Source organism: Callorhinchus milii, unplaced genomic scaffold (genome assembly GCF_018977255.1).
Source record: "Callorhinchus milii isolate IMCB2004 unplaced genomic scaffold, IMCB_Cmil_1.0 Scaffold8, whole genome shotgun sequence".
NCBI classification, from domain to species: Eukaryota; Metazoa; Chordata; class Chondrichthyes; order Chimaeriformes; family Callorhinchidae; genus Callorhinchus; species Callorhinchus milii.
Window position 1 is genome coordinate 8,006,358 of NW_024704749.1, and position 60,948 is coordinate 8,067,305.

The 60,948-nt window shown below is 49.0% G+C and overlaps 7 protein-coding genes across 11 annotated transcripts in view; 5 read left to right on the plus strand and 2 right to left on the minus strand.

The window, feature by feature from the left end:
* The window catches only part of hip1rb (huntingtin interacting protein 1 related b), a 25,604-nt gene extending 11,804 nt beyond the window's left edge, over positions 1 to 13,800 (plus strand). Inside the window, exons 11-32 of the mRNA XM_042337488.1 lie at positions 69 to 194; positions 1,116 to 1,189; positions 1,783 to 1,855; positions 2,601 to 2,784; positions 3,190 to 3,278; positions 3,655 to 3,771; positions 5,219 to 5,320; positions 5,563 to 5,757; positions 6,119 to 6,266; positions 6,676 to 6,762; positions 7,138 to 7,245; positions 8,207 to 8,343; positions 8,501 to 8,611; positions 9,008 to 9,066; positions 9,322 to 9,352; positions 9,489 to 9,551; positions 10,311 to 10,411; positions 10,769 to 10,874; positions 11,464 to 11,587; positions 12,281 to 12,342; positions 12,567 to 12,761; positions 13,563 to 13,800. Of these exons, the coding sequence (XP_042193422.1) occupies positions 69 to 194; positions 1,116 to 1,189; positions 1,783 to 1,855; positions 2,601 to 2,784; positions 3,190 to 3,278; positions 3,655 to 3,771; positions 5,219 to 5,320; positions 5,563 to 5,757; positions 6,119 to 6,266; positions 6,676 to 6,762; positions 7,138 to 7,245; positions 8,207 to 8,343; positions 8,501 to 8,611; positions 9,008 to 9,066; positions 9,322 to 9,352; positions 9,489 to 9,551; positions 10,311 to 10,411; positions 10,769 to 10,874; positions 11,464 to 11,587; positions 12,281 to 12,342; positions 12,567 to 12,761; positions 13,563 to 13,607 (2,337 nt within the window). The 3' untranslated portion in view covers positions 13,608 to 13,800. The remainder of the gene's footprint in view (positions 1 to 68; positions 195 to 1,115; positions 1,190 to 1,782; positions 1,856 to 2,600; positions 2,785 to 3,189; positions 3,279 to 3,654; positions 3,772 to 5,218; positions 5,321 to 5,562; positions 5,758 to 6,118; positions 6,267 to 6,675; positions 6,763 to 7,137; positions 7,246 to 8,206; positions 8,344 to 8,500; positions 8,612 to 9,007; positions 9,067 to 9,321; positions 9,353 to 9,488; positions 9,552 to 10,310; positions 10,412 to 10,768; positions 10,875 to 11,463; positions 11,588 to 12,280; positions 12,343 to 12,566; positions 12,762 to 13,562) is intronic.
* Positions 13,801 to 15,877: 2,077 nt separating this feature from the next.
* Positions 15,878 to 25,017, minus strand: LOC103184284 (VPS37B subunit of ESCRT-I). The gene is made up of 4 exons (XM_007902205.2): positions 24,859 to 25,017; positions 20,798 to 20,969; positions 19,443 to 19,525; positions 15,878 to 19,023 (listed from the first exon to the last, which is right to left on the minus strand). The coding sequence occupies exons 1-4, from the start codon at positions 24,967 to 24,969 to the stop codon at positions 18,529 to 18,531; spliced, it is 861 nt and encodes a 286-aa protein (XP_007900396.1). The 5' UTR covers positions 24,970 to 25,017; the 3' UTR covers positions 15,878 to 18,528.
* An 858-nt stretch (positions 25,018 to 25,875) lies between these two features.
* Positions 25,876 to 29,445, plus strand: LOC103184281 (N-acetyllactosaminide beta-1,3-N-acetylglucosaminyltransferase 2). The gene is made up of 2 exons (XM_042337544.1): positions 25,876 to 25,973; positions 27,041 to 29,445. The coding sequence occupies exons 1-2, from the start codon at positions 25,891 to 25,893 to the stop codon at positions 28,059 to 28,061; spliced, it is 1,104 nt and encodes a 367-aa protein (XP_042193478.1). The 5' UTR covers positions 25,876 to 25,890; the 3' UTR covers positions 28,062 to 29,445.
* Positions 28,118 to 40,376, plus strand: LOC103184282 (N-acetyllactosaminide beta-1,3-N-acetylglucosaminyltransferase 2-like). Of its 5 annotated transcripts, none has more exons than XM_007902199.2 (3): positions 28,118 to 28,166; positions 30,155 to 30,305; positions 38,989 to 40,376. In XM_007902199.2, the coding sequence occupies exon 3, from the start codon at positions 38,999 to 39,001 to the stop codon at positions 40,142 to 40,144; it is 1,146 nt and encodes a 381-aa protein (XP_007900390.1). In that variant the 5' UTR covers positions 28,118 to 28,166; positions 30,155 to 30,305; positions 38,989 to 38,998; the 3' UTR covers positions 40,145 to 40,376. The 5 variants fall into 5 exon arrangements, with proteins under 5 accessions (XP_007900390.1, XP_007900391.1, XP_007900392.1 ...); XM_007902200.2 differs by lacking the exon at positions 28,118 to 28,166 and adding an exon at positions 29,884 to 30,026; XM_007902201.2 differs by lacking the exons at positions 28,118 to 28,166; positions 30,155 to 30,305 and adding an exon at positions 35,916 to 35,993.
* Positions 40,377 to 44,492: 4,116 nt separating this feature from the next.
* On the plus strand, positions 44,493 to 46,681 carry LOC121849561 (N-acetyllactosaminide beta-1,3-N-acetylglucosaminyltransferase 2-like). Its single transcript, XM_042337360.1, has 2 exons — positions 44,493 to 44,519; positions 45,526 to 46,681. Exon 2 carries the CDS (start codon positions 45,536 to 45,538, stop codon positions 46,679 to 46,681), a length of 1,146 nt encoding a protein of 381 aa, XP_042193294.1. The 5' UTR covers positions 44,493 to 44,519; positions 45,526 to 45,535.
* Positions 46,682 to 51,022: 4,341 nt separating this feature from the next.
* LOC121849562 (N-acetyllactosaminide beta-1,3-N-acetylglucosaminyltransferase 2-like) lies at positions 51,023 to 53,211 on the plus strand. The gene is made up of 2 exons (XM_042337369.1): positions 51,023 to 51,049; positions 52,056 to 53,211. Exon 2 carries the CDS (start codon positions 52,066 to 52,068, stop codon positions 53,209 to 53,211), a length of 1,146 nt encoding a protein of 381 aa, XP_042193303.1. The 5' UTR covers positions 51,023 to 51,049; positions 52,056 to 52,065.
* Positions 53,212 to 56,377: 3,166 nt separating this feature from the next.
* On the minus strand, positions 56,378 to 58,275 carry fzd10 (frizzled class receptor 10). The gene is given in 2 exon segments (XM_007902196.2): positions 56,378 to 57,987; positions 57,990 to 58,275. Coding segments are annotated over 2 exon segments (1,782 nt in total). The 5' UTR covers positions 58,249 to 58,275; the 3' UTR covers positions 56,378 to 56,464.
* Between the last annotated feature and the right edge of the window lie 2,673 nt (positions 58,276 to 60,948).

Consider the following 60,948-nt stretch of genomic DNA (forward strand, 5'->3'; position numbering starts at 1 on the left):
TCCTGCCTGAGTGACGCTGTTGTCGTTGTGCGTGCCCGGTGTCACCCCGTCTCCTGTTTTCCCGGCAGGAACCCCCCAACTTCCTGCGGGCCTCAGCGCTGGCCGAGCACGTCAAGCCCGTGGTCATCATTCCCGACGAGGAGGCCCCGGCCGAAGAGCCCGAGGAGCAGCCCAGCACCGCCTCCGAGGCCCAGGTCAGAGCCAGCGTTCCCGCCGGGAAACTGCCGGGAAAAACACCGACCGGCGTTGGTTTGGGGTGTTCGGGTGGGGGTGGGGGGAGGGCCGGGGGAGGGGACTGTCCACTCCTGAGTAATCACTAGTTGCAGTTGGTCAAAAAGTCAAGTCAACGAGCCGCAGCTCTACCGGCCCCGGTTAGCGGATTCCCTCACTTGTTGGTGGTGATCGGCTGTTAAAGATCCCGGTGCTGTTGGGACAAGAGAATGGAAGACTGTCTCTCTCCCTCTCACCCTCCCCCCCCCCACCAACCCCCCCGGCCATCAATCCCCTTGCAAAGATGTCCGTCGCTGTGCACAAAACCGGATACCATGTTACACCTGTAAAATGCGCAGTCACTACACTTCACAGCGAGATCCTCTGAGATGTCCGTCCGGCGTGAGAAGGCGCCGTATCCAGTGGAAGGTTTGTTGTGTGCGGCTGTGGTGCGGCTCAGTTCAGTAGTGCGGAGCCCTGTGTCTCTGTCTCTGACACTGTGTGTCTGAGCTGTGTCTGTGTCTCTGTCTCTGACACTGTGTGTCTGAGCTGTGTCTGTGTCTCTGTCTCTGACACTGTGTGTCTGAGCTGTGTCTATGTCTCTGTCTCTGACACTGTGTGTCTGAGCTGTGTCTGTGTCTCTGTCTCTGACACTGTGTGTCTGAGCTGTGTCTATGTCTCTGTCTCTGACACTGTGTCTGAGCTGTGTCTGTGTCTCTGTCTCTGACACTGTGTGTCTGAGCTGTGTCTATGTCTCTGTCTCTGACACTGTGTGTCTGAGCTGTGTCTATGTCTCTGACTCTGACACTGTGTGTCTGAGCTGTGTCTATGTCTCTGTCTCTGACACTGTGTGTCTGAGCTGTGTCTATGTCTCTGTCTCTGACACTGTGTGCCTCCCCTCACAGACCCTGGTGGATCTTGACATCTTTGACGCCACCTTTGGGCCCCCGACCAACAACGGATTTGTCAAAGACGACCGGTGAGCGGCTATAAAGTATTTTTATAAGTGTCTGTGTACATGGAGTACGTGGAGTCCTGTAGCTCAGTGGTTAGAGCACTCGCTTTGCAAGCGAGAGACCTGAGTTCAATCCCAGGCAGAGGGCGAAACCTTGGGCAAGTTTCCTTACTCCACACAGAGCCTAATAATAATCCCACAAAAAAACAAAAACAATAATAAATTGGTCCTTTTTAATCTACGACTGTTTGTGGGACATTGCTGTGCGCAATCGGCTGCCGCGTTCGCCCACAAATATACAGTCAATTCACTGTACAGTGTGTTCTGTGAAGCGCTTTGGGACGTCCTCCCGAAGTGAAAAGCGTTATATCAAATGCAAGGATTATTATTATTATTATGGGTCTGTGGGCGAGTCCCTCATCTCTGGGGCTGAAGGTGCAGGCGTGTGTGCATGTCTGTGCTCATGTGCGACTGTCTGTACTCGTATGTGCTTATGGGTATACGCCTGTGCTTGTTTGTGTGCACTTGTGTGTCTGTGTGTGTGTGTATGAGTGGGGGGGGGGGGCGGAGATTTACACTATTCTCACACGGTTCCCTGTGTGTGTGATCTCCGACAGTGACCTGCAGATCGAGAAGCTGAAACAGGAAGTGGAGCAGTTGCGAGCGGAGCTGGAGGCGGTGAGGTCTGAGGTGAGACTGGACGGGGACTTGACAGTAACATCAGGGATGAATGAGATCCTGGATAGATTCCGGTCCTTTCTATCAACCTTCGTGTTCCTGGTCCAAGTTGTTGTTGTTGTGAATCAGTTGCACAGCGCACACTCTGGGGTCCTCTTCTCCAATTTCCCCACCACCCCACTCACCCACCACCCCGACCCCCACCCGCGGAACTCTCAGGCTGGTTTGGAGACTATTAATCACAGCAACGGGTGTCAGACATACCGAGCAGGGCTAGGCTGGGCTATGCTGGGCTATGCTGGGCTGGGCAGGGCTGGGCTATGCTGGGCTGGGCTGGACTATGCTGGGCAGGGCTGGGCTGAGCTATGCTGGGCTATGCTGGGCTGGGCAGGGCTGGGCTATGCTGGGCTGGGCTGGACTATGCTGGGCAGGGCTGGGCTGGGCTATGCTGGACTGGGCTGGACTATGCTGGGCAGGGCAGGGCTGGGCTATGCTGGGCTATGCTGGGCAGGGCTGGGCTATGCTGGGCAGGGCTGGGCTATGCTGGGCAGGGCTGGGCTATGCTGGGCAGGGCTGGGCTATGCTGGGCAGGGCTGGGCTATGCTGGGCAGGGCTGGGCTATGCTGGGCTGGGCTGGGCTATGCTGGGCAGGGCTGGGCTATGCTGGGCAGGGCTGGGCTATGCTGGGCAGGGCTGGGCTGGGCTATGCTGTGTTTGTGCTGAGTCGAGCTGAGCTGTTGTGTGTCTGTGCCCCCAGGCCCAGAGGTATATCACGCAGCTGAAAGCACAGATTAACACACTGGAGACGGAGCTGGAGGAGACGCGGAAGCTCAAACAGAAGGCTCTGGTGGACAACGAGGAGCTTCGTGTGGAGCTGGAGAAGCTGCGGGGAGAGAGGAGCCACTCGGAGCGAGCACAGCTGTCCCTGGTGGAGGCCGAGAGTGAGTCTCACTGGCCTCACCTACCCCCCTCCCCCACCACCCCCCACAACCCGCAACACTCCTCCCGCCCCCCGCAACTGACAGCCCAGCCTCCCAGACTCCCTCGGCACGGTGGCGGGTTTCCGTGTGTGTCACATATCCGGCTGATCACGGTGACAGGTTTCCGTGTGTGTGTGTCAGACACCCGGCTGATCACGGTGACAAGTTTCCGTGTGTGTGTGTCAGACACCCGGCTGGTCACGGTGACGGGTTTCCGTGTGTGTCTGTGTGTCAGACACCCGGCTGGTCACGGTGACGGGTTTCCGTGTGTGTCTGTGTGTCAGACACCCGGCTGGTCACGAGGACGAGACACCCTGATACGATAACCGTACTCTCTAACGGCACAAACGCTTTCACTGTTGGCAGAGAAAGTTCAGGCGAACGAGCAACGATACAACAAACTGAAAGAGAAGCACAGCGAGCTGGTCAAAACGCACGCCGAGCTGCTCCGCAAGGTAAAGCCCAATAAACCCCCACAGTGGGAATTTGGGGAAGTTTCGGGAACGTTTTTTCCACCATGTCTGAGATCCCGGGCTCGGTCTGACTGTTTTCCTTTGCTTAGAATCGCACGAGTCACTGTGCTCAGCAACCGGCTCTGGCTCCGGGTGGTGGGGAGGGGGTGGGGGGGTTGGGGTAGGTGGGGGAGGTTGTGGATTTACCACCACTTACGGCCGCTGATTCCGCAGCAATAGTTTCACTTAGAAGGGAAATGGATAAGTAGCTGAGCAGTAAATTTGCTTTGAGACGTCTCGAGGAGTGAGGCGCTGTATCAAATACAGATTATTATTGACTGCGTGTGTGTGTGACCGCGTGTGTGTGTGTGATCCGCAGAGCGCTGACGCCAGCCGGCAGCTGACAGTCTTACAGCAGAGTCAGGAGGAAACGTCACACAGTAAACAGGAGCTGCAGCAAGTCCTGGAGCAGATGAGGAGCGAGGCCGAGACCAGGGTAAGAGGGGCCACGAGCAGGGCTGAGGGCTGCCGTGTGCCCCCCACCACCCCGGCACTGGGGCTAAAGTCTTCCCAAACCCTGTGCTCCGTATTCACGACATTCCTCCTGATCCCAAACCACTCCCGCGTCCGATAATAATAACAGCAACTTGCATTTGTATAGTGGTGCTCACACATGGTAACGACTCAGAGCACTTAATAATAATAATCCACTGGCTCCCCATCACCGAACGGCTTCAAGATCCTCCCTCTCGTGTTCAAATCCCTTCACTCCCTGGCCCCTCCCTCCCTCTCCAGCCTCCTCGCTCCCCAATCCACCACCCGGCGCCTCCACTCGACTGGCACAGGCCTCCTGCTCGTCCCTCGCACCCTCCGCCCCACCATCGGAGGTCGCGCTTTCAGCCTCTACTCCCCGAAACTCTGGAACGCTTTCCCTCAATCGCTCCGCCTTGCCCTCCCCCTCCCCTTTTTCAAGGCCCACCTGAAGACCTTCCTCTTCGCCCATGCTTACGGCCACCTCTCCCCCAAACCCCCACCCCTGGCTCGGAGTCAGGCTCCTCTGCCGTTAAGTGCTCTGAGACGCTACCCTGAGCGGAGGGCGCTATATAAGTGCAAGTTGTTGTAATAATAATTCCTTCAAAATAATAACAATCTAAATAATATTGATCCATCACCACGTTTGGTGCGACATCTTCTCTGCTAAGATGGATGGAGATGAATGGATGGATGGATGGATGGATGGATGAGGTGGAAGTCACTGGTATCAGACATTGTTACACTCGACTCTGCAACTGGAAAGAAAAAAAACACACCGCGGGGTGGGTAACGGGACTTTGTGAACACCCTGCATATCACCCTCCCCCACCCCCTCCCCACTCTCTCCGCAACCTGTTGGGGTGATTTGGTGATTCTCTTGACGGTCGTGAACCTGCTCTCAGTCAATTACAGCCCCTGTGGTTCAATTCGCTGAGGTTGTGTGTCACACGACGCCACCTGGTTGGGTCAGGGTCCTCATGACACCGAGCACTTGGGCATTGTGTAGCTTAAAGTTTGCGTGTGTGACAGTGATCTCTCTCTCTCTCTCTCTCTCTCTGTCTTTCTCTCTCTCTCTGTGTCTTTCTCTCTCTCTGTATTTCTCTCTCTGTCGCTCTCTCTGTGTCTTGCTCTCTCTGTCTCACTCTGTGTCTTTCGCTCTCTGTCTCTGACTCTTTGACTGTGTGTGTGTGCGTGTGTGTCTCTCTCTGCCTTGCTCTCTCTGTCGGTCCCTCTCTCTTATGTCGGTGTGTCTTGCTCTCTCGCTCTCTACCTCAATCCTTCTCTCTCACAGTCTCTCTCCCTCTCTCTCTCTCACACACACTGTGTCTCGCTCTGTCCCTCACTCTCACACACACTCTCTGTCTCTGTGTCTCTCTCTCTCTCTCTCTCTCTCTCTGTGTGTCTGACAGCTGGAGGAGGGGAATGCGGTGATGGAGAAGCTGACGAGAGAGCTGGCAGAGAGCCGGGGGGAGCTGGCTGGGATCCAAGGCTCGTTACACAGCTCCCAGCAGGTACCATAGCGTGGGGTGGGGGCAGGTGGGGTGGGGGGAAGGGGGGTTGAAGAGGAAGAGCGTGTCAGCGTGGGGGAGGATGTGAGGGTGGGTGTCGGGTCTGGGCTGGACTACAGACAGGCACTGAGCTGCAGTCCTGGCCGGGGGGAGCTGGAGAGGGAGGGGGAGAGTGTGTGAGCGTGTGGGGGATTTGGGGCGATGGTGTATAAGGGGTGTGATGGGGTGTCCATGTTGGGTTACAGACAAGCACCGAGCTGCAGTCCCGGCTGAAGGAGCTGGCGACGGCGAGAGAGCGCGCGCAGCAAGCTGCGAGGGATAGCGAGGCTGAGGTGCAGAGGCTGAGCGAGCGGTTGGAGGAACAGGACACGTCACTGCGGCGGGAGCAGGAGCAGAACTGCCGGGAAGTGGCCGAGCTCCGGGGAAAACTGGCCGAGGAGGTCAGCCTCTCACCGTCCTTCTTTACCAAACCTTCGCCACAAAACACACAGTCACTACGCTTCAACGTGTATCCCGCGAAGCGCTTTCGGACGCGATAAGGCGCTGCGTCAAATGCAAGGATCGTTGTTGTTAAGAATTTTGGGGGGTAGAATTAGGTTGACTTTGGGCTAAAAACGTGAGCTTACTTTCTGGCAAAGCCCGATCGTGGCGGGAGCTGGTGAGTGCCCGGCGGGCGGGCGGGCGGGCGGGCTGGCGGTGTGTGCGGCGGTGCGTGGCGGTGCGTGGCGGCGAATGTTGGCCTCGTGGTGCGGTGTTGGCCGGTTGTTGCTCTGAGCCCCGTGTGCCCCGGTTGGTTTGCAGGGAGAGAGCCAGCGGCGCCGGGAGCAGAGGCTGACGGCCGAGCAGTGGGAGCTGGTGTGTGGCAGCGCCCGAGAGGCTCAGGCCATCGTACAGGATGCCTTGGCCACGCTCTCCGATCCCCTGCATGTCCGCTGCACCAGCTCCCCCGGTGAGTAACTGTGTGGGGGGGTGGGGCTGCTGCTCACACAGGCTCCCAGCAGCGCAGCCAGAAGTGGGGGAGGGAAGGGGGCTGGGTGGTGGGGCGTCCTGCCCAGATCAGAGCTAGGATTGACCCAAAGACCCACCACCACCACCCCCCCCCCCCCACTCCACCCACTGAGACACACACACACACTCGCTCACACTTAAGGCGCTGGACAGTCAAGGATTGCACCCGAGCTGGGGGTTGGGACCAGGAGGGCAGGGAGGGTGGGGGGTAGGAGGGTGTCTAGAGGCGCGGGTAAAGAGGAGGGTCTTGAGGCTGGCCTTGAATGAAGCGAGTGAAGGAGGGAGGGGGCAAGGCGGAGGGGCTCTGGTGACTGGGGGGGTTTATACGGAGCGGTTTTCCTGTGTTACAGATTACCTGATCAGCCGAGCCGAGGCGGCATTGGATTCCGTGGCCTCAACGCACGAGGGACTCAGCCAGTACCTGAGCAACAGGGCAGGTGAGTCAGGGTGTCAGATGGAGGGGTGTGAGTATGAACGAGTGCATTGGGGTGGGGGGGGGGGGGTGTGATTGAGCGTGTCAGGAGGGTGTGAGTAAGTGTGTGAGTGAGTGTCTCGGGTGTGTGTGCGTGTGTGTGTCTGGGGGCTGTGTAATTGAGTGTGTCGGGGTGGCGGGGGGTGAATGTGTCTGGGTGTTATTGTGAGTGAGTGTGTCACGGATGAGTGTGAGTCGGTGTGTGTGTGTGTGAGTGAGTGTGTTTGTGTGTGTGTGTGTGTGCGTATGTGTGTGAGTGTGACAGACTAAGGGTGGGGGGTGTGTGTGTGTGTGTACGTAATGCTGTGTGTGTAACGCTGCTCCCTGTGCCCACACACAGACGCGGGCAAGCTGGTGCAGGCACTGGCACGCTTTGCCCACCTGACGGCCGACACCATCGTCAATGGCAGCGCCACTGCCCACCTGGCCCCCACCGACCCGGCCGACAGTGAGTAACGCTGAACCTCACACACCGTCCTCCCGCACCCGACGCAATGCAACCTCATCCCCAGTAATAAGTGAACTCACTCTCTCCTACGCTCGCTCTCTCACGCTCGCCCTCCCACGCTCGCTCACTCTCTCTCACGCTCACTCACTCTCTCACGCTTGCTCACTCACTCTCTCACTCACTCACTCTCACGCTCACTCACTCACTCTCACGCTCACTCACTCTCTCACGCTCGCTCTCTCACGCTCACTCCCTCACTCTCACACTCACTCACTCTCTCACGCTCACTCACTCTCTCACGCTTGCTCACTCACTCTCTCACTCACTCACTCACTCTCTCTCTCACGCTCACTCACTCACTCACTCTCACACTCACTCACTCTCTCACGCTCGCTCTCTCACGCTCACTCCCTCACTCTCACACTCACTCACTCTCTCACGCTCACTCACTCTCTCACGCTTGCTCACTCACTCTCTCACTCACTCACTCACTCACTCACTCACTCACTCACTCACTCTCTCACGCTCACTCACTCACTCACTCTCACGCTCGCTCTCTCACGCTCACTCCCTCACTCTCACACTCACTCACTCTCTCACGCTCACTCACTCTCTCACGCTCACCCACTTTTTCACGCTCACTCACTCTCTCACACTTGCTCACTCACTCTCCCGCTCGCTCACTCTCTCTCTCTCTCGCTCTCCCACGCTTGCTCACTCTCTCACACTGCACTGTCCCATTGCGCCTGTGCAAAAAGGGAATGAGCGTTTTGACGTTTCGCCCTCAAAAACACGCAGTCACTCCACTTTACAGTCCCAATCTGTGAAGCGCTTTGCGACGCCTCGACGGCGCGATGAGGCCTCCCCGCTCACAGGGGGACCCTCCCAGAGCGCTTAATGCCTGCCTGACTTGTAGTAAAGTGACAGAGTGGTAACGTGCGCCTGTTCCTGTTGCGTGGAGAGCTGACAGACGGCTGCCGGGAGTGCGGAGCTGAGACCCTGCGGTTTCTCGGTCACCTGAAGGATGAACAGTTGGTCAGCCAGGCCGACCTCGGCCCGGTCAGAGGGGCCTTACACACCATCCTCCAGCTTGGCCAGGTAACCGGGGTGTGGGGGTGGGGGGGCAACAGCGCTCTCTCTCTCTCTCTCTCTCTCTCTGTGTCACCCTCAGGCTCGTGCTCTCCTGTTAGCGCTCGCACTCGCACTCTCGCACTCGCTCTCTCTCGCTCACTCACACTGGGGCTTCCCTCCCCAGGAGCTGAGGCCACGGAGCCTGGAGGTGGGGCAGGGGGAGCTGGGGGATATGGTGGACACTGAGATGGCAGCAACGTCCGCAGCCATTGACGCCGCCGTCAGGAGGATCGAGGTACCGTTTCCCCCCTCGCTCCCTCGCTCGCCCGTCCCGGGGGAAAGGGAGGGTAATTGTCAGAGGTGTTGTGGTTACGGTCTAGAATTCACTGCCTGAAAGGCTGGTGGAAGCAGATTCGATAGTGGGACTAGTCGAATAGCTCTTTAAGGCACGAGGGGCCGAATGGCCTCCTCCTGTGCTGTAGAATTCTATAGATCTATGAAAACAGTCACTACACCTGACAACGAAAACAGTCACTACACCTGACAACAAATACACGGAATTTCATTCACAGAGAGACTTGGCCGAGTCACTAATATAGAATTTCTTTCATTTTCTCTTTCTCACACTCTCCCTTTCTCTCTCACTTTCTCTCCCTCCCCTTCTCTCTCCCTTTTCTTGTCTCTATTGTAGGAGATGATGAGCCAGGCCAGGCTGGGAAGCTCTGGAATTAAACTGGAAGTTAACGAGAGGTCAGTGTGTGGGAGCTTTGCCTGTGAAAGGATTCCTGTAGTAATTTCGGTGCTGAGTGTGTGCATCCTGTCATTGCTAAACTGCTCTCCCTCCGGTGGGGGACTTTGACTCGAGATGTTAACAGGAGCCACGCAAGAGCCTGATGGATATCCTCTGGGGGAGGGGGCAGGGGGAGGAGGGGAGGGGGGGCACAGTCTCCCGAACCGCCTCCTGTTACCCCTCTTTAATCCATGCCTCAATTGTTTCTTTCACAGAATCCTGAACTGCTGCACAGACCTGATGAAGGTGAGTGAGATGGTTTGGCGAGACCGGTGATCAGCGAGCGATCTACGGCCGCTGTAAAGCCGGGTTGGTGGCTTAGCTCTCGGTCGGCACCGAGTCAACGAAACCTTCCCCTTTTGTTTTTGTGCTTGTGATTCAGGCCATCAGGCAGCTGGTGGTGTCCTCGACGAGCTTACAGAAGGAGATCGTGGAGAGCGGGCGGGTGAGTGAGCCCGTTACGTGATGTGTGCGTAGTGGTAGCGCTATTGCCTCCCGAGTCAGAAGGTTGTGGGTTCAACACCCCCCCCCCCCCCAACCCCCACCAGGTCTAGGACTTGGAACCACATAGTCTGAGGTGATGTTTCAATGCAGCACTGGGGGAGGGGCAGGAGTGGCGGGTGGAGTGGGGTGGGGGCGCGGGGAAGTGTGTTGCATTTAACGGATGAGACGTTAAACCGAGGTCTGTGCCTGTTCAGGTGGACGCTCAAGAAAAGAGAAGGAAGGTTTCTCTCTCTCTCCTCTCTCGCTCTCGCTCCCCCTCACAGTGTCCTGGCCAACGGTCCCCCAAATAAAAGCGCTCACTCGCTCCACGGCTGTTTGTGGGACACTCGTTGCTGTGGGCAATTGGCTGCCGTGTTTCACTTACGCAAGACACTGTGCAGCGCATCCTGTGAAGGCACGACAGCAAATGCAAGGATTGTTATCGTTGTTATTAATGGGCTAGTTTCAACAGCAAAGGGGGGCGCGGAGGGCGGAGGGTGGAGGGCGGAGGAGAAATGGGCCAAACCATTTGTGACAAACGTCTCTCCTGGTAATCAGGAGGTGGTCTTGGGACCGCAGTGTGAGGCTGGCCGCAGGCTGTGGTTGGACCGGGCCAGTCCAGGCTGGCGGTCAGTGGGATTATCCCTGACGCGCTCTCTCTCTCTCTCTCTCTCTCTCTCTCCCCCCCCCCCTCTATGTGTTCTGTCTCCTGTCCCCACAGGGAGCCGCCACCACCAAGGAATTCTACGCCAAAAACTCCCGCTGGACGGAGGGGCTGATCTCCGCCTCCAAGGCTGTGGGGTGGGGAGCGACCCAGCTGGTGTGAGTACTGGGCGGTGGGGGGGGGGGGGAGTGTCTGATCGTTGGATAGTGTGACTCCCGCCTCACCGGGGGAGCAGAGGATAGCGTGGATGCTTAAGCCACTCCTCGGGGACGTTTTGAGCCCGGGGTGGGGTGGGGTGGGGGGGCAACGACAGAGGAGGGCATCGGAGGAGCTTGGCTGATAATCTTCTGCCTCCAGAGAAGCCATGGGACACTGCGCTTATTTTAAGGAGACGCTGGCGCAGGCCAGCGATTGCTTGTGAAGGGCGGGGAGGTGTTTGAGGGGAAGACGGGGAGGTAGGAGATGGGTTAGCGTTACTGTTCGGCGACTGATTTCCCCTCCGCCCCGGCCTGCAGGGATTCTGCGGACAAGGTGGTTCTGAAGACGGGGAAATACGAGGAGCTGATTGTCTGCTCTCACGAGGTGGCGGCCAGCACCGCGCAGCTGGTGGCCGCGTCAAAGGTCGGTCAGAGAGCCCGGACGGTATCGGGCTGCGCGCACACGCGTGCGCTGCACGGCGCGTAAATCCCTCGTGGGAACAGGCGCTCCCCGGCACGGCGCAGCGCAGCACACCACGAGCTGCCGAGTTTCCTGACCTGAGCCGGGCTGGTGTGTAGTGTGGGTGTGGTGTGGTGTGTGCGTGTAGTGTGCGTGTAGTGTGTGTGTGGTGTGTGCGTGTTGTGTGTGTGCAGTGTGTGCATGTAGTGTGTGTGTACACGGATGTGGACTTCAGGTGAGCTCAGGAATGGGTTTGGCTCTTTTTTTTTTCCTCTCTGCTTCCCCCACCCCACATCCCCCACCGCCCACCCAAGTCAAATATTCCTGCGTCACTCACACTCCAGACTCCCATGTTTCGCCCACGAAATGCACAGTCACTACACTTGACGGTAAATCCTGTGAAGCGCTTTGAGACGTCTCAACGACCTGATAATGTATATTATGTCAAATATATATCAAATGCAAGGATTATGATGTACTGGGGCCTAATAAGGATATTCATCATCCATCTCGTGTTGTTATTATCAATGATGTCTTGCTGTCTGTGCTGTAGGTGAAGGCTGATCGCAGCAGCAGGAACCTGAACAGACTACAGCAGGCGTCCAGGCAGGTGAACGAAATGGCAGCCAAGGTCGTGGCTTCCACTAAGTCAGGACAGGAGCAGATAGAGGACCGAGGTACAGGGACCGGGGTTTACACCAATGCAGCCCCTCGCAGCCCGACATCCGCTCACCCCCTCCAATATAACACTCAAGTGCCCCGGGAATGTAAAATAATAAAGGGATTGGAAAGGGTAGATACAGAAAATCTACTTCCTTTGCTGGGGGAATCCAGAACAGGGTGGGGCATCATCTTAAAATTAGAGCTAGGCCATTTAGGAGTGAAATCACAAGGCAGTTTTTCACCCAAAGAGTAGTGGAAATCTGGAACTCTTTTTTTTTCCCCCAAAAGCCTGTGGATGTTGGATCCATTCGCATCTTCAAGACTGAGGTGGTTAGGTCAGGGCATGAAGGAATATGGAGCAAAAGCGGGTCGTTGGCGTTGAGGCACAGATCAGCCATGATCTTATAGAATGGTGGAACAGGCTCGAGGGGCTGAATGGCCTCCTCCCCGTTTCTGCGAGTGCTTCCTGCACATAGAGCGAATTGCAGGAAATTACATCAACGCTGACCGTGAAACCCTGATCGGAAGTAGTTGACCGGCGGACATTTTTGAATTGCCCCATTATACCGCGAGGTCTATGTTGATGGACTCAAACCTCCGCCTGGTAACGGGAGGGGGAAGGGGGGGGTTCGGTCTGTACTAAATTCTACCTTCGTCATCAGGTGAGTGGGTTTGTACTGATCATTATGTTCTTGACGCCCTCTCAGATACGATGGACTTTTCAGGAATGTCGCGGATTAAACTTAAAAAGCAGGAGATTGAGTCCCAGGTGAGTCATTTTCTTGGGAGGAGGGAGGCCTGACCTATCACTGCCCCAACCCCCCTCGCCCCCCACTCCCCCCCTCAGTGCTGGGTGGGGCAGCGCTGGGGTGTGAGGTGATATCTGCTGACTCAAACCACCTCCACGTGGGGTGGTCGATGTCAATGAGTTTCCCTCCCTTCCAACAGACACTTCACTTCACAGACTCTCTCTCTCTCTCTCTCTTTGCTCAGGTGAAAGTTTTGGAGCTGGAAAACAAGCTGGAATTGGAGAGGTTGAGGCTGGGGGAGTTACGGAAGAAACACTATGACCTGGGAGGTGCCTATGACAACGCGGTGGGGGCAGAAATCTCACCCGAAAAGCCCAGCTTTCCGGCCAAACCTCTCCCGTCTCCAAAACCAATCGTCCCACCCAAGAGCGTCGCTCAGGTAAACTCCGGCTTCTCCTGAGGCTGAGATTCCACCTGTTCTTAGCCTCTCAGAGACCAACTCGCTGAAAGCATTCCAGATCCGTCTCCGATCTGAGCCCCACCTCGTGTATTTTTATATGCCTTGTTTGTAGTTTCACCCACAAAATACAGTCACTAAGCTTTACAGTATATTCTGTGAAGCGCTTTGAGACGTCTCAACGTCGCAATAAGACGTGTTGTCAAGTGCAAGGATTGTTATTATTGAGATCGAATCCTTTACAACATTGAACTGAGGAGTAGAGACAAGGGTGGGGGGGCAATATCAATGACTTTCCTCCCTCCCCACCCCCACCACACAGATGCTTCACTTCACAGACACTCTCTCTATTTGTTCTCTCCTTCGAGCTGGAAAACAACCTGGTGTTGGAGACGGTGTATTCTAAACCACTGACATTTTTCTAATCCCAATTTTAAAACATTTAGGGGGAAAAAAAAACGGATAAAACCAATGAATCGAGTGTGTTGAAACCTGATCTGTGGGTGGAGACGGGTTCATTCTCAAAATCCGATTTCAATTCATTTCAATTGAATCTTTAATAAAAGCAGAAGGTCAGGCAGCATCTACGGGGAGAGGAGAGGAAATTGAGTTAACGTTTCAGGTCGATGACCGTTCGGCAGAAAACTTAACCCACACCTCTCTCTCCGTAGATGTTGCCTGACCTACTGAGTGTTCTCAGCCACTTCTGATTGTATTTCAGATTTCCGGCATCTGAGATCTTTTGCCTTTTCTTAATTGTCTCTCAATTTGTTTTGTTTGCAGTTGAACACACATGATGGGGTCTACAAATCCCACCGGAAATGTTAACAATGAAGTACTGAGCGAGAGCCAAGCTGAACTCTCTCCCTCCCCCGACTCACTGACACACTGACTGTCTCCCCTTATGTCAAACCTCTTTCAAACGGTAAAGTAACTGTGTCACATTCCACACACTTGCTTACTCTGGATTCTTCCTTCACAAGTTGCTTCTGCCTTGGCAGCTCCCTCCCCTCTTCTCCCCCCCCCCCCCCCCCCCACACCCCCCCACCACGATTCCTGTGGGGTTGGAACAAGTGGCCAAGTTACTGGGTGGGGGCGGGGGGGGTCACTTCAGGTCAATGATATGGGCAGGGCGACTTTATTAATCAATTTCTGATGTATTGAAATGTTTATTTTTGTCTGGAGCAAAATCTCCCTTCCCCATCCACACCCGAGCTATTAAGTGCTCCGCTCACTTGTGTGTTTGGCTCTGGGTCAGATTGAAGTTAACACCTGTTTTATATATATATTATATGTAAAGCACTGGCAGAATATATATTGAAATATTAATTAATCAGAATTTTTCTTTTTGTAAAATATCTCCTTCCAACCTTCCCCACAGTCACAAGTTGTCGGGTGGAACTTGTGACATTTCCTGCGCAGATTTATCACAAGAAATGCGTTAAAGAAGCGTCGCAAATTTCACTTCTCGCAGCTCATTTTTAACTCTCTTAAAACGTTCGTCTGCAAGTGGATGTTCCTCGGTTATTAGGGTACGTGCAGCCGAGAATTCGCTGCCTCCTTGGCCTTCGTGTTGAGAAGTAGGAGGGAGTGGGAGCTGTAAATTCTGGATGTCAAATTTAAAATAAAAACTTTATTAACACAGCTCGACGTGCGTGCGTTTTATTTGTTTTGCCAACGCAAATGCGTGAAAATTCAAGGCGAAAAGCGATGGTTGAAACAGAGAGGATTGGGGTGTTTTAAAAAGGGAACTTGTACCCTTGGGTCTGTATATATACGTGAGGGAGAAGGGAGCAGAAGGGATTAAGAAGCACGAAGGCTCGCGTGGAGCATAAATAACCAGCATGGGGCAAATGGCCTGTTTCCTTGTGCTAAGGTTTGTGAGTCCTTTTCCCAAGTACTGTATATTGCTCTGAGACACAGCCATTCGCTCAGGATCAAGGTGGCCACCAGATGGAGATGTACGTTAAGCATTGGTACGAGCGGCTCGATGATCTGAACTCGCTGTACGTGCAAACTCACTGAAGCAACACAAATGGCTTACGGCTTTCAGCTGCTGAGAGATTGACCTCTCAATTTTTGACCGTGCTGTTGGCCATCTTTCCCGTCCCCAAACCCCTCTCTTTCGGCTTGGGTTAAGCTGCTCTGAACGCCTTCCTGACGTGAAAGGCACTGACTTATCAATGTGAATTTGTGTCGTAATTTGTGTATTATTCCTCGCCGTGTGTTTACCCTTCAGCAGAAGGTCCAAGTGGCCAGCCTTCTGCCCTGCAAACTTGCTGGTAAAGTGGGGGAAAATAATAATAATCCTTGCATTTGATATATAGCACCTTATCACATCATTGAGATGTCTCAAAGCGCTTCACAGGATCTTCTGTAAATTGAATTGACTGTACATTTCATGAATGAAACGCAGCAGCCAATTCAATTGTGCCTTTCACTTGAGCAGGAGACAGATGCATGGGCGGCAGCAAATTTTTATAAGGTCTCTCTCTCGCCAGCGAGTTGACTCTTATTAAAAATAATGAACTGCCAAACCAGTTTTTTTAAGGCTTGGCTTTGAGCGAGAACATGATGTGAACGCAGCAGTGTGCCAGGCTGAGAGCGCTACACACACAGGGCACAATGAACCAAACTAAACCCTTGTGCCAGTGCAGAGCCAGCAGGAAGCATCACTTTAATCTGTTCACACGAGGCCTCTGGACTCTTCCACCTGACGTCACGAGGAAGCCTTGAACTAATGACTAGATCCTTAAGCGGCGTAAACAGGATGGAAATCAATCAGACAAACCCTCATCAACAACAGAAGGTTATGTTGGCAAACACTCCAGCAAACTTGGACCAAGAACGCTGTAGGAAAATAATGAACCAGTCTCCAAATGTCAATTTGACCGCGTGCATTGACTTACGCTGGCATCCCTCACCCATCACCTGTGTCGGCCAGGTTTACCCACAAAATAGTTACTGCACTTTCCTGTGCATTCTGTGAAGCGCTTGGGAGACGTCTCAACAACTTGATAACGCACAATATCAAATGCAAGTATTTTTATTATTAATATTTATTACTTGTGCAGAAGTGAAATGCCTTCAGACCCAGGTGCAACTCATTGAATTTTATTAGTTGAACATGATTAAAATATTGAGGTAACGTCCTGTAGTTTCGCCACTACAACAATCTTCATTAATAACAGAAGGTAGGAACCGCAGACTTTTACAATTCAATCCGCGCGCGAGCGAATGAGTGGCGTCCCGTGACTGAGTGAACAGCCCGTGGACAATGCTGGAGTCCGCAGCGTGGCTGGTTCGATCTCCTGTGGTAGGCACGTCGTTAGCAGCTGAAGGTGCTTTCAGTTACCAATCAATAGGAAAATAACAAGTAGTGTAGCAAACGCCTGGTGTTCTGTAACTCGAAACCCAAGTTATCGTCCTTGCCCAGGGGCGACCAGGCCGGGGAATAGAGAGCTGACGAAACAGCGCTCCGCAAGCAAGCTTTCACTGTTCGGATTTAATGCCCACCGTGACCCACCGACTCGGCTGTGAATAATAAACCTCCGCTCGCGCAAATGCTGCTCGTGAGTGCCCGGGCAACCGCTGTAATCCCCGCTCTGTACACGCGCTTTACACTTCAAACGCGAGCTTGTGCACGATTTCGATGTCACATTCCCTCCGATGTACTGCATGCTGCTGCTCACTATTACATTTTACAAAACATTCTGTTTTAATTCCTCTTCTTCCCCCACCCCCCCCCGCCCCGCCGCCCCCCTCCCCCCACAAGAAAAATAACATTCGAGTCAAATGCACTCACTGCTCGTAACGACATGTGAAACCCGCCCCCACCCGGCCAGAGTTAGCATTCATCAGTACACAAGGCATTGCCTTCACCACCACCGCCAACTGCCTGTGAGAGAGAACTAAGGCACATAAACATGCATACTTCCTGGATTGTACCCCTCCCGGCCGTGCTCCCACACATCACAGATCTCCCCCTCGGCCGCTTCCGAGTGTCCCTGAATGAGACGGCTTCAACCTGCCTCACTGAACACACACCGCGGGTGACACCTGAAACCCCGAGCACGTTTAACGGGTAGACATCGGCAGAGTTTGGTGTCCTGGCACCCTTTTCTGGTGGTGGTGTCCCCCCACCTCTCACCCCCCCACCCAACATCTTTGGGGATTTTAAAACAAGAGGGAAGGGGTTGAGGTGAGTGGGATGGGGGGGGGAGGGGGGAGAGTAACATGTGGCAATCAGGATTGGAATTCTTTAAGGAAATCGGCCAGAATTTTACTTTAATGCTATATATTTGCCGAGATCCTTAGGATCGGAATGACTGGCGTTCGGTTACTGAGAGGAGGCTCCAGTAATTCCTGAATTAAGGAACACCATTAGCATTGCCACATGTTACACCTATATTATCCCCCCTCGCCCATGTTAAACATCACAGTAAAGAACATCCAGTTTTCTCAGTTTCACAAGCGATCGAATACCAAGAGTAAGTTCAGTTAGTTGTGGAATATGACAGGGATCCCCTTTTACAAAAAGTCTTAAAAAGCTACAACACTCAGTTAATCATAGAATAAACAAACCATGTATCTTAACAATCTGTGGAGCACAGAGTGATCAGCGACTGAATTAACAAAGGCAATCAATCTGATTTAATCAGACGTTTCCACCAGACCCTGATCAGAGCAAGAAAGCGCAAGAACACTGAGGTGATTGGTAAATCTCCACGACTTTACGGACCAACAATGTCGCAGGAGTTTGATGCTGAATTAACTTCAGGCAGAATTATTACTTTTTTCCCCCTTAATAAGTTTTCCGAAGTACAATAAATAGAAATCAGTAAAAAGATCAAGAAACACGTTCACTCGGTTACACAACGTGGTTGTGAACCTGACGGGGGTGTGGGGGAAGGACGGAGAAGAGGTGCGTACACGCATACTCACGCGTATACACACACACACACACACACACACACACACACGCATATATATACACAACCAAAAACTGTGCTTGAAACAGTAAAGTTTGCCCCTGGCCCGACAGAGAATGATAAATCAAAATTATGCTCCCCAAGATTAAGCCAAACACGCACCCCCCCCACCCCACAACACACACGCATCCTATGGCTCATAGTACAACCTTGCACTCTCTCAGGTAGCTCAAACTGGAATGGTGGACTTGAGTTGAAGCCGCAAATAACTTATGTGCTAATGTTGGATTTTTGTTTCAATAGAAAAAGAAATGCAATGAAGCCTCCAAAACCCCACCCAAACCCCCATATCATTCAATTATAAGTTGTTTGCACGCATTAATAGTTTTTGCATCGGTTAAATTTCCGAGACAAGCTGCTAAAATAGTACACGCGAGAAAAGAGCAGCCACAGATTTAAAAACGACTTGAAAAATTGTAGAAATCTAAAGCTACCACAAAAGATGCCCCCGCCACCCCCCGGGACATCTGAGAACATTCCCAAAAAATAGTGTTTGCACAAGAAACGATACCTTTCAGCTGTGCACGAATAAAACAATTTCTGGAGCAGACATGGAAGCAGTCAGCAGCAGTCGCCTTAGTGCTAAATGCGAACATGTTCCTCCTCTCTCTCCTCTCCCCCACCCCTCACCACGCAATTTACAAACCACTCACTCACACACACACACTCACTGTTAACATAACAGTAGAACAGTAGAATTGAAAGCACCTAATGCATAGAAAGAAATCCACTTGATCTGTCTGATTTGATGAGCAAAGTTACTGCAGGATGAATCCAGCCTGAGGTGCTGATTTCTGGGGAACGGGCGGGGGTGCATAAGGCAGCCTGTATTGTTGGGGGTAGCCCGGCTGAGGAATGGGAGTGGGGGCGGCCGTGCCTGAGCGGGGTGGGATAGGAGGGAAGGGAGAGGCCGGGTAGGGGGTCGCGTGGCTGGGCCCCGGAGGCAGGCCCATGAAGGGATTGGGGTAGGCGAATCCTTGCGAGAGAGAAGGCGGTGGCAGAACCCTGCGGGGGGCTGGGATGGGAAAGGTGGGGTCGGTGGTGGGGTTGGGGGTCTGGCTGGCTGGGGCTGGGTCAGGCTGCCAGTGGAGCTGAGCCACGTGGGGTTGAGCGGGCCTCTGCCCCTTTAAGACCATCTCCTGCAGCTTCTCGATCTTGACCCGGCGCTGGTGTGCCAGCTTGCGCTTGCTCTGGTACTCGTCAATGAAGGTGTCCAGCGGTATTTCTCCGTCCAGGAAGGTCTTGGCCATGTTCTGAAACAACACGGGGAAAGCCTTTCCGTTAACGTTTTCAGACAAACTCAACACATTTTCGTCGGTTACAAAGGGTTATTTTTTTAAAAAATCTGTCTCAAGACTCTTCTCTTGGACCTTGTGCGCCTTTGGTCAACCCCCTATCCCCACCCTCCTAAAATACCCCTACGATATTACCCGACCCTCAACTCAGGAGGAAATCCTTAACACCGCCTTGGGACAGCCTTGCGACGTGAAAGGGGCTGTGAAAAATGGCTCCAGTGAAGAAACACTATTCCGGAAAAATAATTCTTACATTTAATATAGTGCTTTTCACATCAGGATAACTCCTCGCAGAATTTACTGTAGAAATGAGGAACTGCACTCCACAGTATATCCTGATGAATGCTTTCTTCGTGTGGACAAACGATAATGCTCACCTCAGTTTCCTCTTCGATTTTTGCACCTTCTGTTTGCAGGAGGGCGAGCAGTGTGTCGATGGAAGAACAGCTGGACTTGCTGTCTGCAGAGAGAAGCAAACAACATCGATGTCAGCTACAACATCCTCCCACCATATTGAGCAACATCGCAATTTAGCAAGAGTCAAGATTCCATTTGTTCCATTGGAGACAAACTATGACATTGGGAACCATTGGACATCAAGGCTGCAAAAAACAGCCACTCTGGCTTTGCAAGTCACATTTTTGACTTCCCGATGGCACGAAAATAGTGTCTCTCCAGTAAAAGCAATTGTCTGTTAAGCCAACAGTGTCAGGCTGTGAACTGCAGTCTGGACAGATGTTGATATGCAGCCAAGCTTTTATTAATAATAATCCTTGCACTTGATATAGCGCCTGATCACTAATTTTCACACAAAGGGTAGTGGAAATCTGTAACTCTCTCCCTCAAAAGACTGGATACATTCAAATTTTCAAGACTGAGGTGGATAGATTTCTGTTTGAGGGGCTGAATGGTCTACTCCTGTTTCTATGACGTGTTCGAGACATCTCAAAGCGCTTCACACAATAATCTGTAAAGTGTAGTGACTGGGTATTTTGTGGCTGAAAAATGCCCCTACGATTTTACCTGATGTTCACCTGACCTGTGTGACAGACTCTCGGCCAGGCTGCTAACAGAAAACATCTTCAGTCTGGAAACATATCAATAGATTGGGCTCGATCCAGCCCGGAAAACTGCTCCACTGAAGCAAGTGATAACCCAAAGGCCACATCCTGTTAAGCAATAAAGCCCAGTGAATCTGGCCACGATGTTGGCTTTGGCTCTCTGAATGCATTCATGAATAATCCTGCATTTGAAGCAGAACCTATAAGACCGCAACAACCCAAAGCAACTTCACAGCAACTTAATTGTTGACATGAAGACATTACTTTTTGTAGGCTGGTCACCCAATGTACATTGCTCTCACTGTTGCGAGCAAGCAATGCAATCCGTTCATAAAAGTTCGGTCAAGAGCCAAGTCTAGAGGGAATCAAGAGACTAAAGCAGTAAAACTCACATCAGTCAGGACCCTAAATAGCACTTAATGACTTACGTGAAGACCGAGTTCAAGCAAACTGTATAAATTGTACAAAATCCGATTTAATTGATAATCTACACTGCCCGTGCGTGATTCAATGCAGCCAGTAAGTGCGTACGCAGTGACGGGTCACGACTACGTTTCCTGCGATTCAATGCAGGCGTTAAGAGCTTCCTTTCAACCAATCTGTGCCAGTGTTGTGATCACAGATCACAATCACACAGGATAAACGTGGTGTAATTGCAAAGCAGGTTTTACCTAATTTGGATTTGCGCATCTGATATGCTTCGAACACCGTCTGTAGCTCTTGATATTTGCTGATCAGCTGGAGTTTCAATTGGTTCAGCTTTGGGTCATACTGCAGGTTCTGCTCTGCTAGACTGCGATTGCTAGCAAGACTCATGTCTTTGGTCGACTGGACATCCGGTGCCTGAAAAGACAGAGAGCTTGCTCACCAACAAACATCCACTTTAGAAAATAAGCCGCACACATTCCTCCATTGGGAACAATGAGAGGTCACGTCCAATGTGTAATTAATGCGAGTCATCGACACTGACCCACAGAAATAAACAACTTGTATTTGTATAGTGCGTTCACACAGGGTAGCGTCTCGAAGTGCCTAAGTTGGAAAGAGAGGTCATTCAATCCATCGTGCCTTTTCTGGCTCCCTGAAAGCCCTATCTATCCAGTCCCACAAGTTTCGCCCACAAAACACACAGTCACTACACTTTACAGTATATTCTGTGAAGCGCTTTGAGACATCTCAAAGACGTAATAAGGCACTATATCAGATGTAAGGATTATCCTTATAGTCCCATTCTCCTCAGGGGCAATAAATTCTCCCCGATTATGTTATTAAAACGCCTCACGATTCTAAAATCCTATATCGGGTCTCCTCTCAAGCATTTCTGTTCTGGAGAGCACAGTCCCAGTCTCTCCTCAGATGTAAAACCTCTCACCTCATCAACATCACCTTGTTCTGTCTTTCAGCAGTACACTCCAGCTCTAGCCAGGTATGTTATAACAAACTGGTATGTGATGATTACCTGAAGCAACAAACTCTGTAGAACCTGTTCTATGTCCCCTCCCCTCTGTCATACACCTGTCGACTTCCTGTTTGAAACCCATGAAGGACATATCCTGTTATCTGAATTGTTGCCTTTCAGGTTCACTTGGCTTCTACAGCAGGAAGATACACTTTAAAACTAAGAACCAATCCTCATAATAATAATAATAATCCTCGCATTTGATATAGCGCTTTTCACGTCAGGAGGACGTCCCAAAGCGCTTCACAGAACACACTGTAAAGTGAATTGACTGTATATTTGTGGGCGAACGCGGCAGCCAATTGCACACAGCAATGTCCCACAAACAGTCGTAGATTGAAAATGACCAATTTATAGCTCATTAATATAATGTACATTTATAAAGCGACTTCTCAAAATACTTCTGCTCAAAATACCATTTTCAGACTCTACCCTGCATGAAGAGTATAATATAAGTGCAAGTTGTTGTTGAATTTAATGCCAAATGTTGCAAAGCGAACATGCTCTCGTAGAAACCTTGACTTAGAAATATTTTAGCATAGGGGGAAGTAAATCAAATTGGTTTGTTTACTAGTAAACAAACAACGAATAACAACAATAATAAACCTTGCATTTGATAGAGCACCTTATCACATTGTGGAGACGACTCAAAGCACTTCACAGAATATACCGTAAATTGAATTGACGGTGTATTTTGTGAGCGAAATGCGGCAGCCAGTTCCACACAGCAGCGTCCCACGAACAGTTGCAGATTGAGTGATCAAATTATTTATTTATTGAAGCGTTAATTACCTCCAGATATCGATCCGCCAATCGACCAATCACTGGGTTACTACTTATTGCCGGGTAAACAATGCTTTTTAAATATGAAAAATTCTAGATAAAACGTTTTAATGAAGAAATATAAAAACTTGCTTTGAAAGTGACTAACAAAAAGAGGTAGATTGTGTGTGTGCGTGTGGTGGGGGGAAGGGGGGGGGGGGTTAGTGTTGCCGGGAGAAGAAAGCCGAGGATTAATCCTTGCCAGGGCACTCATCTAGTTTCTAGGCCACCCCCCTTCTTATGAATGCTACTTTCCTGAACAAAAGCCGCAGCTGAACAAACCAACGCGCGGCCAAAGGAGTGCATTCAGATCACAGTGAGTAACAAAGAAAGCTTTGTTTGCAAAAACATTTCTGGTGTATGGAAAAAAGGTAATGGGAAATGTCTGCTCCTGAAGGAACTGGAAGTGATTATTTTGTTGTGTGGGGAGATGATTGAAAAAAATGCACTATGGTCTCTTTGTTAACACATCATTTTAATAATGAATTCATTGAGAACCACAGCTCAACTGTGCAAAGATATGCACGCACCAGAGCTTCCTCTCTCTCGCAACAACAACTTGCATTTATATGGCACCCCTCCCACAGGGTAGAATGGCACCCTATCTCCTGGAACTCAAAACTATTACAGTACTTTGCCTATGTCTTTGCTTACATTCCCCCTTTTTACCTAATGTTCCATACCATACACCAGGGTGGTTCAACCTTTTGGCTGTTGAGGGCCAGTTGCTGGATTTGAGAAGTTTCCACAGGCCGCACAAGCAATATTTATGCGTTTCCCTTCCAATGTGTTTTTCATGTCGGAAGTACATCCTAAAGCAGCTGGGCACCCGAGCGATGGATGGGAGCCGAGGGAAATGGGGTGCTGAGGGGAACAGATGACAGACAGCGTGGTTGAAGAGTTAGGCCTTGATGTACCTTGAAAAAGGGAAAGGGAGCAAGCGAGTTCGGAGGGCCTCCGGGAATGAAGCTCCAGAGAACGGGGGCAAAATGGCGATGGTGGGGCTGATGAGGTGGGGGGCGGACATGAAATAAGCCACTGTTTGCTGGGCAAAGAGAACGGCTGGATCGGGAGATCGCAGAGCTAGGGCGAGGTGCTCAGTTTCATTCCTTTTCTGTAACTTCCTGGTCCTCAGCCAAGCAATTGGAGTGATTGGTGAAACAGCAAACTTACATCATTTATATAGCGGACTATGTTCAAATATCCCACAGTATTTCAGTGTAATTAATAGCAGCCATCTTGCCTCAAGGTCCCACATGAAGAGAATGACTTAATTTATCTAGGATTGCTGGCCAAGCCACCACGAGGACCTCCCTTCCCCTTTTTCAAATTGTAAGACAGGACCTTTGGCATTCACCTGAACAGGCAGACAGGAAGCTGGGAATTTAATGACTCACCCCTCCACCCCACCAAAAAAAATACTCCCTCTCAGCACTGCATTGCAATGTCAACTTTGACTGTGAGCTCAAGTGCAGTTCCTATCATCGCAAATAATACTTATATTTATCTATAACAGCAAAACATCTCATGGCAGGTCACAGGGAATTCCTGCAGACAACGCAGTGACCTAGGAACAGCAGTTTGGGTTGGGTGTCAATTTTATTTGTCCAAAACTATGTGGCGTGAATAAATAATAATCCTTGCATTTGATATAGCGCCTCAGCAGGTTGAGCCAAATGGGGAGGAGATGGATTTATCTAAACAATACGGTAGTATTTCGGGGCAAAGCAAAGTGTAATACACATATACACTCACGCTTTCGGCCGCTACGCCCCAGAGCTCTTGAACACTCTCCCTCAATCCCTCCACCTTGCCCCCCCCCCCCCCTCCCTTCCCTTTTTCCAAGTCCCACCTGAAAACCTTCCCTTTCGATCGTCCACCTCTATCCCCCCCTTCCCCCCCCGCCGCCGGCCGGGTCGAAGTCAGGCTCCGCCACCGTTAAGCGCTCCCGAGACACTACCCTGCAATGGAGGGCGCTACATAAGTGCAAGTTGTTGTGGTGGTGGCTGGACGCCGACAAAAAAAAAACACGGCCGTGACGTCTCAGCGACATAAGGCGCCGCGTCAAACGCGAGGAATGTTATTCCTCATTATATGGCAGAACCGCTTACTGCGAGGGGCCCGACACAGGGCGGGAGGGAGGGCAGGGCCCGGGCGGATGATGATGATGATGATAATAATAATAATCCTTGCATTTGATATAGCGCCTTATCACGGTCACTGAGACGCTTCAAAGCGCTTCGCTGGATGTAAGTGTAAAGTGAAGCAGTTCGGATGCGGGGCCTGCAAGGCTTTGGGTGGGTGGGTGGGGAGGGGGGGGGACCCCCGCCCGGGGTGCGGCGTTTCTGGGTGGCCGTTGTTTACAGGGCTCAGGCCTCGGCCTCTCCCCCTCCGCCACCGGCCCCTCTCTCTCTCTCTGTCTCTCTGTCTGTCTGTCGCCGCCGCCCTCACCTCCACCATAATCTCCTCCGCCATCTTCTTGAGCTGCTCCTCGTCCGCCAGCAGCTGGTGGAGCTGGGCCACACTCAGGGCGCTCAGCTTGCCGGCATCCACCAGCGCCATCGCTTCTCCGCCCTCCTCCTCCTCCTTCTCCGCTCAGCAACTTCCGGCGGCGGCGGCGGCGGGAGGGCGCGGAGGGGCGGAAGGGGAAAAAAAAACCGTCCACGAAATGACCTCCCGCCTGGGTTTGACAGATTAAGCCAATCAGAGAGCGACATGATGTGATTGACCCGTCAATTGTCCAATTGGAGATGGCAACTTAACCTAAACCCCGCCCCCCGGCTCTGCACCGCTTGATTGACGCGCACCTCAGCCAATCGGAGATGGCGTGTTACAATGGCGATTGACACGTGATTGAGCTTTTTCGGCGGAGGTCACAGCTCCCACCTCGACTGGCTGACGCACGCGTTGAGCCAATCCGCGGCGGCGGTCCCGCCCATGTGATTCGATTGACGCAAATACCATCCAATAAGAAGAGGGCCTTTCATTTGATTGACGTCCAAATCACCCAATAGGAGACCGCGGCCCAGCCAGACGAGACGCGGCTCGGCTCTGGCAGTCACAGTGCCACTTGTGGCGAATTAACTCATTTACTTAATTAATTGACGGTTGATTAACTTCATTAACCATCACACAAGGGGGGGGCGGGGGGGGGGAGTAAGACACGAAAGCATGGACGTAACAACAATAATAATAATAATCATGTAACACAAAAGTCTCGAAGGCTTTGTTGAAACGAGACGGGGTGCAAATGAGACGAACGACGCCCACGGAGCCAATCACATCTCAGCGTAACTCCGGGACCGTGGACGCAGACGCATCAACAGCCTCGATCGATGAGCGACCGTCAGCGAGATCGGCGACCAAAGAGCGGCCGCGCGGCCCGGTCACGTGGGCCGAATGCGCTCTCGCGCGTGCGCACGCGCGCACCCCACCCAGCGCGTGGGAGAGAGGGGGGGGGGCGGGGTTTCGGAGTCTCGCGAGATGCGGAGAAGCGGGCGGGAAAGGCGCCCGCGTTGGCGCCGCGAGCCGCCATTTTGTGTCGGTCTCTCTCTCTCTCTCTCGAGGTAGCGGCGGCGGAGAGGCCGAAGGGAAGGGTGAGGGGGTGGTGCAGGGCGGCGGACAGCGGGGTTAAAGCTGCGCATACGATGGCTGGATGGCTTCTCAGGCACAGAATCCTCAGTGACTCATTGCAAGATAACAGCCTCCCACCCCACCCCCGGCCCCACAATGGCCGCCTGACTGCCCTGCTCCCAGGCCTCACAGCTTCGACACTACCCCCCCACTCCCCCCCCCCAATGTTGAACTCACACAGCCCCGTAATTAGGTGGAGGAACATTTGGGTTTTGACAACTTCTTCAAACCCCCTCCCTCACCTCCCCCACCCCAGCCGCCATCTTTCAGTCGAGTCTTGCTCGGCCATTCACGGCCTCGCTCCCTCCTACCTTTCCGACCTACTATTCCCCTACTTACCTGCCCGTACCCTCCGTTCCTCTGGCTCCGGTCTGCTCCACATCCCCCGCCCCAACCGCCCTAACATCGGTGGTCGGGCCTTCAGCCTCTCAGCCCCTCGGCTCTGGAACTCCATCCCCAGTGCCTTCGCCGCCTCCTCCCGTTCCTCCTTCAAGGCCGGTCTCAAGACCTTTCTCTTTGACCTTCAGCCTTCAGCTCCCCTCTCGACTCTCTACCCCCTCCTCGCTCTCTCCCTCCCCTCACCCTGACCATTTCCCCCCAATGCTCGGGTCCTGACCCAACTGTACAGCGCCTTGGGACGTCCTCCCGACGTGAAAGGCGCTCTATAAATGGAATCTTCTTGTTGAGTCTCGCGCATGTGAAATGTTGCTAAGGTTTGGGGTGCGGGGGGATTATTAAGCGCCCGGTGGTGGGGGGAGGTTGGGAGGGAGAGCTAGTCGAAGCAAAAGAAGAGGCCGTTCGTCCCATCATGCGAGTACCCGTGCCGCATCTACAAAATCACCCGCATAACACACTGTATATCCTGTGAAACGCCTTTGAGACGGACGTCTCCACCGCCCCTGCATTAGCCGTAACTCTGCATGTTAAAGTTAACCTTACGAATGCTTACAATTTAGCAGTGGAAAAATTTTAAATTTAATTTTTTTTAAACTTTTGACAGGTTAGCAAACATGACCAAAAAGCAAGTTGCAGCTGCAGTAGCCCTGTTGGTGGTCGTGCAAATCGTATTGACGATATACAATCACCTGCTTATAAACTGGTCCACCAGCACGCTGAAGATAACTGGGGAGAGTGGCACAATAATGCTGATCACTAGACATATCTCGCATCCTCACAAGGGTGGTAAATGTTTCATACTGGAAAGAAGAAAATTCCTTGATGAGCTTCCATACCTGCAGAACTACAAATGTCAGATTTTGTTAGTGCCTTACGACCTGTGTCACGTATCCAATGGACAACGGCTAATATTGTTGGCTCTCAAATCTCATTCTTCAGGGTTTGACAGGCGCCGCTTACTGCGGGATACTTGGGTGAACGATTTAACCAAACCTGACGTGGTGGTACGTCACGTATTCCTCTTGGCTCATGTGGAAGAAAAAGGCATCATGGATCTCGTGAAGTTGGAGTCCAACTCTTTCCGAGATCTAATTGTGTGGAACTTTACCGAGAATCAACACCACTTGCCACTGAAGGAGCGTTGCTTTCTGGAGTACCTTTCACACAGCTGCTCAGCTGCCTCAATGGTCTTCAAAGGGGATGATGATATTTTTGTAAACCTACCAAACCTTTTCACGTACCTGGAGCAGAACCGAGATGAGTCCAAGCCAATGATGTATGGATATATTCACTGGAACGATCCTGTCCTCAGGTTTGGTAAATATAGTGTGAATAGAACTTTGTATTTGGGTAACCATTACCCACCGTTTGCGGCTGGGGGTGCCTTCATCATGACAAGTAGTTCCGTGAAGAGATTGTACGAAGCGTCCCTTATAGTCCCAGTCTTCCCACTAGATGACGTCTACCTGGGGTTCCTCGCCTTTGCTGGAGGCGTGGAGATGAAGCACGACGATCGCTTTGACGTGTTTGGATATTTGAAGAAGGATGTGCTCACCGTTAAGAAACTATTGGCAAAACATGGATTAAAAGAAGAAGAAATTGCAAATTTGTGGTCATTGATTTGATTTGAATTGTTTTGCGTACCAACGTTTTGGAGATAATGTTCACTTGTTGAAAATCTAAACCGCACTTGGTGATGAGGCTCTATTGACCTCAACATTTTGAACAAGGTAAAAAAGTTGTTGCTAGGTTTATATGTGATAGTTTTTGTGAATCGTTGTGTTAGGTTCCTGGATCGTACATCATTCTTAGGCCAATAAGATGGACAAGCAATGTGTTCCCATGGCTCTTCCAATTCTTCTCTGGAATGGGAGCTAGTAGTCGTATGATAATGTCAGGAGTTAACTTGCTCTCTGATTTCACAGCCTAAAATAAGAATTACGTGAAGATATCTGACACAAATAATACTTTAAATCTTTTTTAAAGTTGTACAGTAGAGTACATTACAGTACTGACCATGCTATCATTATCTTGATATGATTCTTTTGACAAAGTTATACTGTTGTTGTTTTTTCAATGTGTGAATTCAAACAGGCTTCCACATCCATTCAATAACAGATAAACTTTAGCAATATTGTTCCATTGTTTCTTTATAATTGAATGAAGGTAGACATTATTCTGCAGTCCCCAAATTGAATATTGTCATCCTGTTCATTAATTCTTCATAGTACAGGATATCAAATACAAGAGAATCCCGTTATTAAGTACCTTGTTGGATTTACTTATAAAACATGTCACCATTGGACACTTCTGGTTTCTGATGCAGATCAGCTGGCTTCCTGCATGTGCATACAGTGTGCTGGAAGTCATAAAGACAGCTGAGTGAACGTTTCTAACTTTAGAAACACTGGTGAGAGCAGTCACAGCTGACCAAACCCTTTCTCGTGCGCGGATGCATGTACAGGAAGCCACCAGTGATAACGAGAGTTGACCTGGAAGCGGGACTGGTGGCCATGTTTATTTCACAGACCTGTTGTAACACAGCATCTAATGTTTGGGACCCCAAACAGCCCGTTGTAATGGCATAGTCCTGTACCTTCCTGACAATTGCTCACATTAAAATTTGGAGAGACCATTTTTTTGCCAATTTAGAAACATCTTCACTGACCCGAGCCCAGCTCACAACGTTTATCTAACAAATTATGGCCTCACGATTGGACTTCACCATGGATCACCAAACCTAGTGAAAGTCCAGCATAAAGGATGTATTTTCCATTTGAAAATGTTGAAAACTGTTTTTGTTGATGTTATCAGTGACAAAGCAATGAGAATGTACTGTCAGTTTCGCGACTGGTTCGATTTACGGACAGTTGTTAAGTTTCTTCATGAAGTTTGGCTTGAAAGTTGTTTCCCTGGTTAAGAGATAAAAAATACCGATCGTTCATTTCTTATAGCTTCCTGATTTGAAATGTTAGAACATCAAAATAAAACTGTTGGCTATTAAGGTGCTATTATGAATGTGTGGATTGCTTTGCATTGCAGGTCCTGCCTTATGCTCCTCCCAATTATATTTGTGGACCGCATGTAAATAGAGTTACATAAATAGACGCGGGTAGAAGTCCTGACCAACTGTCTTCACATAAAGTTTACTGCTTTATATAAAAAAAAGGCAACATGAATCAACATCATACGTAATTTACGTAATTTGGACAAAACAATCCGGATTTTTGTTCTCACAAAAAAAAAACTTGCTCCACCTTTTGTGGGGCAAAGCGCTTTGCTTCCAGTCGTATAAACGCAGCACCAAAGAATCTTAAAACGCCTGGAATGAAACAGTTTCTAATATTGTTTTGTGGGAGGACTCTCTGTGATTCATAGTGCATGACTGCCTTTCAGTGGTGTACTTGAAGACTGCAGCGCGGAACTGAGAATCCTTTGTTGAGAATGAAAACCAGCAGCTTGACGACCTCATTTTGCAGAATGTAGCAGGCCTGCTTCAAGGCCTTATTAACTGTGCAGAGAGAAGCAATGGATTACAAAGTACAGCCTATTAAAGCTAACGTGGAAATATGCAATTGCTCGATAATCAAGTAAGATTGTTCCTCAGCTTTTTAAAAAAGATGAATACACGATTCTCAACAACAGTGTGTTGTGAGCACTTAGCAATAGAAACTATTTCTTTAGAGAAATTAACATTAAAATCCATCATCTTTTCCAGAAACAAATAATTCACAGCTGTGTTGGTCTGGTCCTAGCTGAATTAATTGGCGAGTCACTAGGTTATCTCTCATATAAGCAGGATAATGACTGGATGATGGGAAACGAGACTGAATCACCCTGCATCTTTCTGCTGCTGGTATCGTGGGCGGGTAAGATTATCTCCTTCCACTTACTGTAGCTACAGTTGATGGGTTATTGTCTCATAAATTTCTGTCTAATCGGAAACAACCAACTTTCTGCCTGTGTGGTGAGTTGATCCATTTTACCGTTAATTTTGCATGAAGGATTTGCAGTTTTGTTTCGAGGCATATTTCATTTTGACGCATTCGGAAATCCATTATTCTGATCAGCAAGGTGCTTGACACACATGGAAACCATGTGTTCAGCCGAGTGTCTGACACTCAACATACTGAAAACCAATATAGCATAAATACAGAAGTCATCGGGAACACGCAGCAGGTCAGGCTGTATCCACGGAGAGAAGGAAAATGATTTAACGTTTCAGGTCTATGACCTTTCCTCAGAACGGTATTAAAAAAATGGGATTAGAAGGCTATGAGGGTAAAGAAAGGGTGGATACTCATTTGAAGTATAAACACCAGCATCGACTAGTTGACTTGAATTGCCTGATTCCACTAAAGTAATCTTTCATGTGGAGTCCTGTAGCGTAGCGGTTATAGCATTTTGCCACAAAATATACAGTTAATTGACTTTATAGGATATTCTGTGAAGCTCTTTGAGACGTCTTAAAGACGTGATAAGATGGGACTGTTACAGATCTTATCCCATCATCAGACAACTTATTTGTATATCGTATTGTTCTATATATTGTGGAGTCCTGTAGCTCAGTGATTAGAGCACTCGCTTTGCAAGCGAGGCACCTGAGTTCAATTCCCGGCAGGTCAGGGCGAAACCTTGGGCAAGTTTCCTTACTCCACAGCCCTAATAATAATCCCTCCAAAAAACAAAACAATAATAAAATTGGTCATTTTCAATCTACGACTGTTTGTGGGACATTGCTATGCGCAATTGGCTGCCGCGTTCGCCCACAAATATACAGTCAATTCACTTTACAGTATATTCTGTGAGGCTCTTTGGGACATCTGGAAGAAGTGAAGAGCGCTATATCAAATGCAAGGATTATTATTATTATTATTATTAATTATTTACCTTGATTGAAAGAATGGCTACATTGTGTATAGAGAGCCATTTTATGTTTTCCTATTTTTAAATGCTAACAGAGCATGTTCAGAACTAATGTTTGGTCATTTTAAAAAGAAATTGACCTGTGCAATGCCTTCAAGTAGAACTAGATAAACAGCAGCATTGACCCACACACAGGTAGACGGACAATGCAATAACACCTTTCAAGGTCAGTGACGCTTTGATATTTCTACCCACCCCTGTTTCCCAGCAACAGTCTGAAGAACCACAAGAGAGGAACAACTGGAATGCTCTCAAGATGATGCAAAAAGATTGCAACAAGATATAGATAGGCTAGGGGAGTGGGCAAGTAGGTGGCAGATGGAATTCAATGTTAGCAAGTGTGAAATTATTCACCTCGGTAGCAAGAATAAAAGAACAGATTATTTTCTGAAAGGGGAGAAGTTAGATAGTGTTAGTATTCAAAGGGATTTGGGTGTCCTTGTACACCAGTCCCAAAAAGTTAGTTTGCAGGTGCAGCAGCAACTAAGAAGGCGAACGGCATGTCAGCGATCATTTCAAAAGGTTTAGAATATAAGAGTAGGGAAATCTTGCTGCAACTTGCTGCTTTGGTGAGACCGCACCTAGAATATTGTGTGCAGTTTTGGTCTCCTTATTTAAAAAAGGACATACTTGCCCTAGAGGGGGTGCAGCGTAGATTCACTCGGTTAGTTCCTGGGATGAGGGGACTGACCTATGAGGATAGGCTGCATAAACTAGGACTATATTCTCTAGAGTACAGAAGAATTAGGGTGGATCTTATTGAAACTTGTAAGATTCTTAAAGGGCTGATAAAGTAGACACTAAGGGACTGTTTCCCCTGGTGGGAGAATCTATAACCAGGGGTCACAGTCTTAAAATTAAGGGTCCGCCTCTTAGAACAGAGTTGAGGAAACATTTCTTCACTCAGAGGGTAGTGAACTTATGGAATTCACTACCCCAGAAAGCTGTAGATGCTCAGTCCTTGAACATTTTCAAGGCTGAGACTGATAGATTCTTGAAAAATAGATGGATTAGGGGATATGGGGATAGGGCAGGTAATCAGAGGTCGGTCAGAAGATCAGCCATGATCTTATTGAATGGCGGAGCAGGCACGAAGGCCGAATGGCCTACTCCTGCTCCTAATTCTTATGTTCTTATGTAAGAGTATTGTACATTACAGGTACTGCACAGTATAGCACAGGACAGCCTGTACGAGTGTCCCTCTCCCTCCCTCCCTCCCTGTCTGTCTGTTTTCCCTATCTTTCCCCTGCAGGCTGCTCGTTGCTTTCCACAATGAGCGCCCTTGCCCCTCTGCGCCAACTCTATCCCTCTCAGCCTCCTGCAGGCTGATAATGTCCTACTAAACCCGCCGCCTCTTGTCCCAGCGTGCGCTTCTTGGCTGCTGCCCCCGACCCGAGCTGGCCCTCCCTCAAAATGACCCCCTCCCTGCAGCTCTCCCACTCTGTCCTGCTCTCTCTCCGCTCTCCCCGCCTCTTATCGCTGCCTGACCCCCCTCACTGCCTCCCTCTGCTCCAGCCTGGGAATCCTCCGCTGGGCTCATCATGGCAGTCGGCGCTGGCTAACCAGCAGCAGCCACACCGACTGCCCCATTCCCCACTACCACCACAAACCACCCCGGACCCTGACTCCGGGGGCTAACTTCTCCCTCATCTGCATCCCCACCCACCCTCCCAACCATTCTACTACCCCCTCCCATCCCACACATCCCCCTGCCAACTGTCCACTCCGCATTGGACTTCAAAATGTCCGCTCCATCTCCAACAAGACCCTGGCCATCAATTAACTCATCCTCCATAAGAACATTGACTTCATGGCACTAACAGAAACCTGGATCACCCCAGGTGACATCTTCCCCCTCACTGAGGCCACACCACCCGGCTACACTTACCACCATACCCCATGCCCTAACCGTCGTGGCGATGGTGTGGCCCTCATATCCAGGGCATCAATTGCCCTATCCCCCTACTCCACACCTTACCGTCTGCTATCCCTCCCACTGCTCTCTGAAAATTCTTTTACTCTACCGCCCCCCAAAATCCTCTCCCACCTTCATCTCTGACATCTCCACTCTCTTTGCCTCTCTCTGCCTCTTCCAACCGTCTCATCATTCTAGGTGACTTCATCCTCCACTTCACTCCCTCCTGCTCCATCTCCTCAGACTTCTCTCTCCTCTCCTCTCTCAACCTCTCCCTCCACATCCACTCTGCTACCCACACCCACGGTCACCCGCTCGACCTGGTGATCACCCGGGGCCTCAGGGTCTCGGATATCACCATCACTGACAAGTCCATCTCTGACTACCATTTCATCTCCCTCAACTACCATATCCCTCTCCCCGCTGCCTCCAAACCTACTACCATCTTCTACCACCCGTGGAAGAAGATCTCCCCGCAATCCCTTTCTGCTGCCCTGGAGTCCTCTGATCTCCTCACCCTCTGGCCCACCTCTCGCAACAATCCACTCACTGCACTCACTCTTCTCCACAGCACCCTCTCCGCCACACTCAACGTCCTTGCCCCCCTCACCTCCCGAACTGCTTCCTATTCCTGATCCTCACCCTGGTTCACCAGCCACCTCCGCTTGCTTAAGGACCAGGTGCGGTCTGCCGAAAGCACTTGGCTCAAATCCGGCCTAATAGTCCACCGCCATATCTGGCTGGACCTCATCAAGAACTACCGCTCTGCTCTCGCCTCAGCCAAATCATCCTTCTATTCCAGGTTAATCCTGGAGGCAAAAGGCAATCCCAGGCTCCTGTTCTCCACCACTAACCGGCTCCTCTTCCCTCCCCGACACACCTCGCAGATACTTTCCTCCAACTCTCACTGCAAGAAAATGCTGTACTTCCTCGAGTCTAAAATTGAGGGAATCTGCACAGCTGCCACTGCCCTCCCAACTTCCAACCCCTCCCAACCCTCGACCCACACAATTACCCATCCGTCCACACCTTTGAACTTGTCACCCCTCTCCTCTGTCTTCAACACGGTAACCTCCATGAAGTCCACCACCTGCTCCCTCGACCCCATCCCCACCCCTCTCCTTAAATCCCAGCTCCACCTCCTTGCCCCACTGTTGCTGACATCATTAACCTCTCCATGTCATCTGGCACTGTTCCTTCCGCCCTCAAAACAGCCACTATCAAGCCCACCTTGAAAAAACCTTCCCTCGACCCATCACAGCTCTCTAGCTACCAGCCCATCTCAAATCTCCCTTTCCTATCCAAGGTCCTTGAGAGTTGCCTCCCAGCTTCGCTCTTTCTTCTCCTCTCACTCCCTCCATGAACCCCTCCACTCGGGTTTCCGTGCTGCCCACAGCACTGAAACTGCTCTGGTCAAGGTCGCAAACGACATCCTGACCATGTGTGACCAGGACTCCCTCTGCCTCCTCGTCCTCCTCGACCTCTCCACCGCCTTTGACACCGTGGACCACTCAATCCTCCACCGCCTCTCCTCCCACCTCAACCTTCAAGGTTCTGTCCTTGACTGGTTCAGGTTCTACCTTTCACAACGCCTCCACTTTGTCGCAGCAAACAGTTTCTCCTCCAGCCCCCGCACTGTCTCGGGCGCTGTTGCTCAGGGCTCTGTCCTCGGTCCCCTCCTCTTCACCCTCTACATGCTCCCCCTTGGTGACGTCATCCGCACAAATGGGGTAAATATCCACATGTATGCGGATGACAGAGAGGTACCCAACTCTACCTCTCTGCCTCCACCCTGAACTCCAGAACTACTGAGGTCCTGACCGACTGCCTGTCCGACATCAAGTCTTGGATGAGGGCGAACTTTCTCCAACTCAACGTCAGCAAGACCAAGACCCTCTTGATCTCAGGCGCTGGCAGCATCAGCCTCCATGGCTGCACACTCAACCTCATTAAGCCAGTCAGGAACCTGGGTGGAAAATTACAAAGTGCAGCTAGGTTATGCTGGAAACAGATGTAACCATTAACTCCCTGTTTACAAGAGTACATGAACGGCCACAGATGTTACGGCAGACAATGGCTGGATGTGATATGACTGACTGAAAACCGGACTGAGCCGCTTTTCAGGGCCAAACCAAGACCACCTGATCCGGATAAGAGATTAGCTACGTGACTAGGATCACGCTATGTGAGCAGCCAAATGTATAAAGTTATGATTGGATAATAAATTGTTGGTCAGCTAAATATGTTAATATGCGGTAGAAAAGCTCTTGTAAAGTACTGCAGGGCAGAGTGTGCAGCCCGGGGTCTCTGATGCCGGACTGGCGCTTCTCCTTGCATGCGAGTAATAAAAGAGCTCATTGGTGTGACCGAATCCTCTGTGACTGTTAATTCCACAACACCTGGGTGTCTTTTTTCGACCCTGAACTGTCCTTTCTTCCCCACATCCGCGCCATGACCGGCACTGCCTACCACCACCTCCGCAACATTGCCAGGACTCCGCCACTGCCTGAAACCCTCACCCACGCATTCGTCACCTCAAGACTTGATTACGGGAACTCCCTCCTCATCGGCCTTCCGAATGCTTCCCTTCACAAGCTGCAAATCATCCAAAACTCTGCAGCTCATGTACTCTCACGCACCAGGCTCCGTGACCCCATCGCTCCACTCGCACCCTCGCCTGACTCCACGGTTCAAGAACCTCATCCTCAGCTTTAAGGTCGGCCATCCATAGCCTTGCCCCCTCCTACCTCTCTGACATGCTGACTCCCTACCAACCTGCTTGCTTCCTCCGTTCATCGGCTCCGGCCTACTCCATGTCTCCCGCCCGACCTGCCCTACCATCGGTGGCCGGGCTTTCAGCCTCTCTGCCCACACACTCTGGAACTCCATCCCACGGTCCCTTTGCCTCGCTTCCTCCCTCGCATCCTTCAAGGCCGGTCTCAAGACCCTTCTCTTTCACCGTGCCTTTGGTCTCCCTCCCACCTCTCTGCCTTCCCTCACCCCTACACCAACCCTCTACCATGCTCGGGCCCTGACAGCTGACTGTTCAGCGCTTTGGGACGTCTTCCCGACGTGAAAGGTGCTTTATAAATGTAATTTTGTTGTTGTTGTTAGAGCACTCGCCTTGCAAGCGAGACACCTGGGTTCAACTCCAGGCAGGTCAGGGCGAAACCTTGGGCAAGTTTCCTTACTCCACACGCCTAATAATAATCCCTCAAAAACAAAACAGTAATAAATTGGTCATTTTCAATCCACGACTGTTTGTGGGACATTACTGTGCGCAATTGACTGCCGCGTTTCGCTCACAAAAATACTGTCAATTCACTTTACAGTCTATTCTGTGAAGCGCTTTGAGACGACGAGAAGACGTGAAAAGCGCTATATCAAATGCAAGGATTATTATTATTATTATTACTTGCTTCCAGTAGTTTGGCGCTGCAGTTTGTACACACCTAACTGTTTGTTGACAGTGCAGAAATGCCAAGTTTAACCTTAAAGGGTTTTGAACATTTAAATATAATTTTTTGAAAGGGTTTTAATAGAAAAGTGATCTGCCAATTCTCTAACAACTGGGTTCCTACTTACTGTTAGGTAAACAGAAGCTTGTGGAGTAAGAAAACTTGCCGAAAGTTTCATCCTCCCGGAATCGAACCCAGGATTACTTGTGATCATTTCTTGAGTTACAGGGAAGCATGCATTTGATGAGCACGCACAGTCAACATCAAACAAAGCCTCCCCATTCCTTGTTGTTTTCAGTTACGATTTGCAGTATAAGTTGGGCTATTTAGACTTTGAGAGCACAGCAACCGAGCACGGTTGAAGAAGAGAGTCTTGAGATGCGTCTTGAAGGAGGCAAGGGAGAGGGCGAGGCAGTGAGACTGCGGAATGGAATTCCAGAGGGTGGGGGCAGAGTGGCTGAAGGTCCGCCTGCCAATGGTGGGATGGGCAAGGCAGGGGACGTGAAGCATGTCGGAGCCTGCTGAGTGGGGGGAGAGAGCAGGTTGGTAGGAGGTCGCAGAGGTAAGGCGGAGCGAGGCCTTGGAGGGCTTTGAAGGTGAAGACTAGGATCTTGCAGTTTCCTTATGTGAGAAAAGTGATGTGGTGAGTTATTAAAGGAAGTGCGGCACAAAGAGAGAGGGAGAACTGGATAAAAGTCTAAAATTATTCAGATTTTAGAAAATTTTGATACAGATACCATTTTTCTGCCACAAAAAAGGGCTCTAAGATGCCTTCCGGCATGAGGGGTGCTACATAAATACAAGTTGTTGTATGTTCAGTTTCCTGGAACAAAGCTTATCCCATAAACAAGCAACTTATTTGTATATCATAAAATATTGCACTGTTAATTATTCACTTAGATTGAAAGAATGGATCCATTGCATATAGAGAGCCATTTTATGTTGTTATTCCTGTTTCTAAATGCTAATGGAGCATGTTCAGAACTAATGTTTGTGTTGTTAAAACGAAATTGAATTGTAAAACTAGAAAAACTAGAAAAACAGCAGCAACTACTCCCACACAGGAGTCGGTCCAATAGTGAGTCTTCCAGAAACATGTTTCTGGTCTACTGACATTTCTGAGCCCACAACCCCACCCCCCAAAACTGCCCTCACTACCCTGCAACCGTCTGAAGCACCACAAGAAGAAAAGGTCTGATATGAAACCTGTTTTGGGTTAAACTTTTCTCAACTGGTGAGAGGAACAATTGGAATGTAGCAGTAAGTTCCACATTACAGTACTGTACTTGCTTCCAATAGTTTTGTGCTGCAGCTTGTACACACCTAACTCTGAGTTGGTCGACATTGAAGAAATGCCAAGTTTAACCTTAAAGGGTTTTAAACATTTAGTGCATTATACCTCCCAATGGCCCCGAGTCCAGTAATCTTCAGATCGTGCATTAGTCTCTTCTTTTGTTCAAGATTTAATAATAATAATCCTTACATTTGATATAGCGCGTTATCACGTTTTTGAGACGTCTCGAAGCGCTTCACAGGATACACTGTAAAGTGGGTTGACTATATTTTGTGGGCGAAAGCAGAAGCCAATTGCGCACAGCAGTTTCCCACAAACAGTTGTGGATTGAGTGATCAACTTGTTTTTTTTTTGAAAGGATTGTTACCCCTGGAAAAGCGATCTGCCAATCGACTAACCTCCTGGTTCCTACTGACTGCTCGGTAAACAGAGGTGTGTGGAGTGAGGAAACTTGCCTAAAGTTTCATCCTCCTGGGAATCAAACCAGGATCACTCGTGATAATTTTTTGATCACAAGTTTCATGGAACTGTGCACTTGCTGAGTGTGATCAACTAACATCAAACAAAGCCTCTCCATTCTTTGTTCAAAGTTCCTTGTTTTTGATTATGATTCCTTTCACATCAGGAGTTTCCTCCTGACTTGAAAGGCGCTCTATAAATGTAGTTTTATTGTTGTTGTTGTTGGGCCTTCTGTCTCTCTGTCCCTACTTTGTGGAGCTCTATCCCGCAGTCCCTCTGTCTTGTGCCCTCCTTTACCTCCTTCAAGACCCGTCTCAAGACCCTCCCCTTCGACTGTGCCTTCGGGCACCCACCTTCCCCCCCCAGCCCCGACCACCCAACTCGGGTATGAAACACTGATTGTCTGACGCCTTGGGACATTCTCCCAACCTGAAATGTAGTTTTGTTGTTGTTGTTGTTTGTTGGTTGTTTACTGATGCACAAAATGATCTGTTTAACAGGTTGGTAAGAATGGCACGGAAACAGTTGGCATTTTTCATTACGTTGCTGCTTGTCCTGCAAATGGCATTGGTGCTCTTTGCTCTCTATCGGCAGTTTATACTGAAGTGGTCCGTAGATCACTTGGGCACATCACTGAACCTCCAAGGGGACGCGCAAATCCCAGAACCAAACCAGCAAAGGTTCTGGAAAGTTGACGAGAACATCAGAAACATCACCAGTACCCTGAGGGTAGACATAGGAGGCGGCCGGGTCCCAATAGTTATCAACAGAACATTCTCATCGGCTCTCACTCCTGCCAGTACTTTCACTCTGGTGACAAGAAATTTTGCCGATGAGTTTCCATATCTGCAGAGCTACATATGTCAGATAGCGATAGCCCCGCCTGACCTGTGTCACGTATCCAGTGGACAACGGCTAATTTTGCTGGCTCTCAAATCTCACTCTTCTAGGTTTGACAGGCGCCGCTTACTGCGGGATACTTGGGTGAAGGATTCAACCAAACCTGATGTGGTGGTACGTCACATCTTTCTCTTGGCTCAGGTGGAAGAAAAAGGCATCATGGATCTCGTGAAGTTGGAGTCCAACTCTTTCGGAGATCTGATCGTGTGGAACTTTACCGAGACTCATCACCACTTGCCACTGAAGGAGCGCTGCTTTCTGGAGTATCTTTCACACAGCTGCTCAGCTGCCTCAATGGTCTTCAAAGGGGATGATGATATTTTTGTAAACCTACCAAACCTTTTGACGTATCTGCAGCAAAACCAAGATGAGTCCAAGCCAATGATGTATGGATATATTCACTGGAACGATCCTGTCCTCAGGTTCGGTAAATATAGTGTGAATAGAACTTTGTATTTCTGTAACCATTACCCACCGTTTGCGGCTGGGGGTGCCTTCATCATGACAATTAGTTCCGTGAGGAGATTGTACAAAGCGTCCCTTATTGTCCCAGTCTTCCCACTAGATGACGTTTACCTGGGGTTCCTCGCCTTTGCTGGAGGCGTGGAGATGAAGCACGACGATCGCTTTGACGTGTTTGGATATTTTAAGAAAGACGTTTGCTCGATCCAGAAGGTCCTGGCGAAACACGGATTAGGTCCAGCGGAAATTAAATCACTGTCGTCACAAATTCAAAGTGAAAAATCCTGTTTCTGAAATGTTTTCATTTGAGGTTGAGGTGAACGACCAATTCATTTATATATATATATCATCTGGAGGATTGTTTGTCAGAACAATTCAAGGAAAATCCTATGTCAAATAGTGTTGTGGGTACTTTATTTGAAGGACAGTGTTTCCAAATAGAGCACAATGTCCACCTCGCTGCACTTGAGTGTCAACCTAAATAATAGTCATTATATTTGATATAGCACCTTTCACGTTCGAGAGGACATCCCAAAGCGCTTCACAGTTTATACAGTTTGTGGAGTCCTGTAGCTCAGAGTAGCTCCTGTAGCTCCTGTAGCTCACTGTAGCTGAGAGACCTGAGTTCAATTCCAGGCAGAGGGCGAAACCTTGGGCAAGTTTCCTTACTCCACACACAGCCTAATAATAATCCCTCCGAAACAAAAACAATAATAAATTGGTCATTTCCAATCTACGACTGTGTGTGGGACATTGCTGTGTGCAATTGGCCGCCGCGTTCGTCCACAAATATACAGTCTATTCACTTTACAGTGTGTTCTGTGAAGCGCTTTGGGACGTCCTCCCCACGTGAAAAGCGCTATATCCAATGCAAGGATTATTATTATTATTATTAAGAAATCAGGTTTAAGTTCGGGATGAACCACTGAGCAATACAAGAGGGGAGGAGGGAGAGCGCATGCCTCTGTTTACCTAAGAGTTGATAAGTGAATTGCACACGCAAGGGTCTTGAAGGAATCAAGGGAGAATTGTAGATCGCTTTTCGGGGAATAATAATTCCTCAAAAAAAACAATATTAAATTGGTCACTCAATCCACGACTGTTTGTGGGATACTGCCGTGCGCAATTGGCTGCTGTGTTTCGCCCACAAATATGTGGTCAATTCACTTTACAGCATATTCTGTGAAGCGCTAGAAGACGTGAAAGCGCTATATCAAATGCAAAGCAAGGAAGCACGAGGTATGAAGATATCAGCTGACAGAGGCAGGTTTTTAAATGGGTTTAAAAGTAGTGATTAGGTGGGATTCTTGAAGAAAATACTTGATATGGTGTTGGGGAGATAAAGCAGGTTTGGAATCCTGTAAATGTTCTCGGATTTCTAGGAATCATTCCAAATTTGGGAAACGGAGAATTTTGGTGATGGCTGCTTTCTATTTATTGATTGTTGAAATTGTCAAATTGCTTTCTGGTTGGATTTTACTGTATACAAATGTACTGAAAATTATAATAAACTGGTCAAAGAGGTACACAAATCAGTACGACAACTGGAAGATTTCAATGAAGCTTTAGACTGTATGATTACTGATTATAATGGAAGTCATTCTGTGAATAATAAGTGTGATTATACATTGCCTGGAAGACTCACTGTGTTGGGTGGACTTTACGTGACCAATATAAGGGTGATAGAACAACAACAACAACAACAAGATTACATTTGTATAGCTCCTTTAACGTCGGGAGGACGTCCCAAGGCGCTGGACAGAGTATAGCATTTCAGACCCGAGCTGGGGTCAGGGCGGGAAAAGGGAGGGGAGGGGAAGGGGTGGGGGGGGGGTGGCCGATGGCATGGTCGAAGAGTAGGGTTTTGAGGCGGGACTTGGAGAGGGCTAAGGAGGGGGCGAGGCAGAGTGATTGGGCGATGGAATTCCAGATTTGGGGGCAGAGTGGTTGAAGGGTCTCCCGCCAATGGTGGGGCGGGTGGGGCGGGGGTCGTGGAGCAGGCCAGAGCCGGCTGAGCGGAGGGAGCGGGCGGGTTGGTAGGATGGGGCTTAAACTTAAACTAGAACCCTTTGAAAGAAATTGACTTGTGCAAAGCTATCAACCAGCAGCACTGATTCACACACAGGAAGAAGGGCAATGCAAAAGCATATTCCCGTCAGTGACGTTTGATATTTCTACCCACCCCTTTCTCCCAGCAACGATCTGAAGAACAACAAAAGAGGAACAATTGGAATGCAACAGTAACTGCCACATTACGGTACTGTTCTTGCTTCCGGTCGTTTTGCGCTGCAGTTTGTACACACCTAACTGTCAGTTGGTCGACACTGAAGAAATGCCAAGTTTAACCTTGAAGGGTTTTAAACATTTAGTGCATTATCCCTCCCAATGGCCCCGAGTCCAGTAATCTTCAGATCGTGCACTAGTCGCTTTTCTCTCGTTCAAGATTTAATAATAATCCTTACGTTTGATACAGCGCGTTATCACGTCTTTGAGACGTCTCAAAGCGCTTCACAGTGTTGTGATTTCCGATCCCGTGGTTCAAAATATGACTCGACAATCCAATACTGGTGCAGCAGTAGTTTTATTAATCAGAGTAACTTTAACGAAGCTGTAATGACATACAGATATATTAAAACGTATGCTACCGGGCTCCGGAGCAGTCGATCGCCTCAGCCACTATCACCCCCATCTTGAAAAAACCTTCCCTCGACCCATCACAGCTCTCTAGCTACCAGCCCATCTCAAATCTCCCTTTCCTATCCAAGGTCCTTGAGAGTTGCCTCCCAGCTTCGCTCTTTCTTCTCCTCTCACTCCCTCCATGAACCCCTCCACTCGGGTTTCCGTGCTGCCCACAGCACTGAAACCGCTCTGGTCAAGGTCGCAAACGACATCCTGACCATGTGTGACCAGGACTCCCTCTGCCTCCTCGTCCTCAACCTCTCCACCGCCTTTGACACTGTGGACCACTCAATCCTCCTCCACCGCCTCTCCTCCCACCTCAACCTTCAAGGTTCTGTCCTTGACTGGTTCAGGTTCTACCTTTCACACCGCCTCCACTTTGTCGCAGCAAACAGTTTCTCCTCCAGCCCCCGCACTGTCTCGGGCGCTGTTGCTCAGGGCTCTGTCCTCGGTCCCCTCCTCTTCACCCTCTACATGATCCCCCTTGGTGACGTCATCCGCACAAATGGGGTAAATATCCACATGTATGCGGATGACAGAGAGACAGATGACAGATCGTGATGGCTTCAGATGACTTTGAGACGTTTTCGAAGGGTCTATCCCTGAGTCTGCTGCCCAACTGCTCTAAAGTTAAGGTAGTTATACTCTTTTGCCCCATGTAACCACCCCTGAGTTTGCCCAATCAGGGTTATGCCTCGTATACTTTCTTTGTGATAGTTTCTTATCTACCTTTGACCGAGGCCTCTTGAGTTAAACCAGCTGGCTCATCATTCTCTGTTGGATGACGACTTGTTTTTCTCTCTCTCAAGGCCTCGAGGCCGGTGGTGCCTATCTCATGCTGATACGGACCATTCACGTACATGACGAGGTTTTACTTGAACAAGATTAATGATGCTTAAGAATGATTAAGTGTGTAAATAGTTGGGATTATAGTATAAGAATCATTAGTATTGATCATGTAGTGAATAGATGAATTAAGTCGAATGAATCAAAGAGATAAAAACTGCCATGTGACACACACACACACACACAGTAAAGAGGCACCGAGCTTGGAGTACAAGGGCATGTGAACCATGGCCAGGGAAGGTAAGGATAGCTGGATCTAGAGAATGGATGGTAGGCCATCTGCGCTTACAAGGGTATGTGACTTACAGGCAGGAGAGATAGGAACCTGGGATAACGGACCGGAGAATGGATGGGATACAAACTAGTAATTTAAACTGAGGGAAAACTTAAAGTCAGTAGGTCCCATGGACAGAGTTAGAAAAAGGACTGAAACTTCAGGGACTTGGAGTCGGGTGGTTTGGTCAGGCTAGATAAGATGGAATAAGAGGAGTATTGTTCTCTTGCAGAAGATACTGCTAGCTGGTACAAGGAGAAACAACTTGCAGATAGGAAAAGAATGCCTGGGAAAAGAAAAGAAAAGAAAATGCCTGGGAAAGTGCAAAGAGTGTGAGAAGGAAGTCTTGGGAAAGAGTTAGAACATAGAAAAAGGGTGTAAAAATCGATAGCCAAAACCGGTTGAGAAAGAGAAAGAGAAAGAAGGAGAAAGAGGAGAAGATCTGCGGGAAGAGACTAGGAAGAGCCTCGAGAGGAGACTTGGAAGAGCCTTGAGAAGAACCTCCGAGGAGTCTCTGAGGAGCCTCTGAGGAGAAAGAGAAGAGAAGCAGATAGAAGGAAAGAGGATAAGTCCAGCTCTCGCTGAGTGGATCTCAAAGAGGACAAGTTCAGCATCAGACATTTGCAGCCAACAGCTCACCAGACACATTTGCAGCCAGCAGCACGCCAGTGACGGTGCTTAATTTTGGTGCTTCCCTTAGAACTTCGTCACGACTTCCTGCCTGCTTGATAGTATCTCTCCTAATTACTAAAACACCGACCCAAAATACATACACTTCCCGCAATTGTCTGAAGCACCACAAGAAGAAAACTGTTTTGGGTTAAACTGTTTTATTTCTCAACTGGTGAGAGGAACAATTGGAATGTAACAGTAAGTTCCACATTACAGTACTGTACTTGCTTCCAATAGTTTTGCGCTGCAGTTTGTACACACCTAACTGTTAGTTGGTTGACACTGAAGAAATGCCAAGTTTAACCTTAAAGGGTTTTAAACATTTAGTGCATTATACCTCCCAATGGCCCCGAGTCCAGTAATCTTCAGATCGTGCATTAGTCTCTTCTTTTGTTCAAGATTTAATAATAATAATCCTTACATTTGATATAGCGCGTTATCACGTTTTTGAGACGTCTCGAAGCGCTTCACAGGATACACTGTAAAGTGGGTTGACTATATTTTGTGGGCGAAAGCAGAAGCCAATTGCGCACAGCAGTTTCCCACAAACAGTTGTGGATTGAGTGATCAACTTGTTTTTTTTTTGAAAGGATTGTTACCCCTGGAAAAGCGATCTGCCAATCGACTAACCTCCTGGTTCCTACTGACTGCTCGGTAAACAGAGGTGTGTGGAGTGAGGAAACTTGCCTAAAGTTTCATCCTCCTGGGAATCAAACCAGGATCACTCGTGATAATTTTTTGATCACAAGTTTCATGGAACTGTGCACTTGCTGAGTGTGATCAACTAACATCAAACAAAGCCTCTCCATTCTTTGTTCAAAGTTCCTTGTTTTTGATTATGATTCCTTTCACATCAGGAGTTTCCTCCTGACTTGAAAGGCGCTCTATAAATGTAGTTTTATTGTTGTTGTTGTTGGGCCTTCTGTCTCTCTGTCCCTACTTTGTGGAGCTCTATCCCGCAGTCCCTCTGTCTTGTGCCCTCCTTTACCTCCTTCAAGACCCGTCTCAAGACCCTCCCCTTCGACTGTGCCTTCGGGCACCCACCTTCCCCCCCCAGCCCCGACCACCCAACTCGGGTATGAAACACTGATTGTCTGACGCCTTGGGACATTCTCCCAACCTGAAAGGCGCTTCACAAATGTAATTTTGTTGTTGTTGTTGTTTGTTGGTTGTTTACTGATGCACAAAATGATCTGTTTAACAGGTTGGTAAGAATGGCACGGAAACAGTTGGCATTTTTCATTACGTTGCTGCTTGTCCTGCAAATGGCATTGGTGCTCTTTGCCCTCTATCGGCAGTTTATACTGAAGTGGTCCGTAGATCACTTGGGCACATCACTGAACCTCCAAGGGGACGCGCAAATCCCAGAACCAAACCAGCAAAGGTTCTGGAAAGTTGACGAGAACATCAGAAACATCACCAGTACCCTGAGGGTAGACATAGGAGGCGGCCGGGTCCCAATAGTTATCAACAGAACATTCTCATCGGCTCTCACTCCTGCCAGTACCTTCACTCTGGTGACAAGAAATTTTGCCGATGAGTTTCCATATCTGCAGAGCTACATATGTCAGATAGCGATAGCCCCGCCTGACCTGTGTCACGTATCCAGTGGACAACGGCTAATTTTGCTGGCTCTCAAATCTCACTCTTCTAGGTTTGACAGGCGCCGCTTACTGCGGGATACTTGGGTGAAGGATTCAACCAAACCTGATGTGGTGGTACGTCACATCTTTCTCTTGGCTCAGGTGGAAGAAAAAGGCATCATGGATCTCGTGAAGTTGGAGTCCAACTCTTTCGGAGATCTGATCGTGTGGAACTTTACCGAGACTCATCACCACTTGCCACTGAAGGAGCGCTGCTTTCTGGAGTATCTTTCACACAGCTGCTCAGCTGCCTCAATGGTCTTCAAAGGGGATGATGATATTTTTGTAAACCTACCAAACCTTTTGACGTATCTGCAGCAAAACCAAGATGAGTCCAAGCCAATGATGTATGGATATATTCACTGGAACGATCCTGTCCTCAGGTTCGGTAAATATAGTGTGAATAGAACTTTGTATTTCTGTAACCATTACCCACCGTTTGCGGCTGGGGGTGCCTTCATCATGACAATTAGTTCCGTGAGGAGATTGTACAAAGCGTCCCTTATTGTCCCAGTCTTCCCACTAGATGACGTTTACCTGGGGTTCCTCGCCTTTGCTGGAGGCGTGGAGATGAAGCACGACGATCGCTTTGACGTGTTTGGATATTTTAAGAAAGACGTTTGCTCGATCCAGAAGGTCCTGGCGAAACACGGATTAGGTCCAGCGGAAATTAAATCACTGTCGTCACAAATTCAAAGTGAAAAATCCTGTTTCTGAAATGTTTTCATTTGAGGTTGAGGTGAACGACCAATTCATTTATATATATATATCATCTGGAGGATTGTTTGTCAGAACAATTCAAGGAAAATCCTATGTCAAATAGTGTTGTGGGTACTTTATTTGAAGGACAGTGTTTCCAAATAGAGCACAATGTCCACCTCGCTGCACTTGAGTGTCAACCTAAATAATAGTCATTATATTTGATATAGCACCTTTCACGTTCGAGAGGACATCCCAAAGCGCTTCACAGTTTATACAGTTTGTGGAGTCCTGTAGCTCAGAGTAGCTCCTGTAGCTCCTGTAGCTCACTGTAGCTGAGAGACCTGAGTTCAATTCCAGGCAGAGGGCGAAACCTTGGGCAAGTTTCCTTACTCCACACACAGCCTAATAATAATCCCTCCGAAACAAAAACAATAATAAATTGGTCATTTCCAATCTACGACTGTGTGTGGGACATTGCTGTGTGCAATTGGCTGCCGCGTTCGTCCACAAATATACAGTCTATTCACTTTACAGTGTGTTCTGTGAAGCGCTTTGGGACGTCCTCCCGACGTGAAAAGCGCTATATCCAATGCAAGGATTATTATTATTATTATTAAGAAATCAGGTTTAAGTTCGGGATGAACCACTGAGCAATACAAGAGGGGAGGAGGGAGAGCGCATGCCTCTGTTTACCTAAGAGTTGATAAGTGAATTGCACACGCAAGGGTCTTGAAGGAATCAAGGGAGAATTGTAGATCGCTTTTCGGGGAATAATAATTCCTCAAAAAAAACAATATTAAATTGGTCACTCAATCCACGACTGTTTGTGGGATACTGCCGTGCGCAATTGGCTGCTGTGTTTCGCCCACAAATATGTGGTCAATTCACTTTACAGCATATTCTGTGAAGCGCTAGAAGACGTGAAAGCGCTATATCAAATGCAAAGCAAGGAAGCACGAGGTATGAAGATATCAGCTGACAGAGGCAGGTTTTTAAATGGGTTTAAAAGTAGTGATTAGGTGGGATTCTTGAAGAAAATACTTGATATGGTGTTGGGGAGATAAAGCAGGTTTGGAATCCTGTAAATGTTCTCGGATTTCTAGGAATCATTCCAAATTTGGGAAACGGAGAATTTTGGTGATGGCTGCTTTCTATTTATTGATTGTTGAAATTGTCAAATTGCTTTCTGGTTGGATTTTACTGTATACAAATGTACTGAAAATTATAATAAACTGGTCAAAGAGGTACACAAATCAGTACGACAACTGGAAGATTTCAATGAAGCTTTAGACTGTATGATTACTGATTATAATGGAAGTCATTCTGTGAATAATAAGTGTGATTATACATTGCCTGGAAGACTCACTGTGTTGGGTGGACTTTACGTGACCAATATAAGGGTGATAGAACAACAACAACAACAACAAGATTACATTTGTATAGCTCCTTTAACGTCGGGAGGACGTCCCAAGGCGCTGGACAGAGTATAGCATTTCAGACCCGAGCTGGGGTCAGGGCGGGAAAAGGGAGGGGAGGGGAAGGGGTGGGGGGGGGTGGCCGATGGCATGGTCGAAGAGTAGGGTTTTGAGGCGGGACTTGGAGAGGGCTAAGGAGGGGGCGAGGCAGAGTGATTGGGCGATGGAATTCCAGATTTGGGGGCAGAGTGGTTGAAGGGTCTCCCGCCAATGGTGGGGCGGGTGGGGCGGGGGTCGTGGAACAGGCCAGAGCCGGCTGAGCGGAGGGAGCGGGCGGGTTGGTAGGATGGGGCTTAAACTTAAACTAGAACCCTTTGAAAGAAATTGACTTGTGCAAAGCTATCAACCAGCAGCACTGATTCACACACAGGAAGAAGGGCAATGCAAAAGCATATTCCCGTCAGTGACGTTTGATATTTCTACCCACCCCTTTCTCCCAGCAACGATCTGAAGAACAACAAAAGAGGAACAATTGGAATGCAACAGTAACTGCCACATTACGGTACTGTTCTTGCTTCCGGTCGTTTTGCGCTGCAGTTTGTACACACCTAACTGTCAGTTGGTCGACACTGAAGAAATGCCAAGTTTAACCTTGAAGGGTTTTAAACATTTAGTGCATTATCCCTCCCAATGGCCCCGAGTCCAGTAATCTTCAGATCGTGCACTAGTCGCTTTTCTCTCGTTCAAGATTTAATAATAATCCTTACGTTTGATACAGCGCGTTATCACGTCTTTGAGACGTCTCAAAGCGCTTCACAGTGTTGTGATTTCCGATCCCGTGGTTCAAAATATGACTCGACAATCCAATACTGGTGCAGCAGTAGTTTTATTAATCAGAGTAACTTTAACGAAGCTGTAATGACATACAGATATATTAAAACGTATACTACCAGGCTCCGGAGCAGTCGATCGCCTCAGCCACTATCACCCCCATCTTGAAAAAACCTTCCCTTGACCCATCACAGCTCTCTAGCTACCAGCCCATCTCAAATCTCCCTTTCCTATCCAAGGTCCTTGAGAGTTGCCTCCCAGCTTCGCTCTTTCTTCTCCTCTCACTCCCTCCATGAACCCCTCCACTCGGGTTTCCGTGCTGCCCACAGCACTGAAACCGCTCTGGTCAAGGTCGCAAACGACATCCTGACCATGTGTGACCAGGACTCCCTCTGCCTCCTCGTCCTCAACCTCTCCACCGCCTTTGACACTGTGGACCACTCAATCCTCCTCCACCGCCTCTCCTCCCACCTCAACCTTCAAGGTTCTGTCCTTGACTGGTTCAGGTTCTACCTTTCACACCGCCTCCACTTTGTCGCAGCAAACAGTTTCTCCTCCAGCCCCCGCACTGTCTCGTGCGCTGTTGCTCAGGGCTCTGTCCTCGGTCCCCTCCTCTTCACCCTCTACATGATCCCCCTTGGTGACGTCATCCGCACAAATGGGGTAAATATCCACATGTATGCGGATGACAGAGAGACAGATGACAGATCGTGATGGCTTCAGATGACTTTGAGACGTTTTCGAAGGGTCTATCCCTGAGTCTGCTGCCCAACTGCTCTAAAGTTAAGGTAGTTATACTCTTTTGCCCCATGTAACCACCCCTGAGTTTGCCCAATCAGGGTTATGCCTCGTATACTTTCTTTGTGATAGTTTCTTATCTACCTTTGACCGAGGCCTCTTGAGTTAAACCAGCTGGCTCATCATTCTCTGTTGGATGACGACTTGTTTTTCTCTCTCTCAAGGCCTCGAGGCCGGTGGTGCCTATCTCATGCTGATACGGACCATTCACGTACATGACGAGGTTTTACTTGAACAAGATTAATGATGCTTAAGAATGATTAAGTGTGTAAATAGTTGGGATTATAGTATAAGAATCATTAGTATTGATCATGTAGTGAATAGATGAATTAAGTCGAATGAATCAAAGAGATAAAAACTGCCATGTGACACACACACACGCACACAGTAAAGAGGCACCGAGCTTGGAGTACAAGGGCATGTGAACCATGGCCAGGGAAGGTAAGGATAGCTGGATCTAGAGAATGGATGGTAGGCCATCTGCGCTTACAAGGGTATGTGACTTACAGGCAGGAGAGATAGGAACCTGGGATAACGGACCGGAGAATGGATGGGATACAAACTAGTAATTTAAACTGAGGGAAAACTTAAAGTCAGTAGGTCCCATGGACAGAGTTAGAAAAAGGACTGAAACTTCAGGGACTTGGAGTCGGGTGGTTTGGTCAGGCTAGATAAGATGGAATAAGAGGAGTATTGTTCTCTTGCAGAAGATACTGCTAGCTGGTACAAGGAGAAACAACTTGCAGATAGGAAAAGAATGCCTGGGAAAAGAAAAGAAAAGAAAATGCCTGGGAAAGTGCAAAGAGTGTGAGAAGGAAGTCTTGGGAAAGAGTTAGAACATAGAAAAAGGGTGTAAAAATCGATAGCCAAAACCGGTTGAGAAAGAGAAAGAAGGAGAAAGAGGAGAAGATCTGCGGGAAGAGACTAGGAAGAGCCTCGAGAGGAGACTTGGAAGAGCCTTGAGAAGAACCTCCGAGGAGTCTCTGAGGAGCCTCTGAGGAGAAAGAGAAGAGAAGCAGATAGAAGGAAAGAGGATAAGTCCAGCTCTCGCTGAGTGGATCTCAAAGAGGACAAGTTCAGCATCAGACATTTGCAGCCAACAGCTCACCAGACACATTTGCAGCCAGCAGCACGCCAGTGACGGTGCTTAATTTTGGTGCTTCCCTTAGAACTTCGTCACGACTTCCTGCCTGCTTGATAGTATCTCTCCTAATTACTAAAACACCGACCCAAAATACATACACTTCCCGCAATTGTCTGAAGCACCACAAGAAGAAAACTGTTTTGGGTTAAACTGTTTTATTTCTCAACTGGTGAGAGGAACAATTGGAATGTAACAGTAAGTTCCACATTACAGTACTGTACTTGCTTCCAATAGTTTTGCGCTGCAGTTTGTACACACCTAACTGTTAGTTGGTTGACACTGAAGAAATGCCAAGTTTAACCTTAAAGGGTTTTAAACATTTAGTGCATTATACCTCCCAATGGCCCCGAGTCCAGTAATCTTCAGATCGTGCATTAGTCTCTTCTTTTGTTCAAGATTTAATAATAATAATCCTTACATTTGATATAGCGCGTTATCACGTTTTTGAGACGTCTCGAAGCGCTTCACAGGATACACTGTAAAGTGGGTTGACTATATTTTGTGGGCGAAAGCAGAAGCCAATTGCGCACAGCAGTTTCCCACAAACAGTTGTGGATTGAGTGATCAACTTGTTATTTTTTTTGAAAGGATTGTTACCCCTGGAAAAGCGATCTGCCAATCGACTAACCTCCTGGTTCCTACTGACTGCTCGGTAAACAGAGGTGTGTGGAGTGAGGAAACTTGCCTAAAGTTTCATCCTCCTGGGAATCAAACCAGGATCACTCGTGATAATTTTTTGATCACAAGTTTCATGGAACTGTGCACTTGCTGAGTGTGATCAACTAACATCAAACAAAGCCTCTCCATTCTTTGTTCAAAGTTCCTTGTTTTTGATTATGATTCCTTTCACATCAGGAGTTTCCTCCTGACTTGAAAGGCGCTCTATAAATGTAGTTTTATTGTTGTTGTTGTTGGGCCTTCTGTCTCTCTGTCCCTACTTTGTGGAGCTCTATCCCGCAGTCCCTCTGTCTTGTGCCCTCCTTTACCTCCTTCAAGACCCGTCTCAAGACCCTCCCCTTCGACTGTGCCTTCGGGCACCCACCTTCCCCCCCAGCCCCGACCACCCAACTCGGGTATGAAACACTGATTGTCTGACGCCTTGGGACATTCTCCCAACCTGAAAGGCGCTTCACAAATGTAATTTTGTTGTTGTTGTTGTTTGTTGGTTGTTTACTGATGCACAAAATGATCTGTTTAACAGGTTGGTAAGAATGGCACGGAAACAGTTGGCATTTTTCATTACGTTGCTGCTTGTCCTGCAAATGGCATTGGTGCTCTTTGCCCTCTATCGGCAGTTTATACTGAAGTGGTCCGTAGATCACTTGGGCACATCACTGAACCTCCAAGGGGACGCGCAAATCCCAGAACCAAACCAGCAAAGGTTCTGGAAAGTTGACGAGAACATCAGAAACATCACCAGTACCCTGAGGGTAGACATAGGAGGCGGCCGGGTCCCAATAGTTATCAACAGAACATTCTCATCGGCTCTCACTCCTGCCAGTACTTTCACTCTGGTGACAAGAAATTTTGCCAACGAGTTTCCATATCTGCAGAGCTACATATGTCAGATAGCGATAGCCCCACCTGACCTGTGTCACGTAGCCAATGGACAACGGCTAATTTTGCTGGCTCTCAAATCTCACTCTTCTAGGTTTGACAGGCGCCGCTTACTGCGGGATACTTGGGTGAAGGATTCAACCAAACCTGATGTGGTGGTACGTCACATCTTCCTCTCGGCTCAGGTGGAAGAAAAAGGCATCATGGATCTCGTGAAGTTGGAGTCCAACTCTTTCGGAGATCTGATCGTGTGGAACTTTACCGAGACTCATCACCACTTGCCACTGAAGGAGCGCTGCTTTCTGGAGTATCTTTCACACAGCTGCTCAGCTGCCTCAATGGTCTTCAAAGGGGATGATGATATTTTTGTAAACCTACCAAACCTTTTGACGTATCTGCAGCAAAACCAAGATGAGTCCAAGCCAATGATGTATGGATATATTCACTGGAACGATCCTGTCCTCAGGTTCGGTAAATATAGTGTGAATAGAACTTTGTATTTCTGTAACCATTACCCACCGTTTGCGGCTGGGGGTGCCTTCATCATGACAATTAGTTCCGTGAGGAGATTGTACAAAGCGTCCCTTATTGTCCCAGTCTTCCCACTAGATGACGTTTACCTGGGGTTCCTCGCCTTTGCTGGAGGCGTGGAGATGAAGCACGACGATCGCTTTGACGTGTTTGGATATTTTAAGAAAGACGTTTGCTCGATCCAGAAGGTCCTGGCGAAACACGGATTAGGTCCAGCGGAAATTAAATCACTGTCGTCACAAATTCAAAGTGAAAAATCCTGTTTCTGAAATGTTTTCATTTGCGGTTGAGGTGAACGACCAATTCATTTATATATATATATCATCTGGAGGATTGTTTGTCAGAACAATGCCGGCTCAATGTGCGGCCTGACCACATCCCGAGGGTGATGTCTGGGGGATTACAACTCAACCGGTGAAGCAATCTGGAGTTCTGAGTGCTATTTGCCTTGTTTATTGCTGTCTGACATTGTTGTAGCAGGGTGAGGCTCGGCAATGATGTGTGTGTGATTTGTCTTTCTGTGTGTCTGTGTGTGCGTGTGTCTGTGTGTGTGTTGTGCGTGAGAAAATGAATCGACCGTTTTCCCTTCCTCATTAGCAACAACAAGAAGTCTTTGGTTTCACATTTAAAACATTATACAGCGAGGATGTGTCTTCTTTCGTCAAAAGGCGCTTTGAGGCATTCAAAGATGTGATAAGGTGCTATATCAAACGCCAGCATTATTATTATTATTATTTGTCCCTGTAGCGCACACCAAAGATCATGTTTAGCGATCGAAAAGTTTTGTCAGCATGTTACTATAATCGCTATCCATGGGTTTTTACTTACTCCGGTGGGTATCGGGTTTGGATTATCTGAGAGACGAGGGGATGAAAGCTGTGTTGCCCCCGTGCTAATATGGCTGGTGAATCAGCGGGAATCGCATTTTTAAATTGAAGAGAATTTCAAGCAGTGTGAGACCCTGACAGGAACATTGCACTTCTCTTTCGCTGATGATTTTCTCATCTCACTTCCCCATTTCTGACACAACCCTCACCGCCATCCTGTACAAGGTGCGTGTGTGTGAGTGTTAGCCACTGTGTGTGTTTGTGTCGTGCTCTGCCATTGTCATGCGATCTGAGACTCTACCCTCACTCAGTTCATGCCAAGTTGTTGTTGTAAAATCATCCTATAATAATAATAATCCTAGGGGCTTTGCTATTTATTGTCCGGTGTGTTTTTACTACTACAGAAACTGACCACCACTGAAGGTGACCCTTTAAGGACAACCCCACACCACCCATACTCTCAAGATTTCAAGGTGGGAAAAATAAATTTAGCATCACTGTACTTACAAAGTTTCCTGTAACTCACTCTGACCCATCGAAAAATAATAATAATAATAATAATAATAATAATAAACCTTGCATTTGATATTGCGCCTTATCACTTTGTTGAGACGTTTCAAAGCGCTTAACAACTCCTAAGCCCTTTCTGGGTGGCAGAGGCCTTTTAACACGTTCCGTCTGGGAAGAGGCTAAGGCTGGGGGGAATTTCAGGTCTGGACGGCTGTTGAGTGTTGGTGAGTTTCAGACAGAGGGCACCACCCACCTGCCTTTATTATTTCCCGAGCCAGAAGAACTCTTAAGCACTTTTAAGATATGCTTAAATACCCGACGATAGAAAGAATTAACTGGATATCGGAGGGGCTTCTTTCTATGTGTTAAATGATATCCTGTAGCTCAGTGGTTAGAGCACTTGCCTTGCAAGCGAGAGACCTGGGTTCAATTCCGGGCAGGGCGAAACCTTGGGCAAGTTTCCTTACTCCATACGCCTAATAATAATCCCTCNAAAAAAAATTGGACACTTCAATCCACGACTGTTTGTGGGACACTGCTGTGCGCAATTGGCTGCCACATTTCGCCCACAAATATACAGTCAATTCAGTGAGTCAGCGTTTCCAGTAACGACCCTTTATCTATACTAACACTTGCATTTGATGTAGGGCCTTATTTTGTTGTTGAATATACTGTGAAGCGTGGTAACTGTGTATTTTGTGGGCGAACAAAAAAAGACTTTTAAGGTGTAGTTAACTCGAGTCAAATTAACCCACATCCGGCTCAATAGGTCTGACTGTTTTTTTTTGCCTTCTTTGATATTCTGCCTTCAGACAGTGCAATAAGTCAAACAGCGCTATTTAATTTTATTTGACCCCAGGAGTAGAGAAGAATGAAACACCTCCTGGAAGTAAGTCACTCCTTGACATTTGCCTGTCAAGAAGATGCCGCGCGAGCCAGTGAGTTTTATTGTCAAACTAAAGAACCTTTTTATTTATATATATATATATAAAAAATAGACAAACTCGCACAACCATCATTCTTTTTTTCACAAAAACAACAACAAATATATACAAAAGATTCTGAATGTTTCCCTCTCTCCTCCCCACCCCTCCAAAAAAAATTACACACGGAAATTCACAGTTTGGGGAAAGGAGGGGTGGCGGGGGGGGGGGGTGTGGGGTGGGCTGGACGTAGACATTTGCTCACTCCCTCCTCTCTGCGCGCACACACACACACACACACACACACATACAACTCTTTGTTGTATTTAGAGTGCTTGCTGGAGGATTCAGGGCTGGAATTAGCTTGACAATAAGACAAGTTGATAAGCTTCGTGGGCGTCTTTGAATCGGCCGTTTACAAATCAGTTCGGCTTGCGTGACACCGACATGATTTCCATGAGAAACCCCAAATCTGTCATTAAAGGACTTGTGTCGTCCAAACTTCCAACTGCTTTTGTTGCAAGCCCATTCTTTGCGGCCTTTTATCTGAAGTCTATTGTTGGAGGGAAGGGAGGGAGAGAGAGAGAGAGAGAGAGGGAAGGAAAGAAGGAAGAAAGGGAGGGAGGGAAAGAGAGATAGAGAGAGAGACCCACTATTGCACATTGTTAAAGCGGCACATCCCATCCTCGGCAGAGAGGGAGCCAGCGCTGCTTCTTATCCACCAGAATCTGTTTTAATCCCTGAAAGATTCTCGGTTTCGAGGCAGTAAATGCTGAACCACAGGCGGGCGATATGGCCGGAGGCGTGAGTCACGCCCAAAGTTGGAGCGGGGCTAAAACTCTTATCAGAAGCAGAGCTGTGGGGTACGGGGTTTCAGTCGCAAGTCTGACATTCGGCACGGCGTCTGTAAGAGCCTCTGAACGCCTCACAGGGAGTTGCTGGCAAGCGTAGTGACTGGGTATTTTGTCGGCGTCAGGTTTAGAACGGCCAAGTCTCTCCAGTTATAACAACACACAATCGAACCTTAAATCTGTGGCTGCCTCAAGACTATTTTCCCTCTCCCCCAACTTCACTAGTCTTTTTATATATACATACATAATCCCAACTCCCAGCTCGGGTACAAACCCTTCATCGTCCAGTGCTTTGGGATGCTGTTGTTGTTGTTGACAATTTTGACTTGTCGCCAACTGGGCTTTGCCAACCACTGAACTGGATGAAGCGCCCGCTACCATCTCTTAGCGGCCAAGAGTACAGAAAACGTTTCACACGCAAGTGGGCGCCAGGGCTGCCTCGTACTTGGTGTGGATTTTCAGAGGCGGCTGAGGCTTGGGGTAAGAAGTACCGCTGCTGGTGATCACGCTCGCTGGTTTCCTCCGGACCCTTCTCCCCAACTTGCTGCTGCAGACGCCTTGCCACGACTGCAGGGTCTTTGAGCTCCAGATCCACATCCCGCTGGTAATACCCACCACCAGCGACATGAAGATCTTGACCATGAAGATCTCCACGGCCGGGATGGACCTGACCATGGTGCAGTCGAGTCGCTGCGAGTGCTTGCTCACGCTGCACTTCTCTCGGCTGGCCAGGAGCTTCCAATAGTCCATGTTGAGGCGTTCGTAGAAGTAGCAGGCGATCACGCAGGTGGCGGGCACCGTGTAGAGCACCGAGAAGATGCCGATCCTCACCATGAGCTTCTCCAGCTTGTCCGTGTTCTCGCCGCCCGTCTTCATGACCCGCCTGATGTGGAAGAGAGCCACGAAGCCGGACAGGATGAAGGAGGTGCCCACGATGAGGTAGCAGGCCAACGGGATGAGCACAAAGCCGGTCAAGGCCTTGACGTCCATACTTCCCACGTAGCAGATGCCAGTCAGCTCATCGCCCGCCACCCGCCTCATGACCAGGATGACTATGGTCTTGATGGCGGGGATGGCCCAAGCCACCAAGTGGAAGTAGCTGCTGTTGGCTTCGATGGCCTCGTGGCCCCATTTCTTACCGGCCGCCAAGAACCAGGTGAGGGTGAGGATGAGCCACCACAGCGAGCTGGCCATACCGAAGTAGTAGAGCACCAGGAAGACTATGGTACAACCCGTGCTCTCCAAACCCTCCTGGATCACGTAGAGGAGCCCGCTGTCCCTGTCACATGCAATGCTCTCCCCCCCGGCAAAGAGGCGGATGATGTAGCCCATGGAATAGACGCAGTAGCACATGGAGAGGAAGATGATGGGTCTCTCAGGGTACTTGAAGCGCTGGGGGTCGATGAGGAAGGTGAGGACGGTGAAGGCGCTGGAGAGGAAGCAGAGCACAGCCCAGACGGAGATCCACACCAAGGCGAACTGCTTGTCTCTCTTGGCCCAGTACACGTCCACGGCCGGGGAGCAGAGCGGGGCACACGACGCGCTCTTCTCCACGCGGTGGAACTTGTCCGCGTTCTCACACGCCGGCCGGAGGGGGCTCTGCTTGGCCACCGGGGGCGAGTCCTGCCCCAAACCGGCCCGGAAGGACCTGACCGCGGGTGGAGGGAGGGCGCTGGGAGCTCGCGGAAGAGAGGAGGAAGAGGCGGAGGAGGAGGAGTCGTCCGACTCGTTACTGGGCGCCTCCATGCACAGAAAGTTGGGGTCGTTCTTGTTGGGCAGCTTGTCGCAGTCCAGCGAGTCCGGCCAGCGGAAGCTGAACTTCTCCATGATGGGCGAGCACTTGGAGCGGGCCTGCTCGCACATCACGCGGCAAGCGGGGATGGCGGCCGACACCTGCTCGGTGCACATGGGGGCGTAGAGCGAGCACAGGAAAATTTGAGGTGACTGTGGCAGCCGTACTCCACCAGCGGGGCGAACTCGTGCAGTTTGATGGCCGCCTCGCGCTGGTTCTCGTGCCCCACGTAGTTGGGCATCCGGGTCATGTTGTAGCCGATGTCCCTGCACATGGGGATGTCTATGGCCTGGCATCTGGCCTCCGGGTCGCCCAGGGAGCTGATGGCCATGCAGCAGAAGGCCAGGTGGCAGCTGATGATCAGGCAGATGCCTTTGACTCTGTCCCACGTTCCCATGGCCATCAGTAAGAGCCTTCAGCGTCGAAACAGCGAACCAGCCAAGAGACCCCGTTCCCCCTTCCCCCCCGCACCCCCAACCAGCCCTGTAGAGAGACACTTCCCGCATCCAAAGCGGGCGAGAGGCTAGTGCTGGCCCAGGGGCCGTCTTCAAGGTCTTGGCAGTGCTAATGGCTCCGCGAGTCTCGGCAGCTACATCGCACTTTAAAGCAAAACGACACGTCTCTGGGAGAGAGGAGAGAAGGTGGGGGAGAGGGGGCAANGGGGGAGATTAATACCTCTTTTTTTCGGGAGGGTAAATCAATTGGCTTCCCAAAACAGCTGCATCTTCTGTCTCTTAACTTTCAAGTCCTCTTTTTTTTTCTCTTTCTCTCTCTCCGGCCGGGCGATGTTATGTCAATGCACTTTGTAGGAACAAGGAAGAAGAGGATAATTTCTCTCCTGGTCTCCCTCTCTCTCACACTCCCTCCCTCTCTCTCCACAAACACTCACTCACACACACATACACGATCAGCTCCAGTCTCCAACCAACTGCAAAATGAGCAAGAGTTGAGTTGTGGGCGGATCAGTGCGTGAAAACCACCCAAAGGAAAGAGAGAGAGAAGAGGAGAGAAAAGAAAAGAGCAGCCAAAGGGAGAGAGAGAGAGAGAGAGAGAGGGAGGGGGAAGAGAGAGAGAGAGAGAGAAGGGGGTGGGCAAAGAAAGCGAGAGAGCGAGACAGAAAGAGAGCTCAGTCATTAAAATTGGCACCAGGAATCATTTAGACTCTTTCTATGGGGAGGACAAGTTTTGGGGCGGGGGGGGGGGGGGGGGGAGGAGAGCGCGGGGGAGTGGGATTGATTTGGAAAAACTCTTTTCGAAGAGCCAGCACAGACACGATGGGCTGAATGGCCTCCTTCCGTGCTGTATAATTCACTGATTATTTTATTCCAATAATCTCACCCCTTCCACATGACAGTTTATTGCCGTTAGTGATAGGAATCGTGGTGGTGGCGGTGGTGTGTGGTTACCTGTCTATGCATGTATCAATGCTTCTTGTCTGTCTGTCTGTCTGTCTGTCTGTCTGTCTGTCTGTCTGTCTGTCTGTCTGTCTGTCTGTCTGTCTGTCTGTCTGTCTGTCTGTCTGTCTGTCTGTCACTCAATCTTATCACTGTCACACACCAAATCGAAATAGTTTCTTTGCCACTGAAGAAGATGACAAAGGAAACATTTTGGGCAACGACTTCTTCTAACAATAACAATTCCCTGCATTTGATTTAGCGCCTTATCACGGCTTCGAGACGTCTCAAAGCGCTTTGCGGGACGTACTGTAACGCGAATAGACTGCGCGTTTTTGCGAGCGATACACCAACTAATTTCTTATCTGGAAACTGCCTCGATGAGCAGGAAAACAATCCCTCCGCCTTGCCTGCAGCATCTCAAGGAGAGAGAGAAAGAGAGAGAGAGAGAGAGAGAGAATCAGCAACTGACTCAGATAATTCTGTTGCTAATAAATGAAAAGGCCCTTTGATGCTGAGAGCTGAAAAGGATTTTTTTAAAAAGGATTTGGAACCTGTGCTATGCAAATGCTGGCTCCCCGCTGCAGTGGAGCCAGACCAGACCCCCAATGGCTAGTGTTATGGAGAATCTCTGGCATTTTATGGCTGTCGATCGCTGTTCTTTTCTTCTTTTGTGTTCTTTGAAGAATGACTTTAGACATTTTATTTACATATTTAACCGTGGATGATATATATATATTTTTTTATTTTATATAAAAAAGCACTTAGGCTCTTTGCAGATGTGTGTGTGTGTGTGTGTGTGTGTGTGTGTGTGTGGGTAGGGTGAGACTTTTGACGAGTTTTTTTTAAAATGAATGGGATTTTTTTAGTTAAAAGGCACTTTACTTTCGATTTTAATCTAAATTCATCGTGTGTATGTGTATGTGTGTGTGTGTGGGTGTGGGTGTGACATTGTTATAGCTTTACCATAATCCTCAACAAGTTCCATTAAACTTTCAAAAAAGTTGCATTTCACCTCTCTCTATTACTCAAATATCGTTCGGTTCACCTGCCCCTGGCAACCATTGCGCATTAGAAGACTAAAATATATCTAAGAAAACAAATCATTCTCATCATATTTAATGTTGATTTCCGGTCAAAGAAATGTGATCAGCATTTGGTATACTTAGTGCGATCTGGGTATACACCCGGGTATATTTTGCGCATAAAATATCGTTTTCCGGGGGTAATAATCCCATTAAAAAAAAACTTTTTTTAAAAAATGTGAATCCACGGCTGTTTGTGGGGACGCCGCTGTGCGCAATTGGCTGCCGCGTTTCGCCCACAAAATATACAGTCAATTCACTTTACAGTGTATTCTCTGAAGCGCTTCGAGACGTCTGAATGATGTGATAAGGCGCTGTGTCAACTGCAAGGATTATTATTATTATTATTATTATTATTATTATTATTATCATTCCCCCTCCTTTGAAGTCCTGAATTATAAGAAACACTGACTGTATCTGTTGCTCTGAAACAACATCAGAAGTTGCCACACATCTAAGGCGAGTTCAAAACAAGTTGTTGCAAGTTCTAAACGAAAGGGAAGTCGAACTGAAACCCAGCGTTACGTCTCGACAGACACGATGCGGGAGCTCTATCTTACTTTTTTTTTAAAAAAAAACGAGTCGAAATATTAACGGGCGGTTTAACAGGGGCTGCGTTTCTTT

What these genes read in the sequence shown, in the direction of transcription:
- LOC103184281 (XM_042337544.1), top strand. Translation starts at nt 25,891, where the DNA reads ATGCGGAGAAGCGGGCGGGAAAGGCGCCCGCGTTGGCGCCGCGAGCCG. An exon ending in CTCTCTCTCTCTCTCTCGAG is followed by an intron (nt 25,974 to 27,040) that starts GTAGCGGCGGCG and finishes AACTTTTGACAG; the next exon opens with GTTAGCAAACATGACCAAAA.
- LOC121849561 (XM_042337360.1), top strand. Translation starts at nt 45,536, where the DNA reads ATGGCACGGAAACAGTTGGCATTTTTCATTACGTTGCTGCTTGTCCTG.
- LOC103184284 (XM_007902205.2), bottom strand. Translation starts at nt 24,969, where the DNA reads ATGGCGCTGGTGGATGCCGGCAAGCTGAGCGCCCTGAGTGTGGCCCAG. An exon ending in CGGAGGAGATTATGGTGGAG is followed by an intron (nt 20,970 to 24,858) that starts GTGAGGGCGGCG and finishes CTGTCTTTTCAG; the next exon opens with GCACCGGATGTCCAGTCGAC. An exon ending in GATGCGCAAATCCAAATTAG is followed by an intron (nt 19,526 to 20,797) that starts GTAAAACCTGCT and finishes TTCTCTCTGCAG; the next exon opens with ACAGCAAGTCCAGCTGTTCT.
- LOC121849562 (XM_042337369.1), top strand. Translation starts at nt 52,066, where the DNA reads ATGGCACGGAAACAGTTGGCATTTTTCATTACGTTGCTGCTTGTCCTG.